A 63746-nucleotide genomic window follows, 5' to 3' on the forward strand; every position below is an offset into this window, starting at 1 on the left:
CACTGTTGTACTAAACATATTTGCTTTTACAAAAAGAGCTCTATACTTTTTCTATAGGCTATTCTTGTTAATGTTTGTATTTTATTTTTATTTTATTTATTCAGGCCAGGTCTAACAGGCAGGAAGGAAGGGGTAAGAAGAAGAGAGATAGAAAGAGAAAAAAAAAAAGAAAAAAGGGAGAAAGCAGAAAAAACAAGAGAGGTAGATAACACACACACACACATATTCACACCAGGGTTATAATAGTTTTGGATTTTACATTATAGTTTAGTTTTAGTTAGTTTTTACTTTTTTTTCTTTAATTCAGTTAGTTTTAATTAGTTTTCAGAGTGGATTTTCTCGTTTTTATTAGTTTTTATTTTTGGTTTCATGCTTAGTTTCAGTTAGTTTCAGTATTAGTTTTAGTATTAGTTTTAGTATTTTCATACCTAATCAGGTGCAAGATTCAAGGCGCAAAAGTGACTATTGTGTAATGAAAACTTGACAAAAGATACAGTTTAAAGAAATATATTCAACAACCAACTGTTCACAAGACATGCTAAATGTGTGTAATATTAAGGACACACATGAACATCAACAGGGAGAAACAAAGAAAAACATGAACTCCCAAACTCAATAAATTCTACAATAAACTCCACAATAAAGTTCAGCATCAGTGCAGCAGATTAACAACAGCTACATGTGGTGTTAAACAAAAACAAACTCTTTGAAGGAGTCAAAGCTCAAATCCAGCTGCATCCTGATGTTCTCACCACCTGAAGCTGCTTCTGTTTTGGAGCTAGCTTGGTTAGATGCTGCTAATTAAACCTGCAGGGTCTTTGCGGCCTCTGTACCTAGCCTACGGAAGTGTCCGACCTCATGTCCACATTTATGCTTGTGTAGCTGGATTGTGAGTGTTAATTACCTTGTGGTTGTGTGCAGGTGTTTGTACTCAAAGAACCTCCATACGGGACTCTGCCGCTTTCTCTGCAGACCGCAGCCATTACTTTGCGGACCAGCGCGGTGAGCGCACGCACATGCGCACTCACACACACAGCTGTCCTGTGGCGCTCCCAGCTTAAACTCGGAGAGCGGAAACAATGATTTCATATCAATCCACAAGGCTTAAAAAAAAAACAAGTAAATGAAAGTCAGCTTATCGATAATTTCAGTTAGTTTTAGTTAGTTTTGTAAACTCACAATTCAGTTTTATTAGTTATCGTTTTTTCCTTTTAATTATAGTTTTTATTTATTTCAGTTAACGACAATGTTTTTTCAATTTCAGTTTTCGTTATTTCGTTCGTTTTCGTTAACTATAATAACCCTGATTCACACACACATACATGCATAGACACACACTCAATCTTGCTGTGTGTGAATGTTTGATTATAAGCACTTAGCTGTAGAAGGAAGTGCTTGTGTGAATAGGTGTGAATAGGTAAATACAAACGTGTTGTATAAAGTGCTTTGAGTGCCCAGCTACAGTAGAAAAGCACAATATAAAAATGAGTCCATTTATCATTTAACAAAGACTTGGAGGGCAAAGGGCTAACACAGGGCTGCGCTTCTGAATCAAACTTGTTTAGCTTAGCTCAGTTTTATTACCTCACTCACCAATAGGTGGAGAGAGGTTATATTAAAGTTATTATTATATATTACATATTATTATATTAGATAATATTATTATGTTATGTTTTTGGTCACATTTGTTGCTCTGTCTGTCAGCATGATAACACAGACAATTATGAATGGATTTCAATGAAAATTTCTGGAGCTGGGTAGTACAGGGAACAATTTATTGAATTTTGATGGGATCTAGATGGATAACCATCTGGATTAGTATGATGCTGTTAACTTCATAATCCTGGGACCATTGACCAACTATTTTTGGTTTAATTTGAATTTTGTTTTCCTTTTTCTGCTTCTTTTGTTACATTTTCAGTTTTTTTCTGTGTCATGGGTTTTGTTCTCAGTTTTTTATTCTATAGTTTAATTTGTAGCATAAGCCTTCTTTGTTTAGTTACCTTAATCTTGCATATGGGTGGGTTATGTTGATTGTGTCTGTGTGCTTGCCTCCTCATGTTTCAAGTCTGCATTTTTGTCTCGTTTGTTCACTTCCTGTTTTATGTTGCCAGTCTTTTATTCCCTTTGTGTTGTGTTGTGTTTTGCTTTCCACTGTGTCATTAGTGTCATTTTGGTCACCTATGTTTCCCAGCTGTCTCCACTCCCCTCATTATCCTTTGTATGTTTAAGCCCTGAGTTTCCTCTGCTTGTGGTGTTGTTGTTAGATCTCAGCTGTGCGTGCCTTAGAGTCATGTTTGTTTTTGTTCATGCCTAGTTAAAGTCAAGTCACAGTGAAATGTAATTTGTGCCACTGATTCCTGTCTGGCTAATAAAGTTTAAATTTGAAATATTAGCTTTCGCCTTTCGTGTCCTGCATTGGGATCCTCTGCCTTTCCTGCCACAGTGATAAATGATAATTAATGTTGTTGGATGGGGATAATATTCACATATTTGAGGATTACTCAAACAATTATGAACAGATTTCAATGAAACTTACAAGTGCCCATGTCCAAAGGCGATGAACAGGGAACTGTGATATTGTACCTATATTATAATCACGCTATTGCTTTTTGGCCACTTAAAATATCTTTATAGAACTGTGATGTTATATTTATTGTGATTTATGCAGCCTTCTTAGCCAGATTTCTGTTTAAAAAGACATTTTTAATGTCAGTGACATTTTACCTTGATAAAAAAACAAATATATAAAAGTCACTTTGACAAAAATTGATTGCAGCTTCTACCTTGTAATAGAAATGCTTGTTCTCACTCCAAATGACCTGATATCATTCATGAGATATGTTTGACATATGTTTCACAGATAATAGGGTAACACGTCGTTTAGAGCCGTAATGCAGGCAATCATTTTTTGACAAACACCAAAAATCGCTTTTTGGCATATGATCACTTTTTGGCAATACACCGGCAGCACCCCCCCGCCACCTCAACATAAAAATGACAACCACGAAACGAGGGTGAGTCAGCTGTGTTTAAGGGCAGCATCTCCTCTACTACATACTGTCCAACCAACTTCTTCAGCTCTCCCCCACTTACTGGTTTGTACTGAAGCCCAGCTTTTGTTGTTTAGGTGCTGGGGGGCTCCTGCATTAGCCGCAGCTCTGCTTCGCTCCACCTGGTGGGACTCGCTGTAAGTTTGACTGCGCCGTGACTCCAGATGTTTCTTCAAATCTGACGTAGTGTTTCTGAAGCTAGATAGCACTTTGTCGCCAGCACAGAGCACACAACTAACCTTGATATTGTCATCTTGAGCTGACACAGACTCACAATAGTGCCTGTATTTCAGCTACAAAATGCACACCTCTCGCCTCCCTCCATTGTTTACATTTGTGTCGCTGTGTGCTATTAATGTCCTCATGCTGAAAACGGGACTGAATTGACACATTGGCCACTCATCACTGCCCGATATACAAGAAGAAAGCAAAAATATATATCTGTGTACTACGGAAAATGACAAAAATAGTAACGTGCAGTGACTTGGATAATCTGATCGCAAAAAGCAACACGTTAGATTACTCATTACCCAAAAAAGTTGTCAGATTAGAGTAACGCGTTACTTAGTAACGCTGACATCACTGGATGGGACATTGTGCAACCCAGTGAGCAGAGCCAAGGGAGTGGCCCTACTCACTGTAGTACTAGTCACCCCCCCCCCACCACCAAAAAAGACTCTACATGTGTGTGATGTATTTTTTGATTATGTGGGAGGAGGGGAAGGGCCAGGATAATATATGACATTGAGGTAGAAGACTACCCCTGGAGGGAGAGATCCATCTACAGATGCAGCCATTTAAAATTGCTGCTCCCCTCCTTCTTCTGGGGGTATCTACTTCCCAGCATGATCACACCCCTTTCCCTCAATTGCAGAGTGTCACCAAGAGATGGCGCTTTCTTCACAGAAATTTATGTGATTCACAAATGTTTTAACATTTCTTGCTGAAGTATTTTCACTGTCTAAAACATAGCTACAACCAATGGTGTTGGAAGTTCCATGAACACAGCTTCGAGCTGCACTTTTATAAAATTATTTTAAAAGCTGTTCACTAAAGGTAGCTTATAACGTGTCATCGGCATTAATATGAACACCCACCACCTCCTCCTGCTTCTGCTGCCTGGTGTCAAACCTGATTTGCATGACAGTATTGTCCCAACTGTCCCTCTGGATCGGAGTCCACTTGCACAATTATGAAACTGATCCAAAACGGATCCGGAGTGGATCCGTTTTGGATCAGTTTAAATAGCATGTCATTTGGCCCGGATGACACGCGGCCTGGATCATTCTCTGTGGTTTGTCGTCAGCTGTGCGAACAGCTAGCAACAACAACTGGTTACAAGCTAACATTATGCCAGCTAACTTTAGACTCAAGTGTCCTGAAGTCCCACTTTCTCACCGATCTTTCTGATCACATTATCACTTCATATGAGTTTAATCTAAGTGTTGCAGGTCAGTGATGATGGATCTACTTCAAAGCCGACAGCACTATAAACACCAAGGCTCACTGACTGAGGCCAGGATGTCCTCAGCAGCTCACCTCAGAATCACTGACACTGCTCAGCAGAGCTTCACTCACTTGTATTGAACTCCTTTTACAAAGTTTTCCGGCCTCCTTGTTACGTTCCCCAAAGAGTCTAGGGAGGTTGGGGGCAGTAACAGAGTGACCAGGTTGACAAAAGGAGACATGAAAGCAAAATTGGTAAAATAAAAGATTTTTATTAATGCTTTAACAGAAAGCTGCTATCACCTTCAAAACAAAAAGGGAAAACAAAACACAGGAATTAGTAAACCAAAACAACAAGGTATGGTAAAAGGCCTCAATCCAAAAACACCCTCCTCTCCACTGAGCAGGAGCAAGCAGCTGCAACACAGTCCACCAGCTGTCACACTAAGCACTCTCTAGCAGTCACTGGCCAGGAGCTCCACTCTCTCTGCCCTTAAGTACCCCAGCTTGATTTCTGAGTTGCTTTAGCTGTACAAAAAGGGGCAGCACCTAAGGCTGGAGAAAGCAAGCCACACCCAGTGAGTCAGAAAGCCACAACAGGCCCTGCTAGGGCTGTTTAACTCCTCCAGAGTAGCGTGGAAGTTTCTTACAGCACACTGACAGCTGCAGAAACTCGGCCGTTTTTAATGTTAAAGAGTAAAAGTGGGCTTATATTAATAGTAACTCTGCTGTGGCTGTCAGAGAGCATCATCTTTCAGTAAAATCTGATAGATGATGCAAAGCTGATGTTTCTGTCTGGAAACCTTAGGCATTTTGTATGTAGAAATAATGAAATCGCCAATAAAAAGTGAGCTTGTTGCAGCCCATCAGTGTGATGTTCACTGAACAAGGACTTCATAAAGGAAATGGTCATAAACTGTGGCAAAAATTTCATCTTAGACATTTTAACTTCAACAGTAGTTGATGACATTCAGACATTTTTTAGGCAATTAAGCTCAAAATCAGACTGTCTTAAATTCAAATTTGGAGTTATGAAACATCCTCATGCATCCCACCCACCCCCCACAGAAAGAGTGTAAATGTGTGGGAACCACTGAGGACTGTGTTTGACTCACCGAGTAAGAAACTGCTTCAGCTTCTGTTTGCATCTCCTGCACATAAATCACCGCTTCATCTGTGAGTCCAGTTTTTAAGAAAAATGTCAGAGTTTCACATGTCTAACAAAAACCTCTGTCCTCCATCTGTTTGTTCTGTTTGTTTCTGTAGAGCAGCATTAACATCATCTTCTTTCACAGGGACTGCAGCACACCTCCTTCTGTCTGCTGCAGGTTGAAGGCTTTAGGATGTGTTCAGGGCCAGCCTGGGAAACACGACTCTGTTGGGTCCTATTTTTACTCTTTTTACTTTATGAACAAAAGTATAATGCTTAAGCGTAAAAATCCAAGAATTGATTCATTGATTAATGAATCAATTGAATAGTTATATGGTGAACAAATCAGACGATTAAATTAATAATTGAATTAAATAAAAAATTGGCAGTTGACTCAAAGCTTTAAATATTTGTTGATTTAATGATAAATTAATACTTGAATCAAATAAGGTTTAATCAGTAGTCGAATTAAAATGATCAATAGTGACTGAATTAAAATAACGGACAATTAAATAAATACATTAGATAGTGAGAAGACAGATGGAAGACCAGTGGTTTCCAGACCAACTTTACGGCGTTTGGGAGATATGTTTATCTCATTTATAGCCTTCCTGATCTTGGAGAAGAATATGTTTATCTTACCTCTATTGCTAATTAGAATAAAACTACCATGTCATGAATAGGAATATGTGAGGGAGGAAGGCAGGTGTTTATGTTACAGAGCTTTTATTGCTGATTGGAGAAGCTTGTGCCATGATGTCAGAACCAACCACTGGGATGGCCTGGGTCCAGGCCCGGATTAAGGTGGGTCTGGGCCCCGGGGTAAGGAGATTGCAAGGGCCCCCCCCCCTCCCGCTCCGAGCCCATACCAACCCAACCCCCCCCCCCCCCCCCCCCGACACACACTCCCCTACAAAAGTCTCTTTCTGCTCTTCCTTCGTGCAAAATCATCTACCAACTCATCAAAGTTCAGCTGTTGGACAAACTGTGATTCAGTTGCAAGAAGTGAGAGGGAGTTCAGACGATTTTGGGTCATTTTCATCCTGAGCTCATTTTTTATTCGAGCCATTCTGGAGAATGACCGTTCCCCTTCACAGTTCGTAATTGGCAGAGTCAAGAACAGTCGAAGTGCGATGTAAAGACTTGGAAAAGTGGACTGCAAATCCAAATTTACCACGGTCTTTAGCATTGTATTTGGGCATCTTTGTTCTTTTGGAATGAATGATTTGAATTGAACAAGTTCATCTGCCAGGCTCATGGTTAGATCAGTGGGATATGCTGCAGCAAGTGCTTCGGCCCTTGAAGTGAGCTCACTGATTGACATATTATCAGGCATGAAAAGAACATGAAAAAGATTGGTCAAGTGTGTGTATGCAGTTAACCGATGGTCAAGACAGGACACAAGCTTGTCAATTAGAACATTGAACGTTTCAATTCGAAACTTTTCTTTTCCACCTAATTTAACATCTGGCTCTGCACTTTCATCAGCCATATGTTTGCGCTTCTTTGTGCGCTGGAGATCATGTCTGTAGTCTTGGGAGACTGAATCAGTAACACTTAAGGCTGATCTTTCAAAATGGGCAAAATTGTCTCTCTGTGCTGCCACAAAATCACAAAGAGAACTGAGAAGCTGTGTTGCCGTATTTATGTTGATGTTAGGCTTCTGTAACTGCAGGCTTGTGGCTTGGAACCGCTGCAGTATTGTATCCCAAAAGTATGCCATGACAGCTATCTCTAGGGTGTCCAGCTTGCCACAAAGTGCAGAGGCCTCACTTCTAGTGTCACGTTTCTCCTGTGGATCTTTGGAAATATTGTTCAGTGAATCTCTCAGTTGTGCATAATATTTCCACAGAGCATTTGTTGATTCAGCTCTTGCACTCCAGCGAGTGCCTGACAAGGACTTCAGTGTGAGTTTCACATTTGTATTTCTGAAAACCTTTCCCCACCTGTGTGTTGAAGAGGCACAAAATGTGTACAAAGATTGCAGGAAGTCAAAGAAACGCCCAGCTTCTGGGCTACTGTCAACAGCATTGACACCAACTAAATTCAATGAATGCGCAGCACAGGGGACATAACAAATCAATGGGTTTATGCGTTTCAGATGAGCTTGAACTCCATTGTACTTTCCTGACATATTACTTGCATTGTCGTAAGACTGGCCACGACCGTTACTTATGTCTAGGCCCAGGTTCTCCACCATTGCAACAACACACTCAGCCAAATTGCTCTCGCTATGATTCTCAATAGGCTCGAAACCCAGAAACCGCTCAACAACGTCTCCCCCAGCTTCAACAAATCTGAAAATAAAAGTGAGTTGGTCCACATGTGCAAGATCGGGAGTGGAGTCAACGATAACAGAAAAGTATTTGGCCTCTTTTATCTCACTGATAATCGCTTCCTTTGTTCTTTCTCCCATTAAGTGGATAAATTCCCCACAGATTGTGGATGAGAGATAGGACACAGAGCCTTTGCACTTGCCTCCAAACCTTTGGAGATGGTCAGCTAGAAAAGGGTCAAATTTGGCCAACAGTTCGATAATGCCTAAGAAATTACCATTGTGAGGTGATCCAAACTGCTCGTCATCTCCCCTGAACGCAAGGCCCCTCTCTCCCAAAAACGGAATTACAGCAACAACTCTTCTCAAAACGTCCCGCCAGTATTGCCTTTCTGCATCAATTTGTTTCATAAGATCAGAATCAATTCTTCCTGTGTCTTTGGAACGACTGTGTAATGCTAACATGCAAGCCCTATGCTCCTCATTCCTCTCATGCTCACCGATACGCTCAGAATGTTTCCAATCAGAAAACCCATTGACAAATGCATTGCACTTACTTGAGAACAGTTTGCAAGCAAAACAATAAATGCAACCAGAGGAAGGTGAGTAAAGGAGCCACTGCCTTTCCACAGACTGACCATTAGGTAGACAGCATTTGACTAAGGAATTTGTGAAACTCCTAGTGCCACCCCCCATGGTCATTGTTGGAAAGACCGACCTACTGGGCATGCGCCAAGTAGCAGTATAGCAGCAACGTAGCAGTAAGATCGGCAGTGGATGGCGAGTGCTGGAGTGGACTATGAGGGAAAACCTTAATGTGTGTAGTGTGCGTCATTGCTGAGGATGTGAGTGATCATTTAACTGCCTTTTTCTTTATTGTGTGTCGTACTTACGAGTAGCCTGAGTTGTAGGTGACGTAGTGTGATAAACTTACAGTTAAGTCCGATCCGTGATGAGCAGGACCAGTTCCCTTTGTATTCCAATACAATTTCTCCTAGTGTAAACTGTGGGCAGACTTCACCCTTCAGCTCACATCCATGTTAGAATGTTTACCTTGCTTGTGCCATGCATGTTATGGTGATACTAGTTGTAAGCTAGCGGTTGGCTTGCCGACCCATTTGCCGAGGGGCATGTAGCGACATGTCTCCATGTTATGAGCCATTGTAGCCACTAGATGGTAGTGTTGCATTACATTTGAATGTGAATTCCCTAATACCTGTAGAACTGTAGTGAAGTAGGAGAAATAGGTAGAATAGTGCACCTTCCTGACCTGTTGTCAGATGTTTAGTAAGTTGATGATGTTTATTCAGATTTATCTGTTTATTGAGTTTATTAATGTAAATATTATTTCTTTATTAATCTTTTTCAGACCACACATACTATCACGCATGCCTACTGATGTTACTGTGCTGTTCATATGCCAAAGCCTGATTAAAGTACACAACTGCATGTGATGGGCTGCTGAGTGTTCTGATCGACACACCGGGAAGACACCCAATATCACCTATACAGTCCTTTCTGCTAGCGCTATCTAACAGTCATATATCTAATTGAGGCAGGGTACTTTTCACTCCGATTTTGAAAAGCAACTGCTCCTCTACTAACCAGAATCGACTTAGCCTGTTCAGTAATGGCATTTGGCCACAAAGCAGGGTCATTAACGGTTTCACACCAGGAGTTTGAGGTCCTAGCTGCTAATGGGATACTGGTCTCAGTGTACTCCTCCTGGTCTGACAGTGAGTCTGCTGTTGTAAGAGTACACGAGTCTGGAATGGCTGTGGTATTTGAGCATGAAGCAGAAGATCCATGACTGGAGATGGTGTCCCCAGCTTCTGGGTGGAAACTGAGCTCTGTGTGTGGCCCTGAAGCCTGAGCCTGAGAGGCCAGGTCTACACCGGATTGGATCTGTGTGGGCTCCGGCATGATCAAATCAGTGGTGCTCTCGACACTGCTGCAACTCGGACCACTGATGACATTATCAACATTGGTATCAACATTGGAATCCTTTGGCTTATCAAAAAAGCCAGAAATCGAAGGCACATTTTTTAAGAAGTCAGCCTGTTTTGCCTCTGTTTTTTTTGGCTCTTCGCTTTGAAGCGCCACTTTTTTGTTTGCAATCCATAGGCCTACTATTAATGACAGTTGCAAAAAAAAACAAAAAAAAAAACAAGACAAACAAAAAACCAAGTCGCCACTGGCTCTGTGAAAAGTCACTTGATGACAACACGATATATGATTAAGGGCAGAAGCTAGATAAAGGTAATATCTCAACCGTGTAAGACTTCCTAAGACAGAACAGAATATGATGAAATGATTAAAATGGGAAAAAGTCGCTTATCAGCTTTTTAGTTATTAAAGATGGCCAAAAGTTGCAGTGTGAAGCTTAAAGGCAGAAAGTAGCTGTTGTTTACATATCAAAACTAATAGGCAATGTCGCTAAATTCACTAAATGAAGTTGCCAGAGAATGGCCAAATACAATACAACACTCCTTAAAGTTCGGAAGGTGTTATATTTAAACACGAAATACACTAGCCTTTTAAGGTAGGCTTTTAACCTTTAAAGGTGTAATGTGATATGCGTATAATGTGATATAGTATAATGTGATATAGTACACAATAATAAAATATAAATGTATACAAGCCTTTAAAAAGGCTGTTGAATATTAAACTACATATGATGATATAGTATGATATAATATAATACAATATAATATAAATGTATACAAGCCTTTAAAAAGGCTGTTGAATATTAAACTATACGTATAATGATATAGTATAGCTTAATATAATATGATACAAATGAATGCAAGCCTTTAAAAAGGCTGTTGATTATTACAACTAAACAAGTGATGTTGCACAGGTTGAATGCAAAGCAATTTGTCAAGCAGTAAGCCAAGGTCAAGTTCTGAGTGAACAGAAGTGATGCAGGGGGTTATATATATAGAGACAGAGCCAAAGTCTCCGCCCCTTCTTTCAGTCCACTACTTGTGGCCAATTCAGCGACTTTTGATGGTCCCTGGCAACTAAAAATGTCGTGTAGCGCCTTTGGCAACTTTTTGGTCAGCTGATGACTCAACTCATCTTTTCAGTGGCATTGTCCGTTGATTCTCGCTATCCCGACATGCCGCTATTCCGACAACTAATGTAATAAATATTTGCCTTTACTGACGGTTAGGGTTAGGAATAGTTTTAGGGTAAGGCATATGCCTTTATTGACGGTTAAGGTTAGGAATAGTTTTGGGTTAGGCACATTTAATTAAACAGTGTGTCAGTAATAAACAAAACCAAAACATACCGCTATGCCGACAATAGAAATCAATGGCAATAGCGACATGCACCCGGCATAGTCATTGTTTTTCAGCATAAATGTAACTCTGTGCTGCTATCAGAAGTGTTTCTCATGGTGAAATAGTGCTGCAGATTAGCTCTAATCTTTAAAAATTGCTAGCATTGCCCTTTTGCATTATGAACGCAGCCATGCATGCACGTTTTCTAGAGATGAGCGTTGTGTATGACGCTTTGCCGTCATATGTCACGTCATGACGTCATCTGGCGATTTTTTCAGAGAGCCAATAGTGACTTTCTGTGATTTCCACAGGAAAATCCATATTGGACATCCAAATTTGTTCATATGGACATATGCAAGCGAAATCTGCAAAGTTGAGAGGTACAAAATCTTGTGTTCTTAAGGTGAATATCTACTGGTGTATTACTCTCCCCAAAGAGAACTAATAGGTTATAATGACAAGTGAATCACCATGTCATTTTGTGTGCAAACAATATTGTGCAGGAGCGAAATCACTTCCCAGAGAATATAGATACAAGTTCTGCTAGCTCTCTACTGGGGCCAGCGTTAGGCCCAGGATACGTTGTGGTCACGAAGCAGGTGTTGTCAATTGAGAAACTTTGCCGTTAGATTTAGTGATTTGTGGGGGTTACACCTCTCCATTACGAAACCCCGCTACTCCGAAACCCGAAACCGGGGGTGCATATCCCTACCCCCTTACCCTAACCCTAACCCCGTTCGGAGTGGCGGGGTTTTGGAAAGGAAAAACGTCCGCACTTGTGGGCGTCCCTAGCGACAAAAAAACATTTAGCAACTTTCGCAACCTTTTGGTGAATCTGGCTGCTCGTCTTTAAAGTGACAAAAATCATTGTTCTCAACATAACTGTAGCTTTGCGCCGCTGTCAGAAGCATTTCTAACGGTGAATCAGTGCTGCAGATTAGCTCTGATCTGTAAAAATCCGCTAGCACTGTCTTCTACTACAGACATAACCGTCCCCACACGTTTTCTAGAGATTGGCATTGCGTGCATGGTGCTGTGACATCATACGTAATGTCATGATGTCATCTGGTGACTTTAAGCGACTTTTCAGAGAGCCAATTGCGACTTTCTGTGATTTTTAGCAGGACTGAGTCCACTGGAAAATCCATATTGGTTTTTCTCTTACAATGGCTGCCGTTCCTCATGGCCCAGGGATCCTCTGGTTGTCGTCCCCCATGCCCCAGGGGCCCTCTGGTTGCCATACATCATGGCCCAGGGACCATCTGGTTGCCATATCCTGTAGCCCAGGGGCCCTTTGATTGCTGTCCCCCTAGGCGCTCTAGTCGCCGTACCGCATAGCCCAGGGGCCCTTTGATTGCCGTTTCCTGTGGCCCAGGGGCCCTATGGTTGCCATATCCCGTGGCTCAGGGGCCCTTTGATAGCCGTCCCCGTGGCCCAGGGGCCCTCTGATAGCCGTCCCCTGTGGCCCAGGGCCCCTCTGATTGCCGTCCCCCGTGGCCCAGGGGCCCTCTGGTTGCCATATCCCGTGGTTCAGGGGCCCTTTGCCATCCCCCGTGGCCCAGGGGCCCTCTGATTGCCGTCCTCCGTGGCCTAGGGGCCCTCTGGTTGCTGTACGACATGGCTCAGGGGCCCTCTGGTTCCTATGTCCTGTGGCCGAGGGCCCTTTGACTGCTGTCACTCCCCCCAGCCCATTTCAGTTAACCCTTATAGACTAAAGAAGTACAACTAAAGAAGATCCTAGAATAGAGGGCTCTATCGCAATCAGCATCGACATCGGTATCTGGATTGTTGTTGGGCCCCCCCTGGGCCCCCTGGATCCATGGGCCCCGGGGCGCCAGCCCCACTCGCCCGGTCGGTAATACGGCCCTGCCTGGGTCTGCCTGAACCAAATGACCTGTGTACACAAAATTCTTCTGATTCTTTAATATATTAAATGTTTTAATTTTTAAATTGTTTTAGGTATATTCCTTCACACATATAACAAGCACGCACTGACAGTTGGTGACCCTGATGTGATTTGTGGAAGGAGGATGATTGGCATGAGAGGACAAAGGGGAATACTTTCTTTACAACTCACCTCAGGATCTTATCTCCTCAAAACACTCACAGGGGGTGCCTCATGAAAAAGGTTTAATTTCAGAATTGGGGAGTCGAATAGAATAAGCACTAGAATCCTTTTCGTTATGTTTTCTTTCGTATACGTTGGCAGTAAAAATTTAAATAAAAGTGCTTTTATGAAATTGGCATGAAATTCTTAGACTGTTTTAGTAAAAGTTGCAACTAAAGGTATGAATGATTGAGGCCTTTGAATGTGTTAAGTGAAGAGTGATTTAAGTGGTGCTCTTCAGTGATAAGCTACACAGAGTGTTGGCACCTCCAATTCATGTGCGAGTGTGTGTGAACAAGAAGGCTGATACGGCAGTCAATCAAAAAGAGGATGGACTCTTCAACCAGTGGAAAAAAATTAATGATGCATAAAGACCAAAGGATAAATATTAAGGATATAGCAAATAAAAACAAGTCGGAGACATCCCTGTTATCTCAATTAGGTAAAGCTGATGTTTAGATAAATCCTTGGTTTGCTTCATACATCTGAGAACAGGTGGTTACATAAGAAAGGAAAAAGAAACAAGTGTCTGTACTCTGATACTGTGTGTTACTGTCTGTACTGTGTGTTACTGTCTGTACTGTGTGTGCGCGCATGTGTACCTGAGGGGGGAGAGAGAGAAAGAGGAATGCAATGACAGACGCTGAAGCCTGTGGGCTTGGTTAATCAGTGATAAAATATATTTCTCTCTCCCAGAACCTGCAACTGGTCTATTGGAACATCTCATTGTCTTATGCACACAAACCCAATGGAATGGAAAAAAAAACAAAAAAACAAACTGGTCACCCTCCCCATCCATGGAGGTGCTCCCGAGTCCATGTCAGGGAAAAGGGAACAGGGAAGCTCTACCCACGCTCACTGCCACCTAAAAAACAAACCACGAGCATCCTAATGACACTCGCTGATTAACCACCAAACACAAACCCAGTACAGGCCCAAAGTGAGTCACAAAACCAAACTAGCAAATGCTAACCAAACAAAAGGAACCAATGCCCACTGCTCACTCCAACCAAAATGGCCCAACCAAAATCTCCCCCCAACAAACAGGCAGGGAAACAAAACCAAGACCAAACAAAACACCCAAACAATCAAAGTAACCAAACATTTGAAGAGCCCCCCACTTGTCACAGGCTGGCTCACGGCCCTTAACAAAGAATGAGGGGAGGCAAAGGTATAGGTCAATAGATTAGTTTTATTGAAACTTAAACAAAATAAAAAGAAAGATAAATATGAGATGTGAGTTCGTTATTATGTCCAGTGCATGCAAAGTGTGAGTGCGTGGACATGTATGTGGAAATCTGAATGAATATTGCAACCCAAAACCAAACCAGAACAAAAGACAAACCAAGGTTACCTGGAGGAGCAGAGAGGGGAGAATGGTTAGTGGAGCCCTGCTTAAATTAGCGAGATCAGGTGGCTCCAATTACTCAAGGCCCACCTCTGCCTGCAGGAAGCACCGCCCCTGCAGGTCAGAGGAGGGGCCGTGACATTATATAGTGATCCCTCACCTATCGCGGGGGTTACGTTCCAGAGACCCCCGCAATAGGTGAAAATCCGTGAAGTAGCATTATATTTATTTTATTATTTATTAAATCACTGACTAAAAAAAAGTTGTTTTTTTTTCATTCATACACCTGTAGCTGTTATATCTACATGTCAGGATCTGGTTATTGTAGACATTTATCATCACAGTAACAGCGTTACAAACATTGGTGGCTGTAAACACTCATAAAACCATTAGAAATACAGAGAGGGAGAAAAACTTCCTCTCAGTATCACATAATATCTACAGTAATGCATAAGTAATGTGTTATATTACATACGCAGAAGTGTGTGTTCCTATTGATGAAGCTACCAAGCACCATTATTTTGCATTTGTTAACAAAAAACAAGCTCAGTCTGGTGTAACTGTAACATCACTTCCTGTTGCAGCAATTTTTCTTTCCAACTGTATTGTTCACCAGCTCACACACACAGAGGTACAAAAAAAAACAAGGAAGTAGAGTGGATTGGATCAGCTCAGCAGTCTCATCCAATCACAGCAGAGCATGCCCCTCACTGTGTCCCTCCAGCCAATCCATTCAAGTATCTTCTTCACTGAGGCGGAGCTCAGAATGAAGAAGAGAGAGAGAGAGAGCAGCTGAGCAGTTAGAACAAAGGTAAGTTCGTCATATTACTGTATGAAAACAGCTTTAAAGTTAAACTGTGTCTAAAAGAAGTGTGCCTGCTGTCTGAGACAGCAGCTTCGCTCAGCTGTGGGTTACAGGGACTAATGTTGGTTCATTTGATCTGTTAGTAGACACAATCTGCTGCCGTTTGTGTGGCTGTGATAAAAGTGGGTCAGCCTCGTCACTGTTTGCTCTCTAATTTACGGCTTTGCAGAAGTTAAAGGTTTTTCATTTTCACTGGTTTGTTGATGGAGGCACAAAATCTGCAGAGTTCTTTATGAGGCCTCACAGACGAGGAGCTGTTACAGACTGAATCTGGTGGAAAGTCTTTTCAGGTTAGAGAGAAACTTTTAAAGGCTTACACTTTGTTTTAAAGTGCATTTTATTACTGCTGGTGAGATACATCTGTCATTCAGCACCTTTGCTCGGTGTCCCTGAAAAATAAGCTACCTTCCATATTTGAATATGTTGTCACCACTACAGAAGTCATCATAGAAGAGTCACCTGTGATTTTAATGGTGATTAAAAACCTACAGTTTGCATGAGAAAGGTTGCAGTGTTCAGTCCTGTGTGATGAGGCAGTGACAGAGGAGCTGCAGGTGTTATCTATTCACTGCTGTGCTTGCTGTGAAATACATTTTGCTGTGCTTTGTTGAACAAGTTTGTACAGTGAAAATACACTTAGTACCTCATGGTAACAAAGTAAAAACAGAATTATACACATTTAACTTCATAAAATTTTATTTTGTTTTATTTTCAGTTTTCTTAAATTTTTACTTAAAAAAGTTTTTCCTATTTTTTAAGTCAGTGTAAGTAGCTACACTTTAGAAATGACTTCAAGAAAAGTTAAAAGTTTGAATCTTAAAGCCAGCTTCTCATTTCTTGGTTGGCTGTAAGCCAGCCTGACACTCACTGGGTTCAGATGTTGTAGACACCAGCATGCTGTACACCACCCTGCACTGGTAGGGAGGTGCACCGTGTTACCTGCTGTCCAACCAGAGAGACGTGCTGTCCTCTTCTCTTTGTCTTGGTGGTCCTCATTTACTTTTCATGTACTTGTAGAGCTGAGACACCCACCCAACACTGAACCATTCATTGGAGGAGGGGAGAGGAGCAGATGTGTGCAGACTATGACAGACAGACTTGGAGAGCTTCTGAGAGTCATAAGCCTCTGAAACTAGTGAGGGCATCCCTCCATCCTTTGCTTCATTTCAGGCTGACCGCAGTGAGGCCTGGTGCAAAGGTGAAAATCAATTCATCCTGGGTGTGATTCACTGATTGATCATTTGATATTATATCAATGAACCACATTCTAGTAAAATAAATGCATGTTGTTGTTTTTGTTTTTTTATTTGACCTCTCTTTTCTCTCCTTTTTCAAAAATTACAACCACAAATCACACTGATGTGAGTTCATTTGTGTGGCATGCATGCAGACTCAAGGTCAAGTCAATACTGGCGATCATTTCAAATCAGTTACTAATTCAATTATTCTCATTTTGAAAGTGTTGATTATTGTTTAGGAAGTTTGAATTTTCAAGCTAAATCTGCTTGATTTTCTCCTCTCTTCTGTCATTCCCATTTTTCCAGCTTGATCCTGAGCATGTCCTGAGCAGCTGTGTAGATCTGCTGATAGAGTGACAAAGGGTACGAGGTACACGCCCGCTGATCGCTAAACACAGACCCTGCAGTCATCAAACTTTGACAAATATGACAAAACAAAGTACAAGCTGATGATTTCTGGACAGTCATTGTGATCTTAAACAGGACATTTAACTTCTCCACACATTCACACATTCTTACTTTTTCCATCTGTTCCAAGGAATCTGATGATTCAATCAGCATCTCTGTCTAACACTGTCAGCCATGTTTGCCACAGCTACCTCGATCCCAGCATCATTGGGCTCAGTGCGTCTTGCACTATGTTTGTGCCCACCAGCATTGGTGACCAAGGGCCCACAGGGGAGAGGTTACTGAAACTCAGTGAGAATGGGTTTGTCTTCACATTTTGTAGATCATGCTGACACCATGATGGTGCATCCCCGTGTACCAGCTCCACGTTTTTTTCATAACAAACAAAATATTTTGAATGTCAAAATAAGTGCATTTCAATCCTACATTGAAAAATGTGAGTGCAACTTATTTTGGGGGAATTTCATCATTCTTACCTCTATACCTACAGTGAAGGTTTTACCTTAATGGGAAACCTGGATACAAATGTTTGTAATTGTAATAAAAGATATAGTTCCACAGCTTTGTTCTCTCATCACTCCACAGTTTTGACAGCTGTGGTCTTCTGGTTTACTCACAGCAAAAAAAAAAGCAAAGTTTTATGTTACTCACATGAATACAGTCACATAGGAGACCCACAAATATTCAGTAATAGCCAATGGGACAGGGAGGCAAACAACCAGTGCTTAGAATCAATAACATATTTTACTTATTTTTCTCTAAGCCCTCTGCTTTTTCCCTCAGCAAAAAAGTTGAATCGTACAGATCCAGCACTCAGAAAGCTTCTCTTCATGATTAGTGTTAAAGCACCATTAGGCCCATTGTCCTTTGCAAAGGTGAACCTTCAGCCCACTCTGAGACCAGTGGAAAAAAATTTCATAGATAGATAGATAGATAGATAGATAGATAGATAGATAGATAGATAGATAGATAGATAGATAGATAGATAGATAGATAGATAGATAGATAGATAGATAGATAGATAGATAGATGTGGTTGAAGACCATGTCCACCTCAGTGTGCCAGATGATTAACGGTGTTGGTTTGGTTCTTCCTCCTACCCCTCTAGAAGTCCACAACCATGTCCTTGTTTTTGCAGTGTTAAGATGGAGATGATTGCATTCACTAAACTCCTTAATTGTTCCTCTGTACTCCTCCTCGTCACATCCATTGATTAAGCCAACAACTGTTGAACCATCAGAGGGAAACTTTTGTCAGTGTTGTGCTGAAATCTGCCGTGTAGATGGTGAACAAGAACAGAGCCAGAACGGTTCCTTGTAGGATTATGCTGGCGATGACACTAATGTTGTTAAGTGTAGAATTATGGAGGGAAAATAAATGTAAACAAATACAGCAAAAAATAAATGTTCTTAATATGATTGATATGATGCACTGTGAATCATAACTGCATATAACTGCATTTATATATTTTTTCCTTGCTTTCAGGTTTTTTACATTAATTTCAGAAGGATCTCACTGACAAAGAGAGAAGTGATGGGAGCAGAAAGAAAGCAGCTATTTTCAGTGTGGAGAAGATAGAGCCGCAGACATGGAACAGAATAAACTGATGGAGAGTGTTAAACAAAGGCTTAAAGACCATCTTCGGGACAAGTTTACATGGATACATGAGGGGACATCGGATAGTCGGTCTCGACTTGACAGTGTCTACACAAGACTGTTCATCACCCAGCAAGCTCAGGAATTTAGTTCCATACCACACGAGATTCTAGATCACTTTAATGTCCCAGATCAGCAGTCACCATTTTCAGAGGTTAATTATCAACAGATTGACTTCCTGAATATCTTTAAACCAGGAAGAAGCAATGTCCAACAGCAACCAGCAAAAGACAAGGCAATCCAAAGAGTCTTGACGAAAGGGATCGCTGGTATTGGAAAGACATTCACTGTCCAAAATTTTGCCCTCAACTGGGCCGAAGGAAAATCCAACCAGCACATTGATTTTATCTTTGTGCTCCTCTTTAGAGAGCTGAACATGCTCAGAGATGGTGACTACAGTCTGCTGCAACTTCTTCTTTGTTTCTACCCTGAACTGAAACCCCTGGAAGGTATGCAGCAGCTTGTTAACAAGCAGGTGCTGTTCATCTTTGATGGCTTGGATGAAAATAGATTTCCACTGGACTTTGATGGAAGTGTAAGAATGGATGACATGAATCAGAGATCAACAGTCAATGTGTTGCTGACCAACCTCATCAAAGGCAACCTGCTGCCTGGTGCTCTGCTGTGGGTAACATCCAGACCTGCAGCAGCCAGTCAGATTCCTTCAAAATACATTGATCAGATGACAGAAGTCCAAGGCTTCACTGAGCGACAAAAAGAATTATACTTTAGTAAGAGATTCAGCACAGCCAGCCAGGCCAAAGAAGTCCTGTCTTGTCTTAGAGGAATGATAAGCTTCTATTTTATGGGCCATATTCCAATCTTTTGCTGGATCATTGCTGAGGTGTTTAGGAAAGGATGGAGTGATGAAAAGAGTCGCAGGATCACAACAATGACAGAACTGTACATTTATTATTTACTCATTCAAACACAAAGAACAACACAGAAATATGCAGGGAAAAGCTCAAAGAAGAGAGCCAAAAAGAAAAAGTCTCAGGCCCAGAATTCTGCCATGCTGTCAAACCTGTCCAAGTTGGCATTTGATCAGCTGCAGAAAGGAAACATCATATTCTATGAAGAGGACCTCAGAGAAAGTGGCATCAACGTTGATGAAGCTTCAGTGTTTTGTGGGTTTTGCTCAGAAATCCTGAAGGAAGAACGTGGTCTGTACAAGAAAAAGATGTTCAGCTTTGTGCATTTAAGCTTTCAGGAGTTTCTTGCAGCTCTTTACATGCACCACTGCTGCATGACAAAGAACATCAACACTTTGAAGTCTTTCCTGAGTACTGATCCTACAGATATGAGCTTTCTTGAACTACAGAAAAAGGTTGTGGATAAAGCCATGCAAAGTGAGAAAGGTCAGTTAGATCTGTTTCTCTGTTTCTTCCTTGGATTTTCCCTGGAGTCCAATCAAACCATGCTGCAGAGTTTACTGCCTCAGGCAAAGAGCAGCTCGGACACCAGTGAAGAGATGAAGGGATACCTAAAAAATTTCAGTGTTGAAAACATTCCACAAGAGAGGTGTATGAATCTTTTCCTCTGCAAGATGGAGCTCAAGGAAGAGAGATTTCAGGATGACATCAGAATGTATCTAAATTCAGGAGTGAGACTCTCACCCATTGACTGTTCAGTACTGTCCACCATGCTGCAGATATCTGGGGAAGTGGTTGAGGAACTTGATCTGACAAAATCCATTACACCATTTATAGGGACTGAGAAACTTGTCCAGCAATTGAAGAACTGCAAAAAGGCTGTGTAAGTAGTACAAGTACAAATTGAGGAAGTAAAATGGTCCTCTTGGATAAAATGTCACATATGTTATGTTTAACTTTATTCCCATTCAACAGCCAAAACTAAGAGCTATTAGCTATGGTTACAGACATGGACAAAATTTTTGGTTCCCTTCTGTTAAAGAAAGAAAAATGCACAGTGATTTCTGAAATAACTTGAAACTGGTAGAAGTGATAATAAATAAAAATTTACTGAGAAAGAACTAATGAAAACTCAGACATTGCTTTTCAAATATGGTTCAACAGAATTGTTAAAAAAATAGATAATGAAACTGGCCTGGAGAAAATGATGGCACTCTTAATATTTTGTAGCACAACCTTTTGAGGGAATCACTGCAATCAAGTGCTTTCTGTAACTCTCAGTGAGACCTCTGCACCTGTCGACAGGTATTTGAGCCCCCTCCACGTGAACAACCTGCTTTTCATTAGTTAAGGATCACTAAATTTTTATTTATTATTACTTTTCTCAGTTTCAAGTTATTTCTGTAACTTCTGTGGTGTTTTTTCCTTTAAGAGAAGGATACTAACAATTTTGTCTGTATGTGTCAAATGTAATCAAGCTGGTTTTGCAACAACTTGGTCTCTGACAGATTTCCGAACTTGCCAAAAAAGTCACATTATTTCTTAATTTTGCTTCTCCTTTTTGACTCTGTACAGTTTACTGTGTGGGAACTACAATGTGAGCTGCATATACACAAGAATAAGAAAAGTAAATAAGTGTAGTCATTAAAAATGTTTGGTTTAGCCCTGAGTTCTGCAAAAATTAGATGGTGTACTATGTTACTTTTCTCTATTTTGGGCTGCTGTTCCCTTCAAGATGCAGTGATACACTGCTGTTAGATGACTTCATATGTGTGACAGGCAGAGATGGACCCAGATGCAGGACTCTGGATACAGACATAACATAAAAGGTGTTTATTGCAAAACAAAAACCAAAATCCTCCTGAGAGCCAAATGTAGAAAGTAATCCAAAAACAAACCAAAGCTTGACCAAAAACACACAGACACACCAATTATGACAAAAGAAACAACACAACAACAAGCAGAGAAAACACAGGACTTAAATACACCAGGGGATAACGAGGGAAAGTGGAAACAGCAGATAACACAGCTGAACACAATGACACTAATGAGACAAGGGGAAGCAACACTAAACACACAGCACAAGATTCAAGACTTTACCAAAATAAAACAGGAAATGGACACCAAGCCTAAGACACCAGAACTTGACAAACCTGAACCACAAACACAAATACACTGGGCACAGCCCAGGACCATGACAGCAATGCTCAGATTGCTTCCTGGATGTCTCTGTCTGTCCACTGGTAGGTTTGCAGTTCCAATTTCATACTTAGATCATATGCAGATGTGAAGCATAACCAGGGGCGTGGTGGCCATCGGGAGGTTCGGGAGGTTTCCCAAACGGCCGGTCGTTTCCAGGCCAAATCGGCCGGTGATCAGAATATCTTTTTTTTTACCCAATTAAGCACAGCTGCTCTCACGGCCACAGGTGCAGTCCGCACCTGCAAATAAAGTTCTCTTGTCTTAAAATGATGGTTTGTCCGTTGTATGGTCGGATAAAAGGCCTCTCCAAACCAAGCTCCTGGGCTGAATTTTAACCCCAGCCCGCCCCTGAGCATAATATGTCAAGGGTTGCTGATGACAGCTGGATTTCCATCTATACCCCAGAGTCCAAGCAACAGTATTAAATGGAAGCTGTGAAGTCTTAACTTTTTTACAGACAGCATGGGAACTACAATGATTTCAGCCATCCAGCCTTCTTTAATATGATTTGTAGTTTATTAAAATTTTATTTAAATATAATACTTTTAGGTATTGTTTTAAAAGGAAAGGAAAACAAAACAATTTAAAAGTGATGTCAGATTTTGAAAGAATTTTCAAGCAAACCTCTGACACCAAAATGAGCTTAAGTAAATAGAAACTGTTGATGGTGGAAACTTTTTAAATTCAAAGTTGAGTCAGGTGTCATTTTAGATTTGTTACACCTAAAATGGTGATGTGACATTATGGCAATTTTTATCATTAGCATGGACATTTTTATTCTACAAAGAACAATGACTGCAGGTGTATAACTATTATTTTTCTTCTTCTTCTTTTTCTTTTGCTTTTCTTCTGATTTTGCAGACTCAAGAATGGTCATTTAAGCAATGATTGTCTAGGTGTACTACTGTCCATACTTCAGTCAGCAGACTCTTGCTTGAGAGAGCTGTGCCTGGTGTATTTTTCTAACTTCAATGATGATTTTCCGTACGATCTCGTTGCTGTACTGGGAAGTCCTGACTGTAAACTGGAGACACTGAGGTCAGTTTAAAGAACTGTTTCTGCAGGTTTATACTTCTTTACTCAAGTTCTTTTGAAATCTGAGATATATGTCTATCTAGCCACTGAATTACAGTAAATGACATTAGCACATCAAAACAATGAACAAAAGTTCACTTCACCTTATTTATAACTGATATGTGTTTTGCACAGGTTTTCTGGGTTTTCTCTAGACTTTAGGAATTGTCACAAAATGGTCTCTATCCTTCAATCAGAACTATCACCCCTGAAGGCGCTGCATTTGACCAACTGCATATGCAGTTATCCAAAGGACTGCAGTGGATATTGTACAAAAGACATGAAGACAAATGAGAACTATGTAGAGTCCAGTGATGAATTCCCCCCACTGACTATGATTCCTTCTGCTTTGATTGGTCCGATCTGTAAACTGGAGAAGTTCAGGTAAATTAGTGGCAGCATAATTATTCACACTCTCTCTGCAAGTTATGATGTTAAGGTGTTTTTATTTTGTTTGCAGCATGCCTGGATGTTACCTGAAAAATAAATGCTGTCAGGTTTTTGCCTCAGTTCTCAGCTCTAACTCCCAGTTGAGAGAGCTTGACCTCAGTCGCAATGACTTGCAGGATTTAGGCGTGCAGCTGCTCTCTGTTGGACTTGGGAGTTCTAGATGTCGGCTGGAAACACTGAGGTAATGATGGCAGTGTTAGCTTCATGTGGTTCAGATACTGTACAACATGTGCAGTAGCAGTTAAGAGTAGTACCAGCCTTTTGCTTTAGTAAGAGCTGTTTTCTCTCCAGGCTGTCACGCTGTGGGATCACAGAGGACGGCTGTGTCTCTCTGGCTTCAGCTCTGAAATCCAACCCCTCCCACCTGAGAGAGCTGGACCTTAGCTACAATCATCCTGGAGTGTCAGGAGTGAAAGTGCTCTCTGAGCAACTGGAAAACCCCAAATGTAGACTGGAAGAGCTCAAGTTGGTATACTGAAAAACTTGCTCACTGAAGTATTTTTTTTTTTTCCAGTATGGGGATGTCTTGACTGTTTAAGAAAACAATTCTGCTGTAGAGCTAGAACGGCTTAACCAACATAGCATAACATAAATTTTACATAAAGATGATTTTTTTTTCCTTTCTTTTTTTTGTACCACAATGTAATGTGACCTGACTTCAGTCATTAGTTCCTCCACAACTGTGAAGTTAGAGGGAAGTCAATTCAGTTATATTGGATGAGAAAATCTAATAATGAGTGAGGAAACTGTAGTGAGCCCCTTTGTCCCCATCCGCAGGCCAGCGTGAGATTTGAGAACTTTTTAGAAAAATATAATCAAAGGGGTGACAGTGTCTCAAAGATCTTTTCATATCAGGAATGTTTGGCTTATTCCCCGTTTACATTCCCCCATTAATGTTCAGTGCCAATAATGTCATGAGACTGTAGAGTGGAGTCCACTGACGCACTCCTTGGTCTTCTTTTTTTTCTTTATTATTTCTTTATGTAGCTCTTCAAAGCTTTGAGTCCACAAAGACAAACCAGAGAGTGCAGCACGTCTGAAAAACTGAAAATCTCGAATCATATTCATATACTTATTCACTGATATTTAATGGCCCTTTATATTGCTTCACAGCTGAGAGTACTTTCTTACTTATGTGCTCCTCTGCCTCAGTGTCGACCATAATGAAGAACACTGGGTCAACCCACATCTTCTGAGCAAGTGTAAGTGTTACTGAGTTTCTGCTCTGTGAAATGGACTAAACTGATACTTAACTCATACAGTTTCTTTCATAGATGCCTGTGATCTTACATTCGACCCCAACACTGTGAACAAAAACCTCCTGCTAACTGAGTACGACAGGAAAGTGAGCTACACTCAGGAAAAGCAGCCCTATCCTGATCATCCAGAGAGATTTGACCAAATAAATCAGGTGCTGTGTAGAGAGGCTCTGACTGGGCGCTGCTACTGGGAGGTGGAGTGGGAAGCATTTGTGAATATTGGTGTTGCGTATAAGAGCCTACAGCGGAAGGGACACTGGGCCATAGAAATTGACCGAACCAACAAGAGTTGGTGTTTCAATATCACCTCTTCAAATGGTTACTCCTTCCGACACAACCTGAAGGAAACTTTTATACCAGTCCCACACATTGATGTCCAAGAATTCCCAACAAAAACCAAGAGACTGGGACTGTTTCTGGACTGGCCAGCCGGCGTTCTCTCTTTCTACTTGGTGTCTGATGACACGAAAACTCTCATTCATACCTTCCACACCACTTTCACTGAGCCTCTCTACCCAGCATTCACTGTTTATTTAGGATCCTCTTTGACCCTGTCCAGTGTCCCGAAGATGAAAATGTATACTGTGAGTATTTCTGGTTGTCTTGTAGCACCATATTGTTGTTTGACTGGAAAAATGAGTTTTGTTTTCCCTCTCTGCATTTTTAGGCTCAATCAAGCTTCACACCTGAGATGAGATTAGAAAGAACAGGCATTTCATACAGGTAAGATATGCAAGCTTTGATGGTTACCATTCTAAATACAGATTGTCGTGGTCTTAGAACACATTCAGATTTGCTGTATTTGGTTTGGTGGTGGGTCAGTGATGGTCTAGGGGGGCACATCCATGTAGGAACACACAGACCTTTATTTTTAGACAACAGCACCCTTGACTGCCATTAAGTATCAGGATGAAATTCTTGGACCCACTGTCAGACCCTGCGTTGATGCAGTGAGTACCGGGTTCCTCCTGGCGCACGACAATGCCCTGCCTCATGTGGAGAAGGTATGCAGGCAGTTCCTGGAAGATGAAGGTATTAAACCACTGACTGGTCCCCACACTCGCCTGGCCTAAATCCAAGAGAACACCACAAGTGTTCCTTTAAGTTTTTTGAGCAGTATATTTTTGGAGCTTTGCCTTGCCACCAGACATGTTTGACAAATTTAGTAATTTTACTTTAGAATTTGTGGTTTACCACTGCTTTACCAAAGACATCCTGGCCTTGCCAATTATCAGTTGAACAGGGAAACACTAGTCAGTTGTGTTGTTGTCTGTGTACCTTCTCAGACATCTGGCGTTTGAAAAAAGGTGACTGACTTCTTTAAGTTTCTTGAAGACTTTTTGCCTCTCATCCATAAGGCTTTGTCAGTTCTAAAAGCAAATGGTGGTACCTGGTACCTGGTACCTGGTACTCAGTGCTGGTGTTTTTTTGTTGTCGTTGTTGTTGCTGACAATTCTAGAAGCACTGCTGTCAATTTTCAACCACTGTCAGTCTCGTTACTAACATTTTTTTCTTATTCCCATATTGACTGGTTTTGTGTTGTTCAGGTTCACGTTCCCTGGTCCGGGGTTGTTCCGGTGTTCTTTGACTGGTCTGGTCTTCGATGTGACTCATGAGAGCGAGGTCACCTACAGGACTCTGATCTGGGATCCTATGGTTCTCCAGCCAGCGCACAAGGTGGCTGGAGGCCCGCTGTTCAGCATCGAGTGTTCTCAGGACTCTGTTCGTCAGCTGCACCTCCCACACTGTGAGCCTGAGCCTGGTAAGGACACCAGCCTGACCGATAATTAAACCTAGAGAAACATTTTTTTACTTTCTAGAAAACTTGGATGGGGGTCTATAGCAGTGAAATAAATGGTGTGTTTTCACAGCACTGGTCTCTGACAGCATCGCTGTTGTTCACATCACGGATGATGGCATGAGCATCATACAGCCTCTGGAGATCACTGAAACTCACGTGGTCGTGGACGTTCCTCACCTCTCTGCCTTTGGCATCGTCTGGGATCTCACCGCGCGGTTTTTCAATTACGGGACAAAACCCATTCGTGGCCAAGTCCTGCTGTTCCTCAGAAACAGGCCGCGCCTCATCCTCAGTGTGATGCTGCTACCAGGAAACGTCCCTCTGCACGACGTATGCTTTAATTATTAAGTGGCTTCTAAATGAATAACTAGTCTCAGTGTCACCACAAAAATATTGAACTTTTGGTGATCAGGGCTTTTTTTTATCAAAATCACTGCTCTAGCAAAATGTCCTGATATCTTTAAAGGTGAAAGCGCAGCACACTACTTCAGAGTACATCGAAGTGCCGTCCTTCTGTTATTTCCACAAAGGCCAAAAGTACAGTCTCAACAGCGCCCCACAGGACTTTAAAATCCAGCCTGCAGTGAGTATCAGTCACACCGTCTGCAGCCATTTAATCCACAAAACTTTAAAAATGCCATATTTTCATTTCATTTCAGTGTGCAGAGTTTTTTGAAAATTATGGACCAAATTACCACCCGACCTTTGAGATCATCCTGACCATGAGCACAGAGGAAGTGACGTTGATGGTGCAAGATCCAGAAAAGACACAAGTGTGGGAGCATGACCTCCATCTGCCAGGTCGGTTTGGTTTGAAGGCATTTAAGAGAAAACCTTATTTTCACAACCAGTTTTGGAAGGTTTGCTGTCTTGATAAGAATCAGTGAGTTTGCAGAGCCGCTGACTTTGATTTGCAGAACTGTTGCTCTGAAATATGCTCATTGGTCATTGACTTATTTTTCCAGCTTCATCCTCTCATGATTCTCCAGCTGGAAGTCCTCCTCAGATGGGGATCAACACCTCAGCAGAGAAGCTGCGACGAGCTCGGACAAACTTCATCGATAAAGTGTCGGATCCGGTTCTGAACAAGCTGCTGGATGAGCTGCAGCACTTCACCGTACTGACCGACGCTGAGGGCGAAGCAGCCAGAGCCAAACCCAGAGCCGACAAAGCACGAGACCTGATCGACACGGTGCGAAAGAAAGGAGCAGAAGCAAGTTCAAAACTGATCGACGTCTTTCATGCCAACGATCCGTACCTGTGCAAAGAGCTCAGCTTAATGTGAAGCAGAAATCTGTGGAGTGACGATCACATGCTAACATCACCAAGCACAACACACACTCCACAAAAGAAGAAAAACCAACACTGATGTGACTTCAGAGGCTTTAACTGTTCGATTGTGTGAGGTTCAAGCTGAGACTGATCAACACTAAAAAAGCCAAAGCTGACATTCCTGCATTTTCCCATCAACACATCAAAAAGTGTGCTCAGTGAATATTATGCTGAGAGTGCTGTGCTGCCAGCTGGGATTAATATTGCATATCAGCTATATTTTAGCTATATTGGAGCTTTGTGGCACAACAGCCTCTGAAAACAGAATAGAGGAGCAAGAAGAAGCGCTCCAGCTAGATAATTCACCTACAGACCAGACAGAGAGATGAAGTGAATTAATTTCTATATGATCAAATGATGTGGCAACATTATTCTCATTGCATCAAATGTCAGATGCTGCTGGGTTCTCAATGCTGTGAGATAACTGGTTTCAAAGAGCAGCCAGTAGACTGTAGTTTGAGTCCTGTTTGGAACTTTGTTTTTCTTGTTTTCATTTTTGCTTATGAGGATGAGGTTTGGTGATGGAGGCACAAAATCTGCAGAGTTCTTTATGAGGCCTCACAGACGAGGAGTTGTTACAGACTGAGTCTGGTGGAAAGTCTTTTCAGGTTAGAGAGAAATTTTTAAAGGTTTACACTTCATTTTAAAATGTGTTTTATTACGAGTGGAATTCAGTTCAGTTCAATTCAATTTTATTTATATAGCGCCAAATCACAACAGTCACCTCAAGGCGCTTTGTATTGTGTATTGACTTATAAAATACAAGACTTCTATTACAGGCTTTTGTTTTCCCATCAATCACAAACAAAAAAAATGTGTGTGTGTGTGTGGTGGGGGGGTGGGGGGGGGGGGGGGGGGGGGGGGGGGGGGGGGGGGCAGGAGGAGGAGGGGAGGTGAAGGAACTCAGGGGTGCCTAATCAGCGCTGTGCCTCTGTTACTGATATCATATGCACAGCTGTTAAATACAGAAAATGCCAACTAGAGAAATAATTTTGCCACATTGTTTTGGCGCCCCCCCTCTTGTGAGGCACCCCTATGCATTGCATTTAGTGCATACCCACTTTTTGCGCCACCTTCGAAGGGTGGCTGGCCTCTCCCTTAGAGATAAGGTGAGGAGTGCGGCCATCCAGGAGGGGCTCAGAGTAGAGCCGCTGCTCCTCCACATCGAAAGGAGCCAGTTGAGGTGGCTCGGGCATCTGATTAGGATGCCTCCTGGCCGCCTCCTGGGTGAGGTGTTCCGGGCATGTCCCACCGGGAAGAGGCCCCGTGGTAGACCCAGGACACGCTGGAGAGATTATGTATCTCGGCTGGCCTGGGAACGCCTTGGGGTCCCTCCGGATGAGCTGGAGGAGGTGGCTGGGGAGAGGGAAGCCTGGGCTTCTCTGCTTAGGCTTCTGCCCCCGCGACCCGGCCCCGGATAAGCGGAAGAAAATGGATGGATGGATGGACTTGGCAACACTGACCGCAGTGAGAGCCAACAGTTTGTAATTTCCTGCTTGTGGTCTCACAGAGCGAGATCCGGCTTTAGATACATCTGTCATTCAGCACCTTTGCTCAGTGTCCCTGAAAAATAAGCTACCTTCCATATTTGAATATGTTGTCACACCAACATGCAGATAGTTCTATATCATATAAACACTGACTATCCCTTTAATTTTAGGGGGGGCACGTTGAAAACTTTGGATAGTTTTTCTTCAATCATAACAAGTGTATTGTTACAATGAAGTATTTGCCATCTCGCAGTATACAGTCATATAATGAACATTAAAAAAGAATTGGACGATAAATTAACATATCTGTATTTTCATACTAGAGTGAAGCAAACAAGCACTGCAGGCCTGGCAAAAAACACCTGTAGGGTAGGTGTTAGTTATTAATGAAGCTGTCTGAAAGAAACTGATGACATTCATATGTCCAAGGGATGTGCGCTCAACCCTGGTGTAAACTGAACTACTGGGCCATAATCACTTCACCTGCCACAGCAAAGTAAATCCAGTCCTTGAGGGTTTTTTCCTAACTTTTAACCTTTTAAAGCTTCACTCTATATTAGTTAATATGCTGTTAGCTAATATAATTCTAATTCTGAATATAAATTTGAAAAAGGCTATCTTCAATATCTATTACAATGTAATTTTTTTAACACGTTTTTACCATGAATGAGGCTAATTGGCAGCATACTTACGTTTTTAAAAACATGCTGCTGTCAGAGTCTAGTGCTTTCTGTGGGTCTGCAGTGAGTGCACTGTTTGATGGCACACTATCTGTAGGTGGACCAGGTCCTGTCTGGAAGGCTGAAATGACTGAGATAGTCCTCAGGTCAGCAGATCTTGTCATGTATCGTCTGTGTGGCAGACAGGAAGGAGGACCCCAAATGCAGGACACGTCAGGCACAGGTAAAAAGTAACTCTTCTTTTATTTTTAGGTGTTTAACAAAAAGGCCAAACTAGCAGAGCTAGTGGAAAAATACAGAGCAAAAATACGAAGGCGGAACAAGACACACAGCGGGAGACGAATACGGGACCGCGACGCGACAACAGGCACTGGAAACACAAGACTTAAATACACAGGAGGGCTAATGAGGAAGGTGGAAACAGGTGGTAACACAGGTGATAATACTGACGAGACCAGGGGAAGCAAAACTAAACACAAGAGACCGGGACTGGATGGCTATCAAAATAAAACAGGATGTAAGACGATGGAACAGAGACACAGACCTGAGAATGCAGAGAGAACACCAGGGACTAGAAATAACAATTAACCTCACCACCAAAAGAAACCCAAAACAGAACAGACAAGATGAAGCCAAACAACACCACACAGGGTCCCGGACCATGACAGTACCCCCCCCCCCCCCCCCCCCCCCCCCCCCCCCCCCCCCAAGGGACGGCCCCGGACGTCCCAACCAAAACAAAACAAAACAAAACAAAACCAGACCAGGGCGGGAGGAGGGGGAACCGGATGGAGGGACCGAAACCAGCCAAACCCGGGAGACAAAACAGAAGTCAAAAACAGTTCAGGGGGTCTGCCAGGGAAGTGACAAGGTCCAAAACAAAACAAAAATACAGGGCAAACCAAAAATCGGCACCACCAAGCCAGAAAAAACAGTCCAATAAACAGTTCAGGGTACGAGGACAAAGATGGCCGAAGCAATCCAGAGAACCAAAACAACAAAACACAAAGAACCAGAAACAAAAAACACAGGGCCCAAACAAAAAACAGCACAAGGCCAGAAAACAGTGCATAATGTTCAGGGGGCCGCCCAGGCCAAGGGGCAGAAATCACAGGCCAGGAAAAAGAAGGCTCCTCAGGAGGCCAACCACGCTCCCAGCGACGGCGACGAAGCAGGTCAGGAGCATGGACCATGACAGATCTGCCCCAGCGGCTTTGGTGTTAATGAAATAACAGGTGGACTAGGGGGGCAATATTGAGACAACCTCCCAAACAGGAATGGTTTTACAGGAGGAGGCCAATGATGTTTTTTCCCTCCTCATCGTTTTGGATGTTTTTTTCTCTAGTTTTGCATTTGGCTAGGGTCATCCATCCATCCATCCATCCATCCATCCATCCATCCATCCATCCATTCATTCATGTATCCATTTTCTTCTGCTTATCCAGGACGGGGTGCAGGGTCAGTGGCCTCAGCAGAGAAGCCCAGGCTTCTCTCTCCCCAGCCACCTCCTCCAGCTCATCTGGGGGGTCCCCAAGGTGTTCCCAGGCCAGCCAAGAGATATGATCTCTCCCGTGTGTCCTGGATCTGCCTCCCAGTAGGACATGCCTGGAACACCTCACCCATAAGGTACCCAGGAGGCATCCTAGTCAGATGCCCGAACCACTTCAACTGGGTCCTTTTGATGTGGAGGAGCAGAGGTGCTACTCTGAGCCCCTCCCAAATGCCTGCACTCCTCACCCTATCTTTGAATCCAAAGGGACATACCACCTACACTCATACAGGCCTACTGTAAGGATTTTGTAGTTTAGATTTTCACTGCAGAAAAATCATGAAATTGTATTTAATGGTTTTATAAATCTTCTCCCAGCCTCCTCACAACCTTAACACAATCTACAGAGTGGATCCTCTTCAAAAGCAAATCCAGACTCTTCTAATCCCACCAGTTCATCAGGATCCAGGAGTGTCAGCTTAAGATTCATGTGCTGACATTCAGGTGCGTTACATTCAGTCTGTGTTTAGATCAGGTGGAGGTGAGGGGAACCAGATCAGAACAGCTCCACTTGCACTGAAGAGATGGAGCAGGTGAATAGTTTTCCTACTTATCATCACATTTCCAGGTTAGAGGCTGCTTACTGTGACGCTGATATCCATATCTGTAATTGTCACTCCAAATTATGACCTTTTACGTGTTTATGTAACCACGTCTGACCACAGCAGGCTTCATGCTTGTGGGATCTAACATTTTGCTTTGTCTCCTGAAATGCACACACACTCACAGTGCAGTGTGACATGGAACAAAATGAAAGAGCACAACGTGCAGCGTATGCTCTGTTAAATATTCCACAAGCTAAAGATCTCTGCACAAAGCTGCATAAAGAGGAAAATGTATAATATTCACATGTTCTGTGAGTGTGGAAAAGTCCTTCCATCAGAGCTGTGGCTGATCACCCACACACCAGTGAGTTCACAGAGTGGATGCTGATTTTGTGTCCATAAAGTTTGTGTTTACTCTGCTTACCTGTTTTTAAAGGGTCAGGAGGTCAGAGCTCCCTGAGGGATTTCCAGACAAAGATGGAGCTCCTTCATCTGTGTGTCATTAGCTCAGTCTTCACAAGTAAACAAGTACTCAAGCAGTATAATGATTTTTATTGCAGCATTATGTCGCCCCTGTTTTAACTATTTGTTTGCAGGTGTCTGTGTGGTTCATATATATATTATTCTTTAACAGAGCAGCAAACAGCGGTCTTCTCTGCTGCATGAATCGCTGCCACGGGAGAAGCAGCAGCAGAGTGGACGTCTTCACTGAGAGCCGTGCTCTCCTGTGGCAGCCGCTCTTCGATGGTACGATTGACTTTACTTTGGTTTTAGTTAGGTTTTTTAACAGGGAAGATAATTTGATAGCAAAAAGTGTCCTGTGTTCTTTTAATTTAAGGATTGGTTGAATTCTGTCCAAAAAGGTCTTCGATGAGCTGATGGCTGTGAGAAGGACTGAGGAAGAGGACGTGATCCTCCTGAAAGAAATGAGGCAGCACTGGACGTCTGACAGGCAGAGGGAGCTGAGTCTGCAGGATGCTGCTGTGGAGGAAGGTAGGAACAGAGAGAGGATGGTTGAACTTGTTCCAGTATAATTCTTTAAGTATCTGTTCTAAGAGCTTTTTAAACAAGCCAAAATATCCTTCTGGCTCACTGAACTTTGAAAAAGTTTGAGCCATTCATGGTCTTTTTTTGATTGCCTGTTAGAAGGCTATTGTGGTTTACTTAGCCTGCTTAAAACGAAAAAGGTTTGAGTGTTCTTCATGTGCCAAAATCCTGACTTTATCCAGCTTCATTTATGTGGCAGTTTTATCCTGAGAAAAGTAATTAAAGATTCCCAACTGACTGTGCTGTGTGATTCAGGTCTGTGGGCACACTGAGCTCAAAGCTAAACTGCAGATGCAGGTGAAGGTGTCGGAGAGGAATACCTCAGGATCTTCCAGACTCCTGGGACTCCTGCAGAACCACTGAAGGGGCTTGATGATGAAGATGGCAGAGGGATGTATGAGAGCACTTCAGAAAGCAGTTGTGATGATGAGGATGTGTAGCTGTGTGACACCAGCAGAGGTGTGGATCTGATTCTCTGATCATTCTCTAAACTTTTTCCATATTTAATGTTGTAATAACTTTGCATTCTCTGTTAGGCGCCTCATGGACGATGTCCATCAGCATGACTGCTCTCTTCTGGCAAGACCTCACCTGCTGCCTCCTCCCTCCATCCCTGACAATCACAGCTGACTATTGTGTTGAGCTTCTCTGTTAAATCAGTTAAATGTAAATTCCTCAGATCAAACCCGCCACACCTTTGGTCAAATGCAGCAATTTGCTCCTCACCATCATCCAGCTCTACATCAGGTGTGTGCACTGTGAAGATTCAGTCCTGGAGCTGGCCGTAAGAAACAAACATGTGATTCACTGAGCCTGTTGCTTCAGCTGCTCTTTTCACTCTGTGGATTTCAGAGACCTTTTGCTAGAATGGCAGTTTATTCTTTAGAATTAGACCATCAGCAGCCGTTTGCAACTATCTGAGATTTGGTGTCACCTTCTCCATCACCACTGTGCTGTGACCAGTGACCAGCTACTTAGTAATGCGTTACTCTAATCTGACTACTTTTTCTCAGTAACAAGTAATCTAACGTGTTACTATTTGCAATCCAGTAATCAGATTAAAGTTATTTATCCAAGTCACTGTGCGTTACTATTTTTGTCATTTTCCTCAGTACAAAGATATGTTTTTGCTTTCTTCTTGCGTCTAGGGGAGTGACGTCTGGCAGATGCGACAGTTAAGTCCCGTTTTTAGCACGAGGACAATAACATCACACAAACACACAAATGTAAACAATGGAGGGAGGAGAGAGATGCACGTTTTCTAGCTGAAATACAGGCTCTATTGTGAGTCTGTGTCAGCTCAAGATGACAATATCATGGTTAGTTGTGCGCTCTGTGCTGGCGACAAAGTGCTATCTAGTTTCAAAAACACTACGTCAAATATGAGGAAACATCTGGAGTCACGGCGCAGTCAAACTTACAGAGCGAGTCGCAACAGGTGGAGCGAAGCAGAGCTGCAGTTAATGCAGCAGCCCCCCAGCACCCAAACAACAAAAGCTGGACTCCGGTACAAACCAGTAAGTGGGGGAGAGCTAAAAAAGTTGAAAAGCCCTCTACTGCAGTAAGTAGTAGAGGCTGGTGTTGTGCCAAAAAGTGATCGTCTGCCAAACAGCAATTTTCTTTATTTGCCAAAAAATCATTCGATGTATTTAAACGGCCGTAAATGACTTGCTGACCTCTGTGAAGCATATATCAAACATATCTCTCATGAATGATATCAGGTAATATTGAGTGAGAAACAGCATTTCTATAACAAGATAGAAGCTGCACTCAGTTTTTGGCAAAGTGACTTTTATATATTCGTTTTTTTTTTCAAGGTAAAATCTGTCTGACATTAAAAATTTTTAAACAGAAATCTGGCTCAAAGGCTGCAGAAATCACAACAAATATAACATCACAGATCTATAAAGATATTTGAAGTGGCCAAAAAGCTCTGGATTGATTATGATGTAGGTACAATAACACAGACTCCTAAAGACTGTTGAAAAACACGTTATTTCTGCATTTTATACCATCACTGGCTGTGAGTACAGATGAGCTGCTGTATTTCTACTATTTATATACTTTTTATTCATGTAAACATGTAAAGAAAAAGCTGTGACAGCGTGACGCTGCCTATGACATCAGCTCAAGACCCAAGTTATCATGTTAGCAGATAAAATACTGCTGGTGGTGCTTCCAGACTTCTGCATGTGTATTTGGTTGTGGCCTGCTGCTTAATGTAACCTAATATAACATCATATTCTAACATGGTGATGACATGTACTGCATGTTCTCCATAATGTTCCTACAACTACAAACTCTGAGATGGTTCAAATTCTGCTCAATTGTGAAATGCACATTTTCATCAGGTTCAGGTCTTATTCTGATCAATGAATCACAGAATCATGTTACATGAGGTCATCCATGGTTTTTATTTCCATATAAAAGTAAATCTGGATATTATATTTAAATCTGGTCCTGTCATTGGACACAGTGTGCATACATTATTCTGTCACTTGACAGCCTGTAATTAGACACCATATTTAAAGTACTGCTGCTTTTGAAGGTGAGATCAAATCACTATTGTTTTTATGAAAAACAATAGTGATTGTTTTTCATAAAAAAAGGAAAAAGTGTAAAAAGAAAAATACTGAAGAGCTCTCACTGAGTGCTATCAAAGCCTAACACAACAAGGTGTCCAAAATATAAGAAATACTTTATTTATCCCAAAAGTCACTACTGAGTTACAGCAGCCAAATACATAGAAAACAAAAAAGAATTCAATAAATAAAACCTTTAAATATGCTTAATAAAGAGCTTAATTATATAATGAATGCAGGTATGAGGTGGTAAAGCATCCATGAGAGTGAAGCTGAAACAGCTGTTAGAGAAAGTGTTGAGCTGCAGGTCCAGTGAGGGCTGCAAAGGACGGTCAGAATCTACAGCGAATCACAACCACAGACATCTGGATGAGCTCTGCATCAGCTGATGGAGGAATCCAAACAGTGTGTCGACTCAAACTGGATTCAATGACAAATTCGGTCAGTGAAGGACCTGCACCACCACTTCCTGTGCAAAACACATTAACATGTAATTACTTTTTTGAGGATAACACAAAGCAAGCATGTTCATAGGTGTCAGGGGGAATGCTACACTGTGGTCAATCCACAGACAAAAGGCGGATCGGATCAAGTTCGATTTTTCTGACTTTCGCAAGTGAACAAACAGGACTGACCAATCAGAGCGCTGCATTTAGCAGCATGTGAGGTCATAGCTCAAAACACGCACCGATGGACTGACTATACAGTGATGTGGAAACAATAAAATCAAACTATTTTACCTCAGACACACAGCTACAGGCTGCTCCGGGTCAGTCGGCTCTCTGATATTATCCTCTGCCTCCTCACATGTGATCCCAACTCTGCCAACAAGAGCTCAAACTGTCCCACTGACATCCTGAAATATGCGCGAAAGCATCCGTGATGCAGCTTCAACTCCGGGATCAAACCATGAAACTCTCCCTGCTGCTGTTTCTTATGAGTTGGATGAACCCATAAACTCTCTTTCTTCCTTCTCTTGTTTAGAAACATCAGCACCTCATTACATCATTGCTTGATGATGACTGCATTTTTTTTCCACCGTGTGTTATATGAGGAGGATTTATTCGCAAAAACGCAACGCGTCCGGTGTGTATATAGGTTACACGACAGGTTTGCATTCGAAAGATTCGGAATTTCGTGTCGTTTTTACGCAACGCATCCGGTGTGAAAGGGCCTAAAGTCTGTGCAGGAAATCACAGTATTGTTGTTGGGCAGCACAGTAAATGCACGGACTCATATATGACAGTCTTAGACCAGTGGAAATATTCTACATGTTCATATGAATAAATTCTGGAACACTGCACTACCCTAGGATTAATGAAAACATGTTTAAAACCATGATGGTTTCATTGTGGGGAGATCCCTGCTGAATGACAGGAATGTGTTCTCGTTCGGACCTTTCTCTAAGGCTGACTGTAGCACTGGTACCTTGTGTAGTGCAGTGCAGTGTGAGTAAATTGATGTTTTGCATTTATATTAGAAGCCTTAAAGCCAATCAGTGCTGACATACCAACCTTTATGGTGCTCTCTGTTCCCAGTTTCTTTCTTGCAAAGATGTCTCAGCTGGGAAGGATACTGCGCTCTGGAGAAACAACAACACACATTAGAGATACACAGAAAGAAGAGGCAGTGTGTTTTCACAGTGACTTGTTACTTGTGTTCCTTCTATAGGAGTTTAACCTGTTAACTGGCAGTGTCCCGCCTGCGGGACGTTTGCAGTGCTTTCCAACTTTAAAGCCTTATAGCCAATAAAATTCCTTACACGTGGGTATATGGGGTGTGTTTTCAGATGAACCCACAAGGTTGCTGCTTACATGTGCAAAGTCAAGGCAGAGGTAAGACTCTGTGGGCCGTAGTGACTCGAGAGTGTTTACAGTACTTTTTCTCACTAAGAGATTGTATAAATATCTCAAAACAAGCTATATTTCGTCAACGAAGTGAAAAAGTGACTCACGACATTATTTATTAGAGGACTTTGTCCCTGATTCGACCAGTTTTATCGCTGCAGAATGAACACGAAAGAACAGCTGTTACTCTGAAGGTGTTTCAGAGTTAGGGAGGCGAGAAAAGGGCCCAGAGAAAGTACAGGAGGTGAGGAAAGAGCCTGGAAAAACAAAAGGTGGCGATAAAAGAGATTTGGAAACAGCAAAGGAGATGAGAAAAGAGCGTGGAGAAAGTAAAGGAAACAAGGAAAGAGCCTGGAAAAAAGTACAGTAGTCAAGAAATGGGCGTGGAAAAAAGATAAAAACTGGAAAAAGTGAGGGAGACAAGAAAAGAGCCTGGAAACGGCAAAGCAGGCAGGCAAAGAGGCCTAAGAAAGGAAAGAAGGTGAGGAAAGAACCTGGAGAAAGGAAAGGTGGTTAGGAAAGAGACTGGAGAAAGGAAAGGTGGTGAGGAAAGAGACTGGAGAAAGGAAAGGTGGTGAGGAAAGAGACTGGAGAAAGGAAAGGTGGTGAGGAAAGAGGCCGGAGAAAGGAAAGGAGGTGAGGGAAGAGCCTGGAGAAAGTAAAGGTGGTGAGGAAAGAGCCTGGAGAAAGGAAAGGTGGTGAGGAAAAAGATTGGAAACAGTAAAGGAGGTGAGAAAAGAATGTGGAGAAAGAGCAGGACGCAAAGAAGAAGCGTGGAGACAGTAAAGGATGCAAGGAAAGACACTGGAGAATGTACAGGAAGCGAGAAAAGTGGCTGGGGAAAACAAAGGAGCCAAGGAAAGAACCCGGAGAAAGTAAAGGAAGAAAGGAAAGAGGCAGGAGAAAGAAAAAGAGGCAAGAAAAGAGTCTGGAAAGAGAAAAGGAGGCCAGAAGAGATACCTCTGAAAATAAAGGTGACGAGAAAAGAGGACAGAAAAAGTAAAGGAGGCAAGGAAAACTCTTCCTTATCTCCTTTACTTTCTCCGGCCTCTTTCCTCACCTCCTTTACTTTCTCCAGCCTCTTTCCAGGCCTCTTGTACTGTCTCCAGGCTCTTTCCTTGTCTCCTTTACTTTCTCCAGGGTCCTTCTTAGCCTCCTGTACTGTCTCCAGGCTCTTTCCTTGTCTCCTTTACTTTCTCCAGGCTCTTTCCTCGCCTCCTGTACTGTTTCCAGGCTGTTTCCTGGCCTCCCTCACTGTCTTCGAGCTCTTTCCTTGACTCCTTTGCTGTTTCCAGTCTCTTTTCTCGTGTCCTTTACTGTTTCCAGTCTCTTTCCTCGCCTCCTGTACTTTCTCCAGGCTCCTTTCTCGTCTCCTTTACTGTCTCCAGGCTCTTTCCTTGCCTCCTTTACTTTCGCCAGCCTCTTTCCTCGCTTCTTTTTCCGTTTCGAGTTTCTATTCTCACCACAGTGTTTCCAGTTCCTTTTCTCGCCTCCTTTACTCCTTTCCAGGCCTCCCTCACTGTCTTGGGGCTGTTTCCTCGTCTCCTTTACTGTCTCCAGGCTCTTTCCTCACCTCCTATAGTTTGTCTATCCTCTTTCCTCGCCTCTTGTACTGTCTCCATGCTCCTTTCTTGTCTCCTGTACTTTCTCCAGGCTCCTTCTTAGCCTCCTGTACTGTTTCCTGGCTCTTTCCTCGCCTCCTTTACTCCTTCCAGGCCTCCCTCACTGTCCTCGGGCTCTTTCCTCGACCCCTTTGATGTTTTCAGTCTCTTTTCTGAGGCCTTTTACTTAGTACAGTCTCTTTTCTCGGCACCGTTAGTCTTTCCAGGCTCTTTCCTCACATCCTGTACTTTGACCATGCTCTTTCCTTGCCTCATTTACTGTTTCCAGTTCCTTTTCTCGCCTCCTGTACTTTCTCCGGCCTCTTTCTTTGCCTCCTTTACTTTCTCCGCCTCTTTCCTCGCTTCTTTTACCGTTTCCAGTTTCTGTTCTCACCACAGTGTTTCCAGGTTTTTTTCTCACCTCCCTCACTGTCTCCAGTTTTTATGTGTTTTCCGTGCCCTTTTCTCGCCTCCTTTACTCCTTTCTAGGCTTCCCTCACTGTCTTCGGGCTGTTTCCTCGACTCCTTTACTTTCTCTGGCCTCTTTCCTCGCCTCCTATACTTTGTCTATCCTCTTTCCTCGCCTCTTGTGCTGTTTCCAGGCTCTTTGCTCTTCTCCTGTACTGTTTCCAGGCTCTTTACTCGTCTCCTATACTTTGTCTATCCTCTTTCCTCGCCTCTTGTACTGTCTCCAGGCACTTTCCTCATCTCCTTTACTGTTTCCAGTCTCTTTCCTCGTCTGGTTTACTTTCTCTGGCCTCTTTCCTCGCCTCCTGTACTTTCTCCAGGCTCCTTTCTCGTCTCCTTTACTGTCTCCAGGCTCTTTCCTCGCCTCCTGTACTTTGTCCGTCCTCTTTCCTTGTCTCCTTTGCTGTTTTCAGTCTCTTTTCTCAGGCCTTTTACTTACTACAGTCTCTTTTCTCAGCACTCTTCTCTCTTCTTCCTCTTCTCCTGTACTGTCTCCAGGCTCTTTCCTCGCCTCCTATACTTTGTCTATCCTCTTTCCTCGCCTCTTGTACTGTCTCCAGGCTCCTTCTTAGCCTTTTCTACTGTTTGCAGGCTCTTTCCTTGCCTCCTTTAGTATCTCCATCCACGTTCCTCGTCTCTTGTACTGTTTCCATGCCCTTTTCTCACCTCCTTTACTCCTTTCCAGGTCTCCCTCACTGTCTCCAGGCTGTTTCCTCGACTCCTTTGCAGTTTTTTCCTCACCTCCCTCACTGTCTCCAATTTTTATGTGTTTTCCATGCCCTTTTCTCGCCTCCTTTACTCCTTTCCAGGCCTCCCTCACTGTCTTGGGGCTGTTTCCTCGTCTCCTTTACTGTCTCCAGGCTCTTTCCTCGCCTCCCTTACTGTCTCCAGGCTCCTTCGTAGCCTCCTCTACTGTTTTCAGGCTCTTTCCTTGCCTCCTTTAGTATCTCCATCCTCTTTCCTTGCCTCTTGTACTGTCTCCAGGCTCTTTCCTTGCCTCCTTTAGTATCTCCAGACTCTTTCCTCGCCTCTTATACTGTTTCCAGGCTCTTTACTCGCCTCCTATACTTTGTCCATCCTCTTTGCTTGCCTCTTGTACTGTCTCCAGGCTCTTTCCTCATCTCCTTTACTGTTTCCAGTCTCTTTCCTCATCTGGTTTACTTTTTCCGGCCTATTTCCTCGCCTCCTGTACTTTGTCCACGCTCCTTCCTCATCTCCTTTGCTGTCTCCAGGCTCTTTCCTCGCCTCCTGTACTTTCTCCGACCTCTTTCCTTGTCTCCTTTACTGTTTCCAGTCTCTTTTCTCGGCACCGTTAGTGTCTCCAGGCTTCTTCTTAGCCTCCTGTACTGTTTCCAGGCTGTTTCCTGGCCTCCTTTACTCCTTCCAGGCCTCTCTCACTGTCCTCGGGCTCTTTCCTCGACCCCTTTAGTGTTTGCAGTCTCTTTTCTCGGCACCGTTAGTCTTTCCAGGCTCTTTCCTCGCCTTTCCTCGGTAAAAGAAGCCTCTTTCCTCGCTTCTTTTACCGTTTCCAGTTTCTGTTCTCGCCACAGGTTTCCAGGTTTTTTCCTTCACCTCCCTCACTGTCTCCAGTTTTTATGTGTTTTCCATGCCCTTTTCTCGCCTCTTTTACTCCTTTCCAGGCCTCCCTCACTGTCTGGGGGCTGTTTCCTCGTCTTCTTTACTGTCTCCAGGCTCTTTCCTCGCCTCCTATACTTTGTCCATCCTCTTTCCTTGCCTCTTGTACTGTTTCCAGTCTCTTTCCTCGCCTTCAGGCTCTTTCCTTGTCTCCTTTACTTTCTCCAGGCTCCTTCTTAGCCTCCTGTACTGTCTCCAGGGTCCTTCTTAGCCTCGTCTACTGTTTCCAGGCTCTTTCCTTGCCTCCTTTAGTATCTCCATCCACTTTCCTCATCTCTTGTACTGTCTCCAGGCTCTTTGCTCTTCTCCTTTACTGTCTCCAGGCCCTTTCCTCACCTCTTGTATTGTTTCCAGGCTGTTTCCTTGCCTCCTTTACTATTTCCAGGCGCTTTCCTGGCCTCCCTCCCTGTCTCCAGGCCCTTTCCTCGCCTCCTGTACTTTCTCCAGGCTCCTTTCTCGTCTCCTTTACTGTCTCCAGGCTCTTTCCTCGCCTCCTATACTTTGTCCATCCTCTTTCCTCGCCTCTTGTACTGTTTCCAGTCTCTTTCCTTGCCTCCTTTAGTATCTCCATCCACTTTCCTCTTCTCCTGTACTGTCTCCAGGCCCTTTGCTCGCCTCCATTGCTGTTTCCAGTCTGTGTTGTTGTGTGTGTAGCCTATTCCAGCTATCATAGGGCGAGAGGCAGGGTACACCCTGCACAGGTTTCCAGCATGTCGCAGGACGAACACAAAGAGACAGAGAACCATTTACAATGACCAGTAACCTGACCCCACTAATGCTTCAAAGCATTCACAGTATTGTTCTTCTCCAAAAATGAAAAATTTTTTGTGCTATTACTTCTCTTGTTTGTAACTTGTATAATTTTCAAAATATTCAAAATATTTATGAATTTTTTTGCCGTATTCAAATGAATGGGGTAAGCTTCAAATCCTCTTCAAACCCACCCTACTTTGAAATGTAACTACAACAGCATACTTTCAGCTAGAGACACTATTCAAGCTTTAATACAAAGCAAAGACTTCCAGCTATTCAGGTAGTACTCTGTTTGTGAACATCGTTTGCAGTAACATTTTCATTTCAATTGATTTTATGTTTTTATTTTTTGTTGTTTGGACTATAACGAGCAGTGTGCATGCGTGATGTTCGGTGCCGCCCGTGGGCTGTTTGTAGTGCTTTCTGAATTTGAAGCCTCATAGCGTCACAGTAACGCTGCAGTCCACCTTACAATGATTTTAGATGACAGACTAGACCCTTCAAATTGGATTGACACCTCATTTGGCCAATCATGTTATGAAATGGTTTTTCCATAGCCAATAAAAGCCAGACAGCATGATGTGGCTTCTCTGGACATGCCCCAAAATGTTTTCCAGTCGTTCTTTTTGGTCGACTCTGACCCAAAATCCAAAACCACAGCTGTATAGCCAATAAAATTCCTGACACATGGGTATATGGCGCTATGGGGTGGGTTTTCACATGAATCCATAAACTCCCTGTGTAGTCTGTGCATCCTCCATATGTGAAAACTGGGCAGGAAGTAAGTGTGTGCGACGTCATGCGTAAACAGTGTTTACAATTCTTTTTCTTGCCAATGGATTGTCAGAATGCATCAAAAACAAGCTATATTTATTCAAAGAAGTGACTAAATGACTCACAAGACTGGATTATTATTTATTAGAGGATTTTAGCGGTGATTCGACCGGTTTTATCGCTGCAAAATCCCACGAACGAACAGCTGTACTCTGAAGGTGATTCGTATTACGTTTTATTCTCAGCTCGTCCTCGTATTATATGCTGTTTAGATGTAAATATGTATGTAATGGTGAGCTTGAAGTGCACCATTACATCAAGAATATCACCATACGCTGTTGTTACGCCGCTTATATTGTGTGTATGTGCTTTGCATAGTGAAACTTACAAGAGCAGTGTTGGTGGAAGGGAAGGTTGTTTTACGTCTTGATAAGGCTTTCACGGGGGTCTATTATTAGGCGAGGCAAAAATTGTCTAATTTTTCATATGTTCCAAACTTAACCTGTTAACTGGCTGCTCCAAAATCAACAAAAACGCCTAAAAAAGCATACCCAAATTACATCAGCTGCTGTTCCTGAACTCTTTGGAGTACATGCAAAAGCTTGGTGTCTTTGTAAAGAAGACAAGCTATATTTTTCATTTTTGCAGTCAAAATTGCTGTAACTGTAATGAATATGTAGCTATTAAGTTTTGAACACAAAAATGAGACAATTTTTACCTTGCTTAGATTTTTCCTGTTTGTTTTCGTGCAACTACACCCTGAGTGTAGAAGGTGTGGACTGGAAAATATAATGAAGCTGTAGAATGAAGTCTTTTCAACGTGGATCTTATATCAACAACCTACTGTTTTGTAAAGGTTTTTGTGTGTTGATCTCAGGCATGGTCTCACATGTGCCATTTGGAGACGCCGAGTGCCACATGTGAGCAGCCTTTGTTATACAAACGTCAAATGGCTGTAACTCCTCAATGCTTCAACATAGTCATCAATGAAGCTCTAATCAAAGATCCCAGATAGCAAAGCATTTCGGGGCAGACCTGCCCTCAAGGCAGCCCAGGCTGTTCCTCAGTTCAGGCCCTCCGGATAGGACAGCGGCTCCGCTCTGGGCCCACAGTGGAGCCCCTTCAGCAAACGCACCTTTTTTTTTTTTTTTTCTTTTTTCAAAAGTTACCGGCTGCTCTAACATCATCAACTCATCGCGTTACCTGTTCAATAAACTTGTCCTGGTAGGATATCATGAAAGTAACTGCTTTATTTGTTGTTTTTATTCAGAAATTTGAGATTGTGCTGGTGGAGTTAGCTTATAGCACATTAGCTACCATCATATTAGCTAACATAGATGGAAGCTCTGAGTTTAAAAGTTCAAAAGGCCCTTCAGGGATTTATTTCACTGGGGCAGTTTAGGTGGGTGTCTCTGTAGTTTATGTCATTACGGGCCAAGAACATGAATGATTTTATTGACCCTTTCCAGGACTGACTGCAGGTAAAGTTAAGCTAGCACAGCTAATCTGGGAGCATCTGTCATTTAGCTAGATAGAGAGAGGGGGGCCATAAAGGTCATCTTCTGAATGCTTTATCACACTGAGATGTTTGATCTGTGAAGGCTGAGACTGAGGTATGATCTGCAAAAGATCATAAAATGAAATTATTTATTTTATTAAATTCAGCAGCTCCTCATATTAACTGACCTTGAGCTCATTCATGATCCAGTTTTTGCTTCCTTGTTGCTGCTCCTGTCTGTACACATATATCCCGTCATTTCCCAGAGTTAATAAACAACAATGGATCAGAATCTGGATGTTGATCTGAACAGACTCTAGGACATAGAAATGTCATCAGTTTCTTTCAGGTGAATCATCTTTATTAATATTATATCTCTATGTTGTGTTGCAGCCTGCAGCTCACTGTTGATCTTGTTCAGGCCGTCTCATCTCTGCACGCTGCCTAATTAAGGTAAATACAATCTGAACTTTGCTTCAGTGACTCTTTGTTCAGATGTTGTGTGAAGAGAGTCTGTGTAACATCAGAAATCTATATTAACTAATGCACCTGTAAAACATCAATTATGCAGCACTAACACTCTGTTGTGGTTATTTCTTCTGATGTCATGCTCATGCAGGTGGATGTGACCATGGAGGAGCCAGAAAGGAGGAGGAGCTTTGATACCAGGTCAGCTGTGAGCCACAGGGGTCATCATCTTTGTTATTAAGTTTAAAGGTGTTGTTGCTCATGTGTTACCTAATCTTAAGGAGGAGCTGCCTGTAGTGAGGGCAGTGAGTCTGTGTTACCTCGCTTGTGCCTTTCTGACCATTTGACAAACATAAATATATTTCATGCTTGAGCAAATGAAGCTTTTTAAAAATATATAAAAGCAGGCAGATATCAGTCAGTCAGCACATTTTACTGTGAATCTCACATCTGACAGACACTAATTAGAGTGTTGCTGAGTCGGCACATTTATGTTTTGGACATTTATTTGAGGAAATTAACAATAATAATGATACAGAATCATGAAGAACCTCACTGCATTTTTCCTGCATGATTATTGTTGGCTTGTTTTTCATTTATTTACCCAGCCAAAGTTTTCACACTGGATTAACAGTGCTTGGTAGCTTCATCAATAGGAACACGCACTTGTGCATATGTAATATAACACATTACTTATGTATGACTGCAAGTATTATATGATACTGATTGAAGTTTTTTCTCCCTCTCTGCTCTCCACTATAGATTTCCTCCATCCTGGCTCCCTTTCTGTGAAGATGTTGGAGGAAGATCAGTTAGAGCGGGAAGAATGTGGGAAAAATCAGCTGGATGCGTGGAAGATGTTCCTGCTGTGAGAGTCATGTTTAAAAGAGTCTGCAGCCACAGAGCAACGCTGTCACCAAACTGATTGTTTCTGTTCTGCTCTTTCACTTCTGTTGTCTCTCTTTAATTCTTAGTTTCCTCTCCTTTCCTCTTGTATTTATATTCGTAGACATACATACGCAGACGCCGCATTGATCAGGGCGGCCTGTTGCTGTGACACGTCAGCACATCCGCCTTATTGGATGTGGCAGATCTGAGCTGTAAACTAATCCAGGTGAATGGACTGAACTTCATGAAGCACCTTTCTACAAAGTTCTGTCAGTTAATGTGTCTCACTCACACATTCAAACATGCACTTAATCTGATAATTACATATGTTGAATAATCCAGGTATGTTAGGGTGCAGCAGCAAACCAGCGTCTGTATTTCTAATGTTTTTATGAGTGTTTACAGCTGTTTGTAAAGCTGTTACTGTGACGATAAATGTCTGCAATAACCAGATCCTGACATGGAGATATGACATCTGCAGGTTTATGAATAAAAAAAACTTTTATATTCACTGATTTTTAGCCATTTAAATATTATTAATGAAAATCTTTAACACAAAATATCAACAAAGGTTACAAATTAAAATAAGACACTGCAATAGACACTGATCTACTTTATTTTATTTTAGCAATGAAACTGTATACTAAAATTATAGATCCATGTTTTATTGGATAGAATAAAATTTTATGGTTAAAAAGTAAAACAAAAAAAGAGCTGTTTCCAACGTTTGTAAAGTGCTTCATGAATTAAATGTAATATTATAATCACACAAATGCAGAAACAGAGTGAGGAGCAGACAGCAGCAAACAGAAGGTCTGAAGATCAGTCTGTATCAGAGTCGTTAGCTCAGGGAGATGCAGTTCAGTTAGAGTTTCATTGTTTGGAGGCTGGTTTCAGCGTCAGACTACATGGTATTATCTGCAAGTTATGTTTTCAAAATTTTGTTATCGCCAAATACAATTTTTTTTAAAAATTGTTCACTCTTACCTGTGAAAGGTGAGCCCATGTGATCCAGTTTCAACTGTAAAACGATTTGAACAAGCACCAGAGTGATGCACTGCTCTGTTTACTTTTGCCACATCCAATATGGAGGGGATGTTGACGTCAGTGCTCAATGCAGCGTCTACGTATATATGTCTATGTCTATGTTTATATTGTCTGTATTCAGTTTTTTGTGGTGTCAGCAAAGAATGGGTGGATGCCTTCCCTGAGTTTAGCAGCATATAAAGCTGCATGTTTCTAAGTTGAGTCTTGTCTCATGAGTCTGCATTAGGATCCAGTTCCTGCCTTCCACACAGCAGTTTATGGTGACTGACTCATTTTTACATTACACTTGTTATTATGGAAAGAAAAAAAAAAAAAAAAATCAACTTTTAGCTGCGACAGCTTTGCAGGGTTTTCACAGAAGTGCAGGATTATCAAGTTCAGTGGTTCCACATTTTACTGACATCTAATAAGACCTCAAACACACAGATCCTTTTGTAGCAAATTATTAAGTAAGCACATTCTTAATTATTATATTGAAGCATGGGTGGAAGGTTTTAAGCATTTTTACCTATTCTTATAATTAGACTAGGTCTGCAACAATTCCTTGACTAACTGAAATAATAAAATAATTGATAGTTTCAGCCCTACATCAGACAGATTTCATGCTTTAGGGCTGCGGTTGACAATAATACTGTAACCTGATGTGTTCAAAGAAATTTCATTGAAGTGCTGCTGCTTGTGTGATCACAGATGCAGAGTCGTGTTTCCCAGGCTGCCCCTGAACACATCCTAAAGCAGGGCTCTTCAACTCCAGGCCTCGAGAGCCCCTGTCCTGCAGGTTTTAGATGTGTCTCTGCTTCAACATACCTGAGACAATATAGAAGTCATTAGCAGGACTCTGGAGAACTTGACTGCATACTGAGGAGGTAATTCAGCCATTTGATTCAGGTGTGTTGGATCAGGGACATATCTCTTGACGCCTGCACTGATAGATCATGGCTCTCTGACAGCCACGGCAGAGTTATTAATTTATTAATACAAGCCCACTTTTACTCTTTAACTTTAAATACAAACGGCAGAGTTTAAGCAGCTGTCAGTGTACCAGTGAGAAACTTCCACATTACTCTGGGGGAGGCTGGAAAACTTCAATGTAAGTGAAGCTCTGCTGAGCAGTGTCAGTGACACTGAGGTGAGCTGCTGAGGACATCCTGACATCAGTGAGCCCTGGTGTTTATACTGCTGTTAGCCTCTGTCAGTGACACTGTCTTTGAAGTGGAGCCATCATTACAGACCTGCAACACTTAGCATAAACTCATACGAAGTGATAATGTGATCAGAAAGATCGGAGAGAAAGGGGGATATTAGAACACTCAAGTCTAAAGTTAGCTGGAATAATGTTAGCTTATAACCAGCTGTTGTTGACAGCTGTCCGGACAGCTGACGACAAGCCACAGAGAGCAATCCGGGCAGCATCTGTGAACGAACACGGAACAGCACGCTACGGATCCAAAACTGATCGTGAGCGGATCCGCGCCAGATGACATGCAACATAAACGGATCCATCTGGGCCGGATGAGCTGGGAAGTGACTGGAGCCGTTTCGGGTCCAGTCCTGTGTTTTTCCTGATCCGTAATTCTGATCCATTCCGGATCCGTCCCGCTGTGCAAGTGGACTCCAATCTGGACCGGTTTTGCGGGTCCGTTACGGAGTCAGTGGCACATCCGGGGCGGAGTCATTTTGCTATCTGGGATACGACCCTGAGGAGTCCTCTGCTAAACACAAACTTACTGACAGTGTGAATTAATTATAATTATAGACATATAAATCAGAGGTTGCCCTAATTTGTAAAAGAAGGAAAATGTTAGGCCTTCATTCACAGAAAACCCCAGTCTATTTTCAGTGATTCCTTCACACACACAAAATAAATTGCATATTGATCAAAAGTTACAGTAAATGTAAACACTACATATACACATAAAATAAAATACCACAAGCCTCCCAATAGTCATTCTCTGATACACAACTTACAACCCCCTCCCAAACAAATACCCCCAACCCCACAAACAAAACGTACACAAAGCATAAAGCTTTTTGTAAAACTTTAGACACTTACTGGTCAAAAAAGCTCTGAGCCATTGTCCTCCTCATCCTGCCATAATAAACGTGATAAAGACCACCGTGAAAGCCTTATCGAGACCTGTAACAACTTTCCCTGCTCCCAACACTGCTCTTGTAAATTTCCATATGCAAAGCACACACACACACACACACACACACAATGTAAGTCGGGTAACAACAGCCTACGGTGATATTTTCTGTGTAATGGTGGATGTCACGTATCATGAATCGCCTTCAGAGTACAGCTGTTTGTTCGCTGAATTTTGCGGCAATAAAATCGGTCGAATCAGCAACGAAATCCTCTAATAAATAATAATCCACTCTCTTGAGTCATTTAGTCACTTCTTTGAATAAATATAGTCTATTTTTGATGCATTCTGACAATCCGTTGGTGAGAAAAAGAATTGTAAACACTGTTAACGCACAACGTTGCACACACTTACTTCCTGCTCAGTTTCACGCACGGAGGACGCACTGACTACGCAGGGAATTTATGATTTCATGTGAAAACCCACCCCATAGCGTCATATACCCATGTGTCAGGAATTTTATTGGCTATACATCTGTGGTTTGGGATTTTGGGTCAGACTCGACCATTCAGAACGATTGGAGAACATTTGGGGGCATGTCCAGAAAAGTCACATGACACCGGTTATTACTGGCTCTGGAAAACCCATTTCATAACACAATTGGCCAAATGAGGTGTCAATCCAATTTGGAGGGTCTAGTCTGCCATATAAAATCATCGTGAGGTCGGACTGCAGCGTTACTGTGGTGGTTATTTCTGTCCAGAAGTTTTGTATTGGTGGACAGAGCCAGAATGCATGGAGGTGGTCATCATTTTTGTTGTTAAGTGTGCATTGTGTGCAAACATCTCAGTTCATTAACAACAAAAATATATTACACATTGTCAACTTCTAATTTCTGCCTTATCCAGGCAGGAGATATATATATATATATATATATATATATATATATATATATATATATATATATAAAATTTAAAACTACTTTTACCCCTGTTAAAATGTATTAATGAAGTGTCCCCAAATTTGCTGGATTCAAATCCCTCTAAAATGTGAACCCCTGGTCTGATTGTCAAAAACTAAACTGTTCTGTAATCTGTGTGAATAGCTCTATCAATTTAGCTTATAACCCAAACCACTTTCAAAATTTATCCAAGTACCTACATTTCAGGTTTTCACTTTTCAGTTTCACTTAAACCAATTAATGCATTCAACATAAAATAAAAATGTCAAACTTAAAATATCTCCTATGGGCCCCAATAATTAACCTAAAGCCGGCAATAAAAAAAATAAAATGATACTCAGATCAGCTGTTGCAGGCCTGAACGCTGCAGCCTCAAATTGCCGTCTCACCTCCAGGAAAAAATAAAAAGCGCTACCTTTGCTGATGATGTTAACCACACACAAACAGTCAAGGACGGCAGGAGATGAAAAGAGGCGATTCACGTGGATGGAAAGGGGAATCACGCGGCAGGCGATGCAGGCACAGTCCTCCCGCAGCGCCGACCGACTCCGTCGGCTCTCTGTCCTCGTCGTCAGCTCGCAGCTTCCCGCAGGCTTTGCTAATTGACTTCGCGGGTTGCTAGCTTCTTAGCACGGCACAGCCGAAAGCACTAGCCACTGTATTAGCAGCTCACTCAGCTAGTCTTTGGTTGAGTTGTCCACTCGGCCTCACCAACTCCACCAGCATTCGCGCTTTTAAAAGAGTCCTTGTCGAGCACTTTAACCGACTGATGATAAAAGCAGTCCATGATTCACTCCCATGTCTCCTTCGTTCTAACGTCTCCAACTTTACTCTCGCTCTCCATCACCCCTCATTTCCTGTCCATTGACCTGGGATGTGTTTGTTGCCTTACAAAAAGTTAAAGGTCATACAAATGAAATTTGACATTTTACATGTCGTTTTTCCCTTTTTTAAACAATTTCAAATATCAAACCTCATCGCTGTTTAATGAATTTTTAACAAACACCATTTATTAACTATGAACTTATTTATTTCTGCACGTATTACCATAAACATATTTTAACAGGGTTACACTTATATAAGCTTAATTATACTATATACAACTAGAAAAAGCATTTCCAGGGCAGTTTAAAACAAATAGCTCTTTTCAGGTTTTGAGAAAATCTTCTCCCTAAAATTACCATGGAGCTTAATGGAGGAGTTGGAAGGAACTCCCTCTACGTGAACCCTCACAGTTTAAAAAGTTTACATTTGTCAGGGTTGAGAGACACATTATTTGAAAGCAGAGAAGTGGCTCTACGGTTTGATAGTAAAATGATGGCTGTAGAGTGAATACTGTGGACACAGTGGAAGTTTAAATAGAAAATTTTCAGATGAAGAATTTGAAGTCTTCCACTGTGACACTTGGAGCTCTCACTCTAAGCCAATGCAAATCACGCATTATAAACTCTGAAAAGTGTGGGGAAAAAAAGTCCTTAAACTTAAACTGTCACTGTTCAAAAACCATTAAAGCTGTCAACAAACTGAGTAATACCTGAATAGGTCAAAGTCTTGGCTTTGTTTTAACGCTTGAATGGTGTCTCTAGCTGAAAGTATGCTGAAGTAGTTATGTTTTAAAGTAGGGCGGGTTTGAAGCGCATTTGAAGCTTCCCCATTCATTTGAATTCAATTCAATTTTATTTATATAGTGTCAAATCACAACAAACAGTCACCTCAAGGTGCTTTGTATTGTAGGTAAAGACCCTAGAATAATACAGAGAAAACCCAACAGTCAAAACGACCCCCTATGAGCAGCACTTGGTGACAGTGGAAAGGAAAAACTCCCTTTTAGCAGGAAGAAACCTCCAGCAGAACCAGGCTCAGGGAGGGGCAGTCATCTGCTGTGACCGGTTGGGGCTGAGGGTGTAACGTATTGTTGAAAATACGTATGGGGTACACGTCACGTTCTGTATGTCCTTAATTGGTATCCGTGCCTAGCTGTCAAGGCAGTTTGAAAAAGGCATCCTACAGCTATAATTAAAAAAGCACCAGTTAAGAGGAAGCTCCCGCCTTGTTCCTATCTATCTTGTACACAATATAAGTACATTACAGCGGGGAAAGAGACAGAACAAAAGACATGCTGTGGAGGAGAGACAGAGATTAATAACGCTTAATGATTAAATACAGAGTGAAGTATAAACAGAGTAAATAAGGTGAATGAAAAGAAACAGTGCATTATGGGAACTCCCCAGCAGCCTAGGCCTATAGCAGCATAACTAAGGGATGGTTCAGGGTCACGTGATCCAGCGCTAACTATAAGCTTGATCAAAAAGGAAAGTTTTAAGCCTAATCTTGAAAATAGAGAGGGTGTCTGTCTCCCGAATCCAAGCTGGGATATTATCCAACTCAAGCAGAATTAGATGATAGCTATCGAAGATTCTCAAAAAATAGGAAAATAGTGACCACGAGCTTCCTCACAGAGGTTCAGGAGGAGCTGTTTTATCTACAGTTAGAACAACAATTGCAGCTGTTTACTCCAGAGTCAGAGCTGGGGTTTTTTGACGGGGAGGACATTGATCAGCTGGGGGACTGCAATTCTACAAACTATTCGCATAGTCTGGGAAAGAATTGCAGCTGTCATATAAAGATGGTTGGGTCCAGAAAACCCCATAACAGCAGTTGTATTTTGTATCATGATTATTGTTGTTCATTATTTAATTTCTCATGATCACTGCATGTGAAGTACCTTCAAGCGATTCTGCACTTGAAGAACATGTCCTAGAATTCTATGTTTCTTTTAGCAGTGACAGAAAAAGCAACCAAGAATGACAGAAAATCCATTTAATTGGATTTAGATTGTAAATTCTAAGATGTAGTTTTAATAGAACCAAAGCAGCAATTGCCCCAAGTAGATTAACCCAACCCGTCACGACAGATGGCTGCCCCTCCCTGAGCCTGGTTCTGTTGGAGGTTTCTTTCTGTTAAAGGGGAGTTTTTCCTTCCCACTGTTACCAAGTGCTTGCTCATAGGGGATCATTGGATTGTTGGGCTCCTCTATAATACTGCCGGGGCTCTACAGTATTATAGAGGCTTGAGGCAATTGGTGTTTTAAATTGAAGTTACATAAATACACTTCAAATGTAACATAATTTATGAACGAATTGTCATTTTCTGTGAAAAAATTATAAATTCATACAATTATCTAAATCTACAAAATAATGTTAATAAAGATTTGAAATAATATGGTCTCATACACCCCACAGCCCCCTTAGTCTCACCTTGCTTGCAGCAGGTATCACTGCCATATAAACAGAACAGCTGCTTAATTTAAACAGACTAAGTTAACAGTTCTTCTGCACATATTTTAACGTCTGTATCTGTCTCTGTGAATCAGAGATAGAAGGAGTATGTGCTGACCTTTAGAGTAAAACAGGGTTGTCCACACTACACTACCTATAGTCTAAAGCAGGGGTCGGCAACCCGCGTGCGGCTCATCCAGGCTTAATCTGCGGCTCTGTGCGGCTCACGGAAGTAAATTATAAGTATCCAATTGAAGTGCATTTTATTTTTGTCAGTTCGGTTTTTGTTGTAGTTTTAAATTGGAACATTATTGTGTTCTTGAAATATTAAAATAAAATCATTTTATTTATCTATTTATTTATTTTCATTTCTCAATATATGCATCACTCGCGGTAGCCTGTCGGCTTCCGGTAGCGGCTACCTGCGTCCGCTAGTATTTGCGGCTCTCACTGTTTTGTTTTCCTTGGAAACCGGGTTCAAATGGCTCTTTCCGGATTACAGGTTGCCGACCCCTGGTCTAAAGGTTTCTTTCACATGTCATATGATGAAAAAACAGAAAAGAAATAACTGCTTTTTTCCTACAAACATGGTAAAATGAAACATGAAAATATTGACAGTATTTCAACTAGGGCTACAGCAATTAGTCGACACTGTCGACAATTTTCAACAGTAAAAATAATTGATGACGAATTTAATTGTCGACAATAGTCGTTTTTTATTACAGATGATTTTTTTAACAGAGGGAGACGACTTCCTGTCCGTCTATCTCTGGCATTCAGTGGCATGTTTAGTCATGGCGGCAACTGGTGAAAGAACACGGCGTGCTAGACGGTCCAAGGTTTGGGACAATTTCATACTCACTCGCTCACTCACTCCATTTTTTTTCTTTTTTAAATGGAGTGAGACGTCTTCCTATCCTTCTATCTCTGGCGAGCTTCACACCTGCGATCCAGTTGTTCAGTGATGACGTAAATTCCATTTCCGGGTCCAAAATGTCACATGATCAATAGACCCTTTTACAGCCTAAGTCATCAAAGGATGCGTGCGCATTTTGGCAACGGAAGTGAACTGCTACTCCATTTAAATCAATAAGAACGAGGAGACTGTGCAGCGTTTAAACGTGATTTAAAAACGATATCAGCATCAAAATGTCTGCTGTTGTGTGTTTGGCTGTCAGAATTTCTACTCTACCAAAAGTGGACTGAAGTTGTACCATATCCCAGGGGATCATGGCTGTTTAAGAGAAAACGGAGGTGTCTGTGGTTGCAAGCCATCAAATGTAGAAATGCTCACATTTGAAGCGCCCACCTTATGAAAATTAACCATGGTTTTACTATAGTTAAATAACCATGACTTTACCATGGTTTTTATAAACTATGGTTTTCTTAATTAAATCTATAGCTCCATTAATCTGTTTCACAAAACTATAGTGCAATAATGCATACATCAAACAATGAATAGGCTAATTCTAATGCAATAGCAAATGTAATTAAAAATCCTACTTCATACTTCCATCTAGCTATCAAAAAAGCAGCTTAAGAGCAATCAAAAACAGGAGAATCGTTAAATCTTTATATAATTTATATTTTTATTAATGAGTGTAATTCCGTCTTCATTTCCTGGGATGGCAGGTCCAGCTCCAACTCTGTGTGTGTAAGAAAGAGGAACAGGAAGAGTGACAGATAGTCACTATTAACTGCAAAAAAAAAACCCCAACAACAACAATATTGCATGCAAAGTGAATCTGAGCATGTGTTCACTGTTGAAAGAAATGTTAAATACACTTAAACTTACCGGATATTTTCGAAATTCTTGCTGGTGTCCTGGAGGCAACTGTGCACATCGCTGGTGTCCCAGAGGAGTGCCAACTTTGTTAACAGAGGCTGCTGGAGAGGACTGATTTTGACTTATTTGGGACTGTTCGGTGGAGGTGCATAACGGCTGTAACTGTAATAATTGAATTCAATAAGGACATAAAAACTTAGACTCCTGAGAATGTCAGAAGACGAAGTGGGAGCAGTCACTCCCATGGCAGGGACCAGCCATAGAGATGATGCAGGTTTTCTGTTCAGTATTGGAGGTAACCCAGTTGCACAGCTACAGTCACAGGTCCTAGAGCTGGGCAGAAAACATGATGAGATAATGTCAAGTATTGCTAACCTAGCTAATGTTCAAACACGGTCTGTTGTTTACCGTGTTTGAGGGGGTTCGAGACTCGGCCCTGAGATGTGGACTGCGTAAGCTGGTTAGAGAGAAACCTGACTCTAACCTATTTGATGTCAGAGATGAAGCAATAATGTGGTCCTGTAGGACACATTTTAGGGGTCTCCATTTTCCTTTTTGACTGCAAATTAAAACCCAATTAAAACCATAGTTACCAACAAATCACAGGGTTGAGCAGGTTCCGATGCAGGATGTTTATTAGACATCTTAGTAGAAATAGTTAAAAAGACACAGAGTAGCATAGTGAAGACTGAGATACACACACAGAGTAACAGAAAAGAAGAAAGAACCTGTTGATCATGCTCCGGCTTCCTCATCACACCCTCCGACTGAGGAGAGCCCGTGCTGAGATTACTGTAAGTATGAGTCCAAATAAAATCAAACTGTCCAAATGATCCATGGCGATGAGCAAGCTCTGTTGCAAAAAGTACTTAGAAATATACAAACACAAAAAACACAGAGGACAAAAAGTAAAAGCAAGAAGCCCTCCCGGGAGGTTGTGCCTTAGTAGTTGCTGGGAAAACGGACAACACAGACAAAGATTGTGGCTACATCTTCTCTTCTCTCCTCTTCTAATGGTGGTATTTATAATCTTTCCCTTTCTTTGTCTAAGATTTGTGCTGAGTCTGCACTTTGTAAGCATACATTAGAAACTGTCATTAATTCTACTTACATTATCTAAAAGGCACAAACATCCTGGAGCATCTTCCATACATCAACAAGACAATTTGAAAAATTGATCACAATAATTTGTCAGAAACAACCTCCTTGTGGCCATCCTATGGTACTCCTGGAGAAGGATTTACAACTGCCCACACTTGAACAGACCAGATATGAGGGAGAAAGTGGGGCCCAATTTGCCCCTAGACTTGTTGCTTAGACAGATTTACACTTTCTTGATTTGCATTTCCAAAATCTTTGGCTGTGCTACATAGGCAAGGTAGCCTATGGATAAGTCTACTGGACAGATGTATCCCTATTACCAGTATAAATCGAAAAATGGGCAAACAGGATGACTGGTGTCCTATACATGAACTCAAAAAGGGGCAGTTTCATGAGCTGAGACCCATAAGCATGAATTTGAATGAGAAACAGGTTCAAGACATGGCTAGAGCAGAAGATGAGTATGCTTTGAGGATGATCTGAGAGGGCCTGCTTGGGAGGGGTAGCAGAGCTTCTGGGGCCCTGAACACAAATAGGAGCAATTCAAACAGGCCTCAAATCTTCCTACTACTTTTAGACACACAATATGCATTTTATTATAGTGTAGAAAGCAGTTTAGTTGCAAATAAACAGAAGTAGGAATAATAACTTTAAATATCAACATTGGAATGATAAAAATATTTCCCAACAGTCCTTTGAAGACAGGCCCTGTAACACTGATGTGGCACAAAACTGAAACTTGGTAGGAGACAGCTGAGATGAGACTTTAGAGAAAACAGACTAAACCAGTAAAATACAAGCTGATCTGGTGGTTACTCTGCAGGAGGTTGTAAAAATAATTGCACAGCAGGGTAAGGTAATCACTGAACTAACTGATGCAGTTTGGGGACTCACTGAGTGGAACGTCAGCTCAGGGGGTGTTAATCGGGGAGGTAGACTGAAGGTCCAGCCCAAGTATACAAGTGATGGTCTGCCTATATGCCTACATTGTGAGGGTGTGGGACACATGGCCAGGCAGTGTGTCTGGCAAGCACACTGCCTGGCACACAATGGCAACCCGAGGAAGTCAGTCAGCTGCTGCACTTAGCTGCACAGCGCAGGGAAAAAGGAACCCTCCATTGCTGTGAGCCGAGCAATGCGAGGGAAGTCAGAAGGCTCAGAGAGCATTCTAACCAAAAACATTTTCTGGAAAAGGCTGTCGGCAAGTGTCCTAAACTAGATGTTCAGATAGGAGGTAAGTAACTTATTTTTTGAGTGCGGCCCAGTACCTACGGGCGGTACCTGGGGATATCTGATTTCAATTACACAACAAATGGTTTTCTTAACTAGAGGGGAAAGTGAAATGTCAAAAGTGTAACTTAAAGGGCCAAACTGTATTATATTTTGACATCAATTTGCGGGCCGGAAGCGGGGGGGGAGTGGCCCACGGGCCGGGAGTTTGAGACCACTGTTTTAGAACCTCTTTTCGGGACCAGATAACAAAGCAAAACTCTATTGCAGACCTGACAAAAATGCTCCTTGTCAAACACCCAGTAACTTCTACTTTTATTTTTGAGAGAAAGGAGAATGAGAAAGAGAAAGGAGATGATAGGATAGATAGATGAAAGGAAAACAGATGAAAGGATAGATGGATAAAGGGAAAGGAGATGAAATCGAGAAAATCGGCATACAGAGCATCGTGAACGAGTTCGCGGAGCGCAAGGCTTGTCGTATGCATTTCAAATAATAGGTGAGTAGGCCTAAAGTACTTCATATTGCAATTGTGTTGGTGAACTGTGGGCCGCTGTGCCGGTTTAAGCAAACTTAAAAGCTGCTGATACAGGCTCTGAGTTGAAATAGATAAAGTGGGTGTCAAAACACACACACACAGTAACAGTCAAAAGTTTGGCCACACGCCAGGCTGTGCAAAGCTGTCGTCTAAGCATGAGGTGGCTACTTTAAAAACCCTAAAATATAAAACATATTCTGGTTTAACACGTATTTGTTTTACTAAATAATCACATATGTATTTCTTCAGAATTTGGCTGACTTAGTAATAATCTGCATTGCAGACAATTTTTAAATAATGAAAAGCACTGAATTAAAAGGTGTGTCCAAACTTTTATGTGAAAAGCCTTTTGTGCTTATATAAGCTTCATTATAGTATATACAATAACACACGTCACTCAGACTTTAGTTCTCCATAGCCGCTTTTCCATATGGAACGAATCGCCGCCGGTCAACTCGACTGGCCGCGATTTGACGGCATTTCTATTAGAATCAGTTACACTTTGCTGGTCCTTTTCCTATGGAGAGCAGTTTCATTCAAAATGAAATAAATAAATAAATGAATAAATAAATAGTGCTATTGATAAATTATTAATAAATTTTCCATGAAATAAATAAATATCCCCATGAAATAAAATAAAATATTTTTAAAATACATTTTCATTATTATTTTATTATTTTATTTTAATTTATTTCAAGATTTATCTATTTATTTATATATTTATGTATTTATTCATTTATTTATTTCATAACGGAGTTTTATTTTGTGACACTTTTACTGTGTAAAGCTTTTATTATTTAACCCCGTTTTTCATTTGAAGCTCTTTTTATTTCATGTTCTTATATTCAAATGAGGGGGCGGAGTTTTTTTAGCGGAGTCTCGAGACCTAACTCGCGGGCTTCTCGCAGTAGCCCGCGCTGCTATATCGACTCCACCCACACTGTGGTGGTCCTGGGAAACACAACCGTGCCGAGTTGTGTTGGCTGAGTCTACGGGCGCCGAGTCGCTCGGTATGGAAAAGCGGCTCAAACCCTGGTAATGTTGCCATAGTAACCAGAATGTTATCGTTCCCCTTTGATGTCCCCAGAATTCAAACTGATGACATCACCTGTGTGGCCGCAAACAAAGCATAATATCCTGAGAAGGGACACATTTGTGACGTCACACTGGTTTTGCTCTTTGCGGTTATTTGATCCTTAAAAGCCTATAGGTAGGGCAGCGCACTCAGTGACAGAACTGAACTTTAAATTGTCAGCTGAACTTGCTTTATCCGCGAGCGCACCGATAGCTTTGATTTTGAGTAGGATTTATAGGAGTGTTACAAATACCATCAGATCTAAAATGAAAAGAATATTTGCAGCTGTTTGCTCCAGAGCCAGAGCTGCTGCTCTCTCTGTGGGTCGAGGAATAATTTTCATTGGGAGGACATTGGTCAATTGTGGGTCTGTAATTCTACAAACTATTCTCAGAGTCTGGGAAAGAATTGCAGCGGCCATACAAACATTGCTAGAGCCAGAATTCTATAAATCAATAAGAATAGCGCTTGAAACAATGTTTTATTTCCTTCTTTATCCGTCGGAAATTATTTGACATGCAATGGCATGCCAAGTACATTCAGGCTATTGTGAAATGGGAGAACATTTCCTTAGACTTATGTTAACGTACTGTCATGGGCACAATACAGTATTCAGATTATTCTAATATGAATAATACGAAAAACAACCAAGAGTGACAGAAGATCCATTTGAATGGATTTACATTGGGACGACCGAGAGAAACTCAGAACAGGGCAGAAGAACCCACGTCTGTGATTGACAGAAACGCCTGTGAGCTACCTCCAATGAAATATTATCCAACTCAGGCAGAGTTAGAGGATATCTATCAAAGATTCCCAAAACTGGAGTGGCCTCCTGAGATCTTCTAGCTGTTTTCTCTACAGTTAGAACAACAATTGCAGCTGTTTACTCCAGAGCCAGAGCTGGGGGGTTTTTGGACGTGGAGGACATTGATCAGCTGGGGGACTGCAATTCTACAAACTATTCGCATAGTCTGGGAAAGCATTGCAAACAACAACCAAGAATGACAGAAGATCTATTTCAATGGATTTACATTCTAAATTATAAGATGTAGTAGTTTTTATAGAACCAATTGCCCCAAGTAGATTAACCCAACCGGTCGCGACAGATGACTGCCCCTCCCTGAGTCTGGTTCTGTCGGAGGTTTCTTCCTGTTAAAGGGGAGTTTTTCCTTCCCGCTGTTGCCAAGTGCTTGCTCATAGGGGATCATTGGATTGTTGGGCTCCTCAATAATACTGTTGGGCCTCTACAGTATTATAAAGGCTTGAGGCAATTGCTGTTTTAAATTGAAGTTACATAAATAAACTTCAAATGTAACATAATTTATGAATGAATTGTCGTTTTCTGTGCAAAAAAAAAATAAATTCATACAATTATCTAAATCTACAAAATACTGTTACTAAAGACTTGAAATAATATGGTCTCATACACCCCACAGCCTGCTTTAGACTCACCCTGCTTGCTGCAGGTATCACTGCCATATAAACAGAACATCGTGTCAGACTAAGTTAACAGTTCTTTTTTAACTTCTGTATCTTTACTGTAGATTAATCCTGAAATTATTGAAAATATAAAATAAATGTAGAAGTATCAGGATAACATTACAGCCCCATTTCATAATAGAAAACCCTTCAGTAAATTCTGCAAAACTATTTTGGCCTCAGGAGAGAGAGAAGACACAGTTTAACAACATGTAGCATAACTAAAGGGATCACATGACCCAGCCTTGACTGTAAGCTTTATTAAAAAGGAAAGCTTAAAAGAGGGTGTCTGACAGCTGTTCATCTGTCTTTCAGCATTAATATACAGTCTACCTAGGCCGGGTCCTTCGAAGGATGCGGTCCCTGAATTTGAACACAGCTCTCTACTGGTGAAACTGTGCCAACTTTGTTTTACAGGGAAGAAAAAGTACTATATATATATATTTTTTATGGTTGGAGAAATGGACTGTTAAATTGATATCGGCAGCAAACCTGACTAAAATGTTTTGTATGAAGTATCCATTTCCCGTGTGTTTACTACCACATTTTAAATAACCTTAAGCTAAATGTAAAAGTTGATAGCTAAATAAGGGCCATTTCATAATTATGTGATTCAATTAGTCAACTAATCGTTTCAATAGTCGATGACTAATTGACTGTCAAAATAGTCATTAGTCGCAGCCCTAATTTCAACCACAAGATTCAATCTGAAGATACCCAACGTTCCAAATTCCATACTTGGCACTTATACATGTGTGAATGTTTGATAGATAATGCAGAATTTATATAATTAATAAAAACATGAATACTTAAAAAAACATAAATACTTAACATCCTGCAGATGAGCTTCGTTCCACTCTGCTATGCTATCTAACCTGTGAAATCACAGAGATTGCGATCCACATCACTCTCATGCTTGTTCTTGTTGATAACAGCAGTCATTCCTGCAGCAGTGTTAAACTCCTGCAACATATTGTAGCTGTTCATCCTAAGCAAACTCTCTGGGTTCACTGGTCCCTCACGGATCTCTGGAGACCTGGGATTGATCATGTGTAACTATGCATCATACTGGTCGATGCACCATAGCTCAAATGGAACTTTATAACTGGATGTGTGTACACTACAAGAAATGTGGAACAAACCATGACACTAATCCATTGTCAGCATGTCAGCCATGCTGACAATGGATTAGTGGACCTTTACTGTGACAGTGTCACAACAACATCATGCACCACGCAAATTAGGCTACAACGACATAGCCAGCTTGAATAGACTGGTTCACAGGACGAGCAAGTAAGCATCACACCCTGTGACCGTATCAAACTGGTGCTCAGAGGAGAGCGTTAAGTTTTGGCTAAAGATTTCCTGGCTTTGCATAACGACACACTGATAGCCTTGCTTATGTAAATGGTGCTTCCAGATGGAACGGGATGGGTTTGCCTTATTGAGTCCAAGTCTCTGTACAACAGCTGGATTATGGAAACGTGGGGCGTACATGAGATTGTGAGTTATTTAATCGTGATATTCACATTACCCAAAAGCAAATAGAAATTTGGATTTGCACATTGTATGAACTGACCTTTTTTTATGACGTGGTTATACACAAAGAAAGACATTACAAACCATATCAGTTTCATGTGTTTTTATTGACGCTTAGTGAAATGCAAAGGTTACAGCATGATACATGATGCATGATGCATGGCAGGTGTCTAAAACAGCCTTCGTGTGTTCGCAGTGATAACAAGCATGATTGACAGGATTGTTGTATATTTCCCATAATGTACCTGTGACATGGCTGTTGCCTTCCACTGAGACAGAGAATCTGTGCTTAGTAAAGCTCGACATGAGCACCTTATAAATTATGATAAAGGGTACCTCAGACATGATAAGCGAAAGCATTTGCCTGATCTAAATGCCACTCCATTTATTACGAGAGTTCCAAGCTAATATAGTTAGATTTGGAGTAGGCGTGGCAACTGACAGACCGCACCTGATGATTGTGGGGGGGGTCCACCAAATCCCGGTCATGACAGGGAGGTGGTTAATCATGGCATATCTGGTGTAGTGTCTGATATTATTGAAATCACATTAAGCACTGTCGGCAGTCACCACGGCCTACATTAAACCAGATGATTATGAGTGTCTTTACGACATCGCAAGCCAATCCAACAATGTGAAACCCAAAGGGTGGTTCAGAGATGATAACTATACAGTCTATTTCACAGAACCCAGGGTACGCTGGCATGCAGCAGATGCCAGCGTACCCAGCACGGGCAGACAAGCCTGGTCAGTGTATGATCGAACTTTGCGAAATCAGCGGTTCAGCTACACATTTTGGGTTTGCTCACAAGGAAACCGAGTCTCAGTTAGCGCTTATGCGAAAACATCCCAAGAGTATGGACGTACGAATCATAGAAAAGTGTATGGGTGGTGTCGTGGAGATAAAAGCTATTCGACTAGATGACAAATAAGTAACATTTAAGTTTCCACAGGAATGTGTGACTTGGACACTTGGTCTTGTGTATGCCACTGTTGATAAACAGAGTGGGGAGAGAACCTCGATCTACAATGGTCATCTCCGGTAGGCAGATGCATATCAGAGGTTTCATCCAGGATATGTTATGGCTCTCCACAACTTGACCGAACTTGTGAACTAGCTGATGGCTATACCATGGATTAGGTCGATAGCCCTAAAAGTGAGAGGGAGGAATGCACTAATTTATCACTGTTAGATGAAAGGTGGGAGAAGTTTGTGGATCACCTGGGTGATTTTTGGTAGGGGCCCGGTGAGCTACCGATGTATGATGAATTACATGAATAAGCAACTCGTTGGGGATATGGCTGTGACACAGGGCGTAGCAAACTGCGACGGTAATGTATGTTCGATATTCACTCGGGTTGAAGGTGGTACTATGGTACTGGACGTAATTTTGGTAGACCGCCACTTTGTGTGTAGTGCTCTAGCAGGAAATGCTATATTCAGTTACCTTTTTTCTATACTGTCCGAAATACGGCATCCTGCCTGATATCGAAAGTTGACGATGATAAAATCTGCTCGGATTGCATGTTTTCTGTGTCAGACCTTGTTGATCAAATGTCAGGTGCTAAGGCAAATATGGGAGGCTATTACAATGGATAGACTACTATGGATGTCACCCTACAATGCATCATTGATGAGGCATGTGACAAATGCTCTACAAGTGTGTCATGATGTTAAACCAGCTGCTGTTATTTACAATCTGGATGAAAAGTGCCCTAGTTACCTATTCAGCATTGTGACACTAGACCAGGGGTTGGCAACCTGTAATCCGGAAAGAGCCATTTAAACCCGGTTTACACGGAATAGCCGCAAATACTAGCGGAAGCCGGTAGCGGTTACTGCGAGTGACACATATATTGAGAAACTAAAATAAATAAATAAATAAAATGATTTTATTTTAATACTTCAAGATCACATTAATGTTCCAATTTAAAACTACAACAAAAACTGAACTGAGAAAAATAAAATGCACT

At 41.8% G+C, this 63746-nt stretch overlaps 1 protein-coding gene and 1 long non-coding RNA gene across 3 annotated transcripts; one reads left to right on the forward strand and one right to left on the reverse strand.

Annotated features, from left to right (window-relative positions):
* Positions 1-15322: 15322 nt before the first annotated feature.
* On the forward strand, positions 15323-34070 carry LOC115779486 (NACHT, LRR and PYD domains-containing protein 3-like). Of its 2 annotated transcripts, XR_004019901.1 has the most exons (22): positions 15323-15477; positions 16549-16729; positions 17076-17132; positions 18663-20588; positions 22769-22945; positions 23117-23365; positions 23442-23612; positions 23723-23896; positions 24584-24633; positions 24706-25274; positions 25358-25413; positions 26238-26452; positions 26562-26821; positions 26958-27074; positions 27151-27292; positions 27457-28431; positions 31861-31986; positions 32524-32607; positions 32722-32834; positions 32951-33080; positions 33390-33593; positions 33671-34070. XR_004019901.1 is itself a non-coding variant. In XM_030728185.1 (16 exons), exons 4-16 carry the CDS (start codon positions 18766-18768, stop codon positions 27774-27776), a joined length of 4323 nt encoding a protein of 1440 aa, XP_030584045.1. In that variant the 5' UTR covers positions 15323-15477; positions 16549-16729; positions 17076-17132; positions 18663-18765; the 3' UTR covers positions 27777-28552. The 2 variants fall into 2 exon arrangements, 1 of the variants encoding a protein (XP_030584045.1); XM_030728185.1 differs by lacking the exons at positions 31861-31986; positions 32524-32607; positions 32722-32834; ... (1 more) ...; positions 33390-33593; positions 33671-34070 and having other exon boundaries at positions 27457-28552.
* A 1605-nt stretch (positions 34071-35675) lies between these two features.
* On the reverse strand, positions 35676-50584 carry LOC115787937 (uncharacterized). Its single transcript, XR_004020556.1, has 3 exons — positions 50159-50584; positions 37231-37298; positions 35676-36185 (listed from the first exon to the last, which is right to left on the reverse strand). It is a non-coding gene; the product is annotated as an uncharacterized LOC115787937 (long non-coding RNA).
* Positions 50585-63746: the final 13162 nt, after the last annotated feature.

The sequence above is a fragment of the Archocentrus centrarchus genome, chromosome 1 (genome assembly GCF_007364275.1).
Source record: "Archocentrus centrarchus isolate MPI-CPG fArcCen1 chromosome 1, fArcCen1, whole genome shotgun sequence".
Classification (NCBI taxonomy): Eukaryota; Metazoa; Chordata; class Actinopteri; order Cichliformes; family Cichlidae; genus Archocentrus; species Archocentrus centrarchus.

Coding starts and splice junctions, on each gene's coding strand:
- LOC115779486 (XM_030728185.1), top strand. CDS start 18,766: ATGGAACAGAATAAACTGATGGAGAGTGTTAAACAAAGGCTTAAAGAC. Junction 20,589..22,768: donor AAGAACTGCAAAAAGGCTGT/GTAAGTAGTACA, acceptor CTGATTTTGCAG/ACTCAAGAATGGTCATTTAA. Junction 27,293..27,456: donor GCATGACCTCCATCTGCCAG/GTCGGTTTGGTT, acceptor TTATTTTTCCAG/CTTCATCCTCTCATGATTCT.